Raw genomic sequence first — 72,089 nt, forward strand, 5'->3', positions numbered from 1 at the left:
ATTGATGAAGCCACTATCACAGAAAGTGTTTGAGAAACACGTGGAACGCATGGGACTCCAGCTTGTACCTGATTGGACCTAAGTGCAAGTGAGAGCTGTTAGACAGTTTTGTATGCCCTTAGCTTCAATCAGATTGATGTAATTTATGAGTTTATTGTAAATGAATAAAAGTGCATATTTGATTCATGTTCCCTTGGTATGTTTCTGTGTAATACCCTTAAACTGGACACTTAATGAGACTCGTGTTAGTTTATGAGACTCATGTTAGTTTAGAATGTTCACAGCCAGTGGGTCGGTCTGGGGAGACCATTCCTAATAAGGCTGACACTGTGGTGCCACCAAGTCGGTTGGGGTGGCCTGTCTCAGCTGCCAGGGTGAGACCCTAGGCACATACAGTGTAGGATAAATTGAATCTTTGAACTGGACCAGATTTCCAGTATTGCCCTGGACCTTGGAGATTGATGGGCAAAATTGGAAAGTTACACCCGACCCTTACACTCGATTATGATACTGCACTAGGTGTCGGATTGAGCTGTCTTTGATGTACCAATCAGTGAGATCCTTAGCGGGGGTCAAAACCTGGGTATGTTGGGACAATCTGAGAATTCATCTGAGTGGGTGATCATAGTGACAGGATCAGCCCCTTTGTCGGACAAAGGTAATGATCGGAGAAGCACTCTTACTGATGGAAACCAAGACTGCCGGTAGCCGATTTCAATCGTTGAGATTTGTTTTGCAAAGTATATTTTATATGAGATATAAAAGTATATATACATTATGGTTTCTAAAATGTTTGTGAAAGGTTTTAATTCCCGGGATCCCTATAAGTAGAGAGTGCAACACTGTTCCTTGCAACCGAGGGAGAGGCCCTCTCTTGTCGGGTAGTGTATGATCATTATGGGCTGAGAGGTTATGTGTAAGACCATTGCGGGTAATGCCTGATAGGCTAATCTTGCATCTGCCCACAGTCCCTGTGTGTTACAAGGTGGCTTGGCCCAGGGACCACTTAGGGTAAGTGTTGGGCCCATAGAGCCCATTTGATGGGTTTCAGGGGGTGCACTGTCCATAACAGTGTATTCGGCCAGGCCTTGTAACAAAGGCTAGGCCGAACCCATGTGGTTGATGTGTAGATCAATGCTTGGGTCCCACGCCATACAAGGAAGCCCAACTAGGCAGCAGTTAGGAAGGTTAAGTGAGCACATAAGCTTAATGGGCCTAAAGCCCATTTCGAACTAGGCTATTTGATTAGTTAATTATGGGGCGAATTCTGAGATGGATTAGCAGATAGGATAGGGTCTTGACCCTATCCACTCAGAGAGTCCACATCTGAATGTGATTCAGATCTAGAAACCTCCTAATGAGATTAGGATAAAGCTAATTTAATCTGTAGATGACATAAGGGTTTATCCTTATCACCTAAAGAGAGGGCTGATCCAAATATGATTTGTTTAAGCAGCTCCTAATTGGATTAGGAGCTGATCTTTTAGGTTAACAAAATAAGGAGGGGGCGGCAGCCTTTAGAAGACACATAATCAGATCCTCTTCAGAGCTGAAATCACAGGAGAAGGAATTAAGCAACCCTGTAGAATTCTTTCTTGTCGCCTCCTTGTTCTTGCCGCCCTGTTTTCCAATTCGATCTCCAGTTGTGGGAGAAGTCATGATTTGATCTTGACATCAGTTCTTTGAGAAAGAATTGATAGGAAGTTGTGCTCACGTGCCATCCTGCTGTTTCTTGCGAAGGACAAAGTTTTTGGAGAAGAACACTGCTGATTCTACTCCATCCTATACTGTGCCATTTTCACTGGGAGCAGTCTTTGGATCCTTCCTTGGGCGTGAACACCTTCGTTGGGGGATACTATTTCTCCGTATCAGGTATAATCCTCTCCTACTCCTTTTGGTTCAGATCTGGTTCAGTTTATGGTTCAAGATTGATCCTTGAAAATATGATTTTCTAAATAGGGAATGCGATTCCCAGTTGAAGGGAGAGAAAAAAATTTTGAAATTCGCCCCCCTTATTCCGCAAGATTTGGGCATCCATACGTTGGATCTCTCATCCCTTCAACCATCACATATCTTGTCCCCACGCTCATGCTCAGAATGGTGCACTGAAAAGAAAGCATAGACACATCATTGGAACCATGCTAGCCTTACTCTCTCAAGACTTTATGACCCTCACATATTTGGATGATGCAATGCAGACTATTGTTTTCCTTATCAATCGACTCCCACTCCCATTTTACAAGGTAATTCACCGTACCAACTCTTGTTTAAACAAGCCCCCGACTACTCCATTCTTCGTGCCTTTGGTTGTGCTTGTTTTTCGTATTTGCATCCTTATAATATGCGTAAGTTTGATTTCAAATCCTCTCTCTATGTTTTTTCTTGGCTATAGTGCTTCACATAAGGGATATCATTGTTTGGACCCCTCTACTGGTCGTATTATAATTAGTAGAGATGCTTTTGTAGAGTCTTCATTTTCTTTTGCATCACTATAAGTTACCTCCTCTACTTCTTCTTCCCCATCCTATTGGTACATACATATTCGCTCCTTTTTTTTCTTCTCCACAACCATCATGCCCCTCACCTCCCACTGCCTTACCTCTTGTACAACTTCTCTCCCCTGTAACTTCACATGACTCCCTTTTATCCTCCTCTCCAATCCCTAAGATGCGAACGTTTGAATCTATTATGAGAAATACTAAACCTATCCCATCTCCACTCGATCTCGAACTATGGTTACAAGATCCCAAACTTGTGCCTCTACTTCTCTTGCCACGAGGTACCCCCTCTCTAAGGCACTTCTTGCTCACCATGTAAGCATACCTAGTGAGCCCACTTGCTTCTTACAAGCTAATAAACATATAGAGTGGCAGCAAGCTATGTGTGATGAGTTCGTTGCTTTAATGAAAAATGGAACATGGACCCTAGTCCCTCCTCATTTTTCCATGAATATTATTGGTTTAAAGTGGGTGTATCATGTAAAAAATGCAGATGGTTCTATTCAGCAGTATAAGGCACGCCTTGTAGCACAAGGCTTCTCCCAACAACAAGTTGTTGATGTTGGGAAAACCTTTAGCCTAATGGTCCAACTAGCTACCATAAGGATTATTCTAAGCCTTGCTCTCATGCAACATTGGCTTCTTTGGCAACTTGATATTTCTAATGCCTTACTGCTTCTAATGTTGATTCTTCCCTTTTTCTCTTCAACAAAGATGGGATTCATATTTATTTGTTGATTTATGTTGATGATTTGTTGGTTACTAGCAATGATGCTTTTGCTCTCTCTCAGTTTATTTCTCAACTTTCTCAACTAGCTTCTTACTTTGCTATCAAAGATTTGGGTGATTTAAGCTACTTTCTAGGCATTGAGGTCACACACTCCTCTTTTGAACTTCAACTCTCTCAACACAAATAAACCACAACCGGGCTTTTTCTCTTCATTAATAGAAAATTTTCAAGCCTGAGCCCGAGCCTGACCCGACCAATGGGCCTACAACTTGGGCCCGAGCCCGGCCCTCATAAAAAGCCCAAAGCCCGGGCTTGAGCTTGAAGCCTGACTTGGGAGTCTAAGCGTCGGTGCCTGAGTTCACCTCTGAGAGTGAGAGAATGGTGCCTAAGTTCGCTAGTTCTTGGGATTTGATAGTGAGAATGAAAACTGAGAAAGTGAGAAGATAAAAGATGAAAATAGTTTCGGTCGGGGAGAGAGAGAGAGAGAGAGACGACCTAGTTCTGGTGGCACCGGACGTCGATACCTAAGTTCACAGAGTGAAAATGGTGCTTCTAGGTTTGCCGGTTCTGAGAGTCTGAGAGTGAGAAACTGAGAATGAGAAGAAAAGTGAGAAGATAGAAGATGAAAATGATGTTGGTCACAGAGAGGGAGAGGGAGAGGGAGAGAAGGGAGAGAGAGAGAGAGAGAGAGACAGAGACAGAGAGAGCTCACCGCTGGAGAAAGAGATGACCTAGTTTTGGTGGTGCTGGCCGCCACTGCTTGAGTTCGCAGAGTAAAAACGGTGCGCCTGGGTTCACTGATTCTGAGAGTTTGAGAGTGAGAAACTGAGAATGAGAAAAAAAGTGAGAAGAATTTAGGGTTAGGGTTAGGTGGTTTAGGAATTTAGGGTTTAAATTATATAAAAATTGAACAGGGCCAGGCTTTTTTGACAAATCCCAATCCCGGTCCAAAAAAAATTAAGCCAGGCTTTTAGGCCTGAGGTCAAATTTGCAAGCTAAAACTCATGTTCAAACCCATTCGGGGGCCGGTCCAGCCCGTCTGACTACCTGGCCCATGAACAGGTCTAAACACAAATATATCATACATCTCCGTGCTGACGTTGATGGTTGCAAACTTGTCACTACTATAATCAGCTCTCTAAGTTGGATGGTGCTCCACTCGATGACCCTTCTGAATATAGAAGAAGCATTGTTGGCTCCAACAAGACATTTCCTTTGCCGTGAACAAAGCGTGTTAGTTCCTGCAAAACTGTGGTTTCAGGTGTATAGAAGCTTTGCTCGAAGTTGATTGGATGACCGATGTTTTCTAAACTAACGAGAAAGGATTGGACCAATGTTCACGGTAGGCAATGGGATGATCTCGTGAGGTGGAGCATATGTTTTTGTTTTTTGCTAGTGCGATAATTTCAATATCAGATTAAAACGAAAGCATTCATGCTGTAAAGACCCCCTTGAATTTAAATACGTTGGTCTCAGATCTGAACCGTCCATAACTCACCTATTTGGAATTACCCGGATCAGTAGGGATCTGACATATCAATCTAAACACGTGTCAATCCAAAAATGGTTTTCCACAATCAGAATGCACAAATTAGTACAACAGTTTTACTTTATAAAAGCCCATTGTGCGATGATGCACCCCAAGTCTCCAAATGAAGCAACAAGTTGTACCTTCGTAACTGTGTTGAACATGGACTGTACTAAAGTGTGAGCTGGCCCAACCACTTCAGTTAAATACATCCCAATAAAAGCAAAACCATGGGCCCAACATTTAAGAGAGTGTCGGTGGAGGATCAGCAAAGTTGTAATCGTGTATGGATGATGGAATTTTACTTTTGGTTAATTGCTGAAATCTTTCCTAAAATTTGTTAATTACAGTCGTGTCCCCTCAATTTTTTTGAGGGCAGACCCTTTTTGTTGTTGAAGTCCTCTAATAAGAGGCACAGAAAAGCCCAAAATATCCATATCACTGAGACTGATTTCTACGGAAAGAAACAATGCAAAATTCATGAACAACTGAAATAAGAGAGTTTAATTAAAGTTGTAGCTTTACCTTTAAGAATTGATATGAAGAGCAAATTTAAAAAAACAAATAAATCAATTTAACAAAAGAGATTAGAGAGGTTTGTGGTAGTAATTGTTATGAATAAAAAATTTTGAAAAATAAATATTTGAATCAAAAGTAATTGCATGAGTGTTTTGGACATCTTTTGTGTCTTTGCTAGGAGATTCTAATATAAGGAGATGATTATAATTACCAAATTTTAGGGGAGGTTTCAGCAATTTATTCTTCTACTTTTAGAGGTTATTTTAGCTATGTGTATTCTATATTCTATAGATTCTATATATTATTCTCCATATTTTTTAAATTGTCATTTATCCCCTATACTTTACATATTGATTATAAAGGCATCCCTAATAAGATCCAATATATTTGTTTTCAAATTTGCAACTCGTGTATTTATTTTCTAAGAATTTCCCTTTAATTATTTTTAGAGCTATCGATGGATTGGATGTGGGATATGGTGGACCAGTCCCGATCCAATATATTTGACATTAGGGCCTGTTCGTTTTTTTAGATTTTGAGAGAGGAGAAAGTTTCTAAATGGTATTTTTTGCTCTCATATATCCATATTCTTTTTTCAGATATATGTGGAACCCATGGAAAATTTATTTTTCCTAGGTATCGCCTACCGGGATAAGTGGTACCTATCTCCTATGTGAATAAGTAGTTTTTCCATTTTTCCACTTGGGGAAAAAGTTGTCAAAACTTGGATGTGACAAAATTGTCATTTTAGTAAAAACTTTTTATGGCTAAAATGTCATTTTCCTATTTACGTGAGAAATACAAAAAAAACATAGTTAAATGCACTTACCCAATTACCTGAGCAAATGTAAGCCATTATATTAATAAAATAAAGTGTTTTTAACCAAAATTATTTTATATAATCTCCATAAAATTTACCCCATTAGATATACAATATAACAAAAATTACAAAAAAAGAAGAAAAACCTCTATAATTCTATTAATCAGTTTGGAACCGTAAGAACCAATCCCAACCCATTATTAATCGAGAAAATCACATAACCAAAACCGACATAATCTATTAGGGCAGTTCAGTAATATCGGATTGACCCACCTATTGGTAGGATGAAGATTTTGGGTTTTAAATTGGAATAATATAAATTAATAGGGTAACTTTGTGGCTTCAAGATTTAAACTGACGTTTTAACCATTAAGTTGCTTTTCATGGCATAGAGCATGCGTGCAGTCATTCCGTAAGCATAAGGACGTAAATGCAAATTCAGAAAATATAAACGAAGGCATATAAAATTTATTGAAACGCAGGGGCAGATATGCAAATAGCTTCATTTTGATTACTGTATTCTCTTAAATGTGCTCTGAAGGTTATAAGTTGCATTCTCCACATGTGACAGTGCAATTCAAGTGAAGTCACAGAGTTTGGGTTCGAATGGGAAAGTCATTTCACGTTTTCATTCTCCTCCTCTGCTTTGCAGCACTAACATCCTCAACCCAAGTGAGTTTCTTTACATAAATCAGCCCACATTTCATCTCTTTCTTTGGTTTTCAGATAATGGACAGTTCTAGCTTTTGCTCATTTTGTTTTATAGGTTTGGGTGGAGAAGCAACTGGAACAGAGCCTTGTTACTGTTGGAAATCAGGTAGGAAAAGATGCGTATCATACTTTTGTTGGATCTGTGAAGCTTATAGTTCAATTTGTGTTCATCTGTCTGTATTATTTAAATTGCAGCAGCATAAGCACAGGCATTCTGGGTTCTCTCAGGCAGGTATGGTGATCAACTGCTCCATCTCTCTTTTGTTTCTCCATTTTGAGTTTAGAAGCATTCGTTAGCTCAACAAAAGTGACATTCAGATCTACAAATTTTGCTTCTATGTTTGGTTATGATGAGAAAAAACTTTGTGAAGCCACCCGTTCAAATTCGTGGTTCATTTGTCCCAAAATCGACACATTCCACGCATAAAACAAGAATGCTCACAGGATCATGGTTTTACTAAAGCCATTATTTGGTGAAAAAGGTCATTTGGTCATTGGGTCACTGGTTCAACCATTCAGTCCGGTTTCAGTCATCTGCTGAACCATCACCCTTCATTTTAATTAATCTTCATCTTCAATAAATCACAGATCCGGAATAGTTGTGTGGTGGTGGCGTGGTGCTATTCCTAAGTATTTGTTTGGCTGAAAATTTATTTCCCTCCCCCGTTGGATGGTTAGCTCAGTTATCTGATTATTAGTCTCATCTTGTCCCTGCCCAAGTAGAATTTCTACTAGAAGAAAAGGTGAGGAAAGGAAGGAAAAGGTAAGAAAACCTATACAAGATTTGTAAAGGTTTTTCTACTTTTCCCTTCCTTTTCTTATTTTTTCCTTAAAATCAAACATAATCTAAATGCATGTCTCTGGCCCTAGAATCTTCTTGGCATTTCCTGTTGAAAGTACAACATTTAACTTCTGAACCATATACCGGGTTTATGGATCACAGTTCGCATATTATCTATAATATTAATTAATTTTCATATTTTAATTAAACTCAAAAATCAAAACAGATGAGATTTGAATTTAACTATTCAACCAAGTCAATCAATCTAACAGTCAAAGTGTTCAACTAGTTATTGATCATTATTTACCTTCGTAGTATAAATGCACTTTGAAAAGGTGATGTGATGTTAGTGAAGGGATGAGAGATCCATCTCATGGACGCCCAAAGATTGCGGAATAAAGGGCGAATTTCAAAAATTTTTTCTCTTCCTTCAACTGGGAATCGCATTCCCTATTTAGAAAATCATATTTTCAATGATCATTTTTGAATCTTAAACTGAATCAGATCTGAACCAAAAGGAGTAAGAGAGAATTATACCTGATACGGAGAAGTAGTATCTCCCAACGAAGGTGTTCACGCCCAATGAAGGATCCAAAAACTGCTCCCACTGAAAATGGCGCAGTGCAGGATGGAGCAGAATCAGCAGTGTTCTTCTCCAAGAACTCTGTCCTTCGCAAGAATCAGCAGGATGGTACGTGAGCACAACTTCCTTTCAATACTTTCTTAAAGAACTGATGTCAAGATCCAATCTTGACTTCTCCCACAACTGGAGATCGAACTGGCAAACAAGGCGGCAAGAACAAGGAGGCGGCAAGAGAGTATTCGCAGGGTGCAGAATTCTCTCTTCTTGATTTCAGCACTAAAGAAAATGTGATGATCTGTGTCCTTAAGGCTGCCGCTCCCTCCTTCTTTTGTTAACTTAAAAGATCAGCTCCTAATCCAATTAGGAGCAGCTTATCCAAATCACTTCTCTTTAGGTGATAGGGATAAACCCTTATCTTATCTGCAGATTAGATTAGCTTTCTGCTAATCTCATTAGGAGGTTTCTAGATCTGAATCATATTCAGATCTGAACTCTCTGAGTGGATAGGATTAAGACCCTATCCTATCTGCTACTCCATCTCAGAATTCGCCCCTTTAATTAACTAAATAAATAGCCCAGTTTGAAATGGGCTTTAGGCCCATTAAGCTTATGTGCTCACTTAACCTTCCTAACTGCTGCCCAATTGGGCTTCCATGTATGGCGTGGGACCCAAGCATTGCTCTACACATCAGCCACATGGGTTCGGCCCAGCCTTTGTTACAAGGCCTGGCCGAATACACTGTTAAAGACAATGCACCCCCCTAAAACCCATCGAATGGGCTCTATGGGCCCAACACTTACCCTAAGTGGTCCCTGGGCCAAGCCACCTTGTAACACCCAAGGACTGTGGGCAGATGCAAGATTAGCCCATCAGGTATTATCCTCAATGGTCTTACACTTAACCTCTCAACCCATAATAATCACACACTGCCCGACAAGAGAGGACCTCTCCTTCGGCTGCAAGGAACAGTGTTGCACTCTCTACTTATATGGATCCCGAGAATTAAAACCCTTGCAAACATTTTAGAAACCATAATGTATATACTTTTATATCTCATATAAAATATATTTTGCAAAACAAATCTCAACGGTTGAAATCGGCTGCTGGTAGTCTTGGTTTCCATTAGTGAGAGTGCATCCCCGATCATTACCTTTGTCCGACAAAGGGGCTGATCCTGTCACTATGATCACCCACTCAGATGAATTCTCGGACTGTCCCAACATACCCAGGTTTTGACCCCCGCTAAGGATCTCACTGATTGGTACATCAAAGACAGCCCGATCTGACACTTAGTGCAGTATTATAATCGAGTCTAGGGGTCGGGTGTAACTTTCCAGTTTTGCCCATCAATCTCCAAGGTCCAGGACAATACTGGAAATCTGGTCCAGTTCATAGATTCAATTAATCCTACATTGTATGTGCCTAGGGTCTCACCCTGGCAGCTGAGACAAGCCACCCCAACCGACTTGGTGGCACCATAGTGTCAGCCTTGTCAGGATAGGTCTCCCTAGACCGACCCACTGGCTGTGAACATTCTAAACTAACACGAGTCTCATTAAGTGTCCAGTTTAAGGGTATTACACAGAAACATACCAAGGGAACATGAATCAAATATGCACTTTTATTCATTTACAATAAATTCATAAAGTACATCATTCTGATTGAAGCTAAGGGCATACAAAACTGTCTAACAGTTAGGGCGTAAAGAGGGCTAAACCATAATCTGTTTGATTGCGTTTGAATCTAAGGTTGTGTTTGGTTGTAATGCAAATTTATTTGCACTGATGTAAAACTGTGGTAGTGTAAATTTTAATTTATTTTTGTTTCAAAACTTATCATACTTTGTTTGGTTGCAGTACAAATGAAATAAAATAAGACCCAAAGTAGAATAAAGTAAAATCTAAAACAAAATTAAACTAAAATTTGCATTTTTTTCATTTGTACTCTCATACATTTGTACTAGTACAGATAAAATTGCACTGCAACCAAACACAGCCTAAACCACATACAAATTTTACACCTGATTCAGTTTTGCATCTATTAAATTCTAACTATGATTTGCAGTACTGATGACTGGAATAAAATTTGTATCTATTGTCTCATTTGCACTAATAGTACAAATTTTGTACCTCTAAAACTGATATATATAAAATATGCACCACCTTTCTCATACCTCAACTTTCTTTCATATAAAATGGGGACTACATCACCTTTCTTCCTACCTCATTCCCAAACAAATAATCTTTCTCCTACTACATTCTCTTGTACATAAGGTAACACCACATCATTTTGCTTCTTATTTTACTTTTTACAAACAAACAAAACAAGATCAAATCTAAACAGAAGCTAAATCAGAATTTATACTCAGCCTATTGGCATCTCTTGCATTTACGCCATGCATACACAGCCTTTACTGCTTTACAAATAATATTGTTCGAACCTATTATTCTACAGTTTGGTCACTTTACCTTGTTTGATCAAAGTAAGTCAAACATGAGTAGAATTTACTTCTTGAATAATTGCATTATTTCAAAATCTTTTTTGATTTATCACTACCATAATTATCTGGTCCCACATCCTCAACACTATTGAAAAAGTAATGGCAGTCCAAATTCGCTGGTGTTGCATAGCATAAAGTGTAGGTGTCCCATGGAGGCCCCATCTATACTAAACATTGGCGTGATTACTCGTAGGTAATAGAACCGCATGTTCATGATTATTTTTTTCAGTTCATCTAGTTCTAACAACGTGGGTATAAAAGATTTGACACAATTAAACCAAAACTTAGTTTACTGTTTGTCATTGTGACAAGGTGGGGGTATTTGACACAATTTAAGGGGGATAAGGGAGTGATAAGTGGGATTTTGTAAAATAAAATAAAAAAAAAATAAAAATTTGTGAAGTGGGGTAGACTATAATTTTCACTTTTTTTAGAAAAAGTGAAATGCCATTAAAAGAAAAAGGAAACAAAAGACACTAGTTTTGGCTTTTTTTATTGTCTATTCACATAAACTAAGGAAATGCCATTGAAAGAAAAAGAAACAAGATGCCATATGTGATCAAAAAGCAGCTGGGACTTAGCTCAGATTAGAATGAACTTAGATTCCCTTTCGGGAGACGGTTCCCCTATTTATAGGGCTATCAATGGGTCGGGTTCAATCCAATAGACCCGATAGACACAAATCTATTAGGTCAGTTTTCGGTTTCAGGAACTGGAACCGATGGATTGATTCTGGTTCTTGATATATATTGTTCCAATTATTATTGATTCGGAACTGGTTCTATCTAGTTCCAAACCAATTCAAACCTGACCGGCTGACCCTATATATATAATATTTTCAATAGGTTAATTATAACTGGATCCATCGGATCAAACTCAATTATCCCAAAAATTGATCAGTTCGGTTTTGAGTCTGAAATTAGACCCTATCGGGCTTGATTCAATACCGGGTCCTTAATATTTCTTGTCGAGCTGGTTCCGATTCTACTTGGACCACTTAGTTACAAGAAGTCGTGGTTTCCCTGGGACACTGGTCATGCATTTGACATTCTTAAAGTAGCTCTTATCACGTTTTTGGTCTACCATCGATCGTGATATTTGATCGGCAGGAATCGATCCTCCTTAAGAGGTGAGACTATTTTGGTTTTGGGTGCCTCGCTAGGCTAAATTGGCATGGCCTCGCAAGTCCAAAGTAATTCAGATTCATGAGATGGAATTAGTATAGCCTTGCAAGGAAAAATCAGTTCAGCCTCACATGGTTGGAATAGTATGGCTTCTCAAATCGAGGTTGATGTAGGGTGGCCCAGCCCAGCCCAGAATGGGCTGGAAGGCCCAGCCCATGAACGCCAGAATCAGGAATGCGACTAGCCACAGCAGGAGCTACCCTGTACCCCTCGTGCGGAGCCAATCGTGGGGCACCCATGCGTCCCTGCAGAGCTCTTTGACTGCCCTCGTACGGCTCCCATCTCAGGTGTTCATCTTCACCAACCTCCAAGCGGCTCAAGTATATATAGGGGGTAGCCCCCCCTCCAGGTAAAAGGGGACCTGATTCTGATTCTGAAATCTAACCCTACCACAGAACTTGAGTGTCCTCACTTTGGGAGTCCAGTACCTATGCATAGCATCTTTGGAGACTTCGTTTGTACTCGATTCCCCTCTTCGCACCCCTGTACTGACTTGACTGTCAGAGCCTCTGCCTCGAGTCCTAACCCGAGGCCTCTGACATCCTCTGTCTTGCAGCACTCCAGTTATTAGTCCTCGGCTTTTGTGGGATTCGATGCACTTCGGCCTCAGCCCCCAGCCTTCATTCTCGGTACCTCATCCTCGAGTACTTCAAAGCCTTCACCCTACCCTCTGAGCTCTGGGGAAAAAATTACTTTGTTGTCCTCGGCCAACCCGAGCATCAACAATTGGCACTGTCTGTGGGAATGTTGCTAAGATGACTCCCTAAAAAAAAAAGAAAGAAGATGCAACAAATTAATAACTCCCTAAGCTCCAGCCACCATGGTGCGAAGAGCCAGGAACACCCAAAACCTTGTCACTAGCAAGCAATTCTAGGCCGTGCTCAACCGCTTGGGGTATTTAACCCAACAATTCCAGGCTGGCCCTTCCGAGGAGTCAACACAACTAGGACGACATGGGTCCACCAACTAACCAGCTTTCGGCCCCGGCCACGTGCCATAGGCCGACCCCTCTGAGTCTAGCAATAGCCGCCCAGCCAGCCTGCTCAGGGACTCCCTACCCCTCAGCCGAAGGGGGGAGGAACCAGTGCAATCTGAGGATAGCCGCCAACCCTTCGAGCAACATCACAAACACTGAAGGGAGAACTCGAGGGATGAAGGTAGGCGTCGTAGTCACCCCAATGCCCATTCTAGGGCCGAGGGCCGACGTCGAGCCTCTTCCCCTCATGTCTCGGACCTCCGAGACATCTTGAATGACCGCTGCGCCAAGCGCGACGCGCGCGGTCTCACTTCGGAACACTCCAAGTTCTGCACCGGCCCTCACCGTATCCGTGAAGACCGAGATGGTGAGCGCGGCTTGCCCGACCCTCAATTCACTGAACTCCGAGCAGAGCTCGGTGCTGTTAAAGCCGATATCCGACAAGTCAAGGAAGGCTGAACTGACACCTTAGCCGGGCAGAGCAACTCTCTAGGGAGAATGGATGCCTTCTCCCCCGACATCATCGTTGAGCCATTACCCCCAAATTTCAAAGCTCCCACCTTGGAGATGTACGATGGAAACACAGACCCGAATGATCACCTGGAGAGTTTCAGGGCACTCATGATCCTATATGGATACTCTGACGCCTTGACATGCTAGACCTTCCAAGCAACGTTCAAGGGAGCCGCCCGATGGTGGTTCTCTAGCCTCCCACCTCGGTCCATTAATTTGTGGGAACAGTTCTCCAACCTATTCCTCGCCCACTAAATCAGCAGTCGACAACCCCAGAAGAGTGTCGTCTCGCTAACGACAATTAAGCAAAAGAGAGGAAACAACCTACGGTCATACATTGACCGCTTCAAGAAGGAAGAGCTCGAGGTCTGCGACTTCGACCCCTTGGTCTCCATGCACGCCGCCATCAGTAGACTCCTCCCTATCTCAACCCTCAAGTGCTCAATCGCCAAAAGCTAGCCGAAGACGAAACTGGAGTTCCTTGAGAGGGCCCAGAAGTACATCACAGTCGAAGAGGCCTCGGTTGGTGATGTCCAAGAAAGGGGCGTCGAGCACTAGGATGGGGCTCCAGAGAAGAGGAGAAAGAATGGGGACCACGACCGCAACAACAACAACAACAACAACAATAACAATAACAGGAAGCCACCGACCTCAGCCTTAGGTTACAACTAGTACACGCCACTCAATTCCACCCGCATGCAGATTCTAATGCAGATTGGGGAGGAAAAATTCATGAAGTGGCTTGAAAAGTTGAAGAAGAATCCCTGAAAGGAAATCCAAAAAAGTACTGCAAATTCCATCGAGGCACTGGTCACGACACTGAGGATTTCTATGACCTCAAGAACGAAATAGAGTCCCTCATACGCCGAGGCCACCTCAAGCTGTACATTGGAGGCGAGGCTAGTGCCTCGTCCTCACAACAACAGCAATAGCATCAGCATCAACAAGTAGCCGGCGTCATCGATGTCATAACCAGAGGCACGACGTCGGCTCATAAGGCCTACGCTAGGTAGTTGAATGTTCAGGGGCCGGCCCCCAAGAAGCCGAAGCAACAAGAGCCCCTCTCCTTTATGGATGAGGATTTGAAGGAGGTAGCAGTCCCCCACGATGATGCTTTGGTGATTTCAGCCGTTATAGCGAATTTCGTAGTCAAGAGGATCCTCGTTGACAGTGGCTCCTCGACTGACATCCTCTTCTACGAAGCATTCGAGAAAATGAAGATAGTGTCAGAACGCCTTTAGCCAACAGATGTTCCACTAGTTGGCTTCTCCGGCAACACTGTCAAACTAGAGGGCAGGATCACCCTACCAATCACCATAGGGACAGAGCCCCAGCAGGTGACGAGGATGATGGAGTTCCTGGTCGTAAGGATAAGCTCACCCTACAATGCAATTATGGGGAGGCCGACCCTTCACGCACTCTAGGCAGTGATCTCCTTCTATCACCTTGCCCTGAAATTCCCCACTGAGTGCGGCGTTGGAGTTGTTCGGGGGGACTAGCATGGCGCCCGCTAGTTCTATGTGGCAGCATTGAAGGGCAAGAACAATGAAAGCTTGCCACTGGAGGGCCTCGACCCCAAGGAGGAACTGGCGAGTCGAAGCCAACCGGCCGAGCACCTTGTCTCGGTCCCCCTAGACGAGGATGAGCCCGAGAAAGTAGTCTGTGTCGGGTCCAACCTTCCCTCAGAAAGCCTATTCGAACTGGTAAGTTTCCTCAAACTTAATGCCGACGTCTTTGCTTGGTCCGCCGCTGACATGCCCAGAATTGACCCTTCAGTCCTTACTCACAGGCTGAGCGTGGACCCGAGCTCTAGGCCAGTCCAGCAGAAGAAGATGAACTTTGCACCTGAACGATGCAAGGCCATAGAGAAAGAAGTTGAGAAGCTACTTGATGCCAGTTTCATCCGAGAGGTACACTACCCTAACTGGTTGTCAAATGTGGTTATGGTAAGAAAGCTAACGGGAAATGGCGGATTTGTATTGATTTAACAGACATCAACCGAACCTTCCCCAATGACAGTTTCCCTCTACCAAGAATAGACCACCTCATTAACGCCACTGCAGGGTATGAGCTATTCAGCTTCATGGATGCCTTCTCCGGATATAATCAAATAAAGATGCATCCGGATGATGAAGAGAAGACTTCGTTCATCACTGAACGCGGTACATATTGCTACCGAGTGATGCCATTCGACCTAAAAAATGCCAGAAAAACCTACCAACGCCTTATCAACAAGGTGTTCAAAGAACAGATGGGGAGGAATGTCGAATCCTATGTGGATGATATAGTAATAAAAAGCCTGGAAGCCAGGACCTATATCTTGAACCTAGCTGAGACCTTCAACACTTTGCAGAAGTACAACATGAAGCTCAGCCTATGCAACATTGTATGATATATGCATTTGTGTACATAATATATTTATAACAAAATGTATGTATGTTACATATTCATATCATCATATACACCCTAAACTATATTTACTTATTTGCAAAGGGATGTAATGTAAGATAAGATAGCAAGGGATGTAATGTAGATGTTGCTTTGTTGTGAGTTGTTGCAGAGTGCCCAGGAGCATGTACTTACAGGTGCTCACAGACAGCTTACAAGAAGCCGTGTATGTTCTTCTGCCAAAAGTGTTGCTTCAAGTGTAGATGTGTTCCCCCTGGCACTTATGGTCATAAAGAAGTTTGTCCCTGCTATAACAACTGGAAGACCAAGAGAGGAGGTCCTAAATGCCCCTGAATTTTATAAGAGCTTTTGTTCCAACAAGAATTGATATTCTCGTGGAGCCAAAAACAAATTGTCTACATAGCTTTCATGTTCTTCATTAGCATTTTAAAAATGAATGTATGGAAGTGACAATTTGAAACAAACAGAGTTCTTCATTAACTGCACTATCTAGAAAATTAAGGTTGTATTCGGTTTGATAGAAAATAAGAACTTTACCTCAACTTTCTACTTCTCTATTATTTTCTATCAAAACCAAACATAGCCCAAGGGGAAGCATGTGGCATATAATGAAACAAACAACTAATCACCTCCCACTAAATTTCTGGTATTTAACCCTATTAGGGACTATTTTGGGTTTGGGTCCCGCAAACTAGTTTTGGGTTGTCTTCCAAAGTGGTGTTTATCATTTTGCTGATGTGATAGTTATTTTTAAAAACAAAACATACTCATTGCTGAACATCCCCATAGTCGATGAAGAAACAAATTTTCATGATTCCATCTTATCACTGTCCAAGATTGGACTAAGGACTAAACCTGTCAATAGTACCAGAAAATTTCTGCGGCCAAAACTGATTATTTCAGATTTGGGTGGACTATATAAATCACATTGGATGGGATAAAAAGCATCTAATTATAAATTGTATCAAATTCGTATGTATTAAGGGTGAGCAAATGGGTAGGTTCTACCTAGAATTAAATGGAACTGACCTCAATGCTCTTGAACTGACCCTACCCAATCTATTTTAAGGTAGGGTTTGGCTCCAAATACTTGGAACTGACCCCCACCCAAGTCGGTTCTAGGGCCTAGGGTTTAGGCTACACAAACTGACCCAGTGAACTGGCCTTGGTTGGCCTTGGGGGAACCTGCCTTAGAACCAAACTTGTCTTGAAATAAACCCTACAATACTTTTGGGGATGTGAAGATTTGAACCCAAGCACTCAAGGTTACAAAGGCCATGGTCACACTTGACCATTGAGTTACTTAAGTGATTTGATCTTTTCCTTTCATTTTAATATTTGAATGTGTACAAAATATAATGTAAAAGATAATATTAAATTACTAAATTAAATAAATAAAGCTAATATAAGTTTTAAACTATATATTATATTTATAGAAAATCAAGTTTTTAAAGAGCATGCTTCTTTTTTTAAAGGAGATAGTAAAGAAAGAACAAGCTCCACAAGTAAACCCTAGAACCGACCCCAGAACCAAGATTAGAACCAACCATCATAGGGTAGGTTCCAAGTTTTGCTATGGAGCCGAACCGAACCAACCATAATCACCCCTAATATGTACCCGATTCAATAAAAGATCTAACTTTTACATATTATAATTTATATATAATATTGAAAATCTCCTATGTGATTTTCAAAAGATCTCACAATAATTGTAAGGATAAATGAGTCCTACAAAAAAAACAATGATAAATGAGGAAATCCCCTTTCCCTTCCATTAGGCAGCATTATCTTATAGATTCAAAATGTTCCAAACCCTAATTCTATTTCTTGAGTCTTTTTTGAAGTCCTAACACATGCCGTTGTAAAACAATTGTTTCCAAGTGACCACAATGAATGGTGAACAGACTCTAATAGATTAATATACTATTCAATTTGCCTTGAATAATGCGATTCAACTTTTCTTTTGTTATGGACTGAATAGAGTTGTGAACCATGATGCCTTGCCATGCCACTTTTGAAGGGATGAGAGATCTATCATATGGATGACCGAACCCCGTAGGAAGGTTAGGCAAATTTTCAAAAATTTCTCTTTCCCATCTGAGAATCGCATTCCCTATTTTAGAAAACTTTATTTTCAATGATCATTCTTGAAACAAAACCGAACCAGATCTGAAACCAAAGGAAGGGAGAAGGAAATACCTGATATGGAATTAAAAGGAATTCCCAACGTAGGTGTTCACGCCCAAAGAGGATACCAAATCCGCCTCCACTAAAGATGACACAGCGAATGTTGAGGCAGGATCAGCAGGAACGGTTCTTCAGCAAGAACCTGGGATTCTTCAGCAAGAACCCGAAAAAAGAAGACCTCTCCCTCGGCTGCAAGGTACATTGATGCACTCTCTACTCACATGGATCCCGGGAATTAAAACCTTTTGCAAACATTTTGAAACCATAATATACAAGTATATCTTTATATAAATATATTTTGCAAAACCAAATTTCAAACACATTTGAAATCCACTGCCAACAGTTTAGGTTTCCATCAGAGAGAGTGCATTTGCCCGATCATTCACTTTGTCCAACAAAGGGACTAATCTTGTCACTATGATCACCCAATCAGATGAATTCTTTGACTGCCCCAACATACATAGGTTTTGACCCGGTAAAGGATCTCACTGATTGGCATATCAAAGACAGCCCAATCCGACACCTAGTGCAGTACCATAATCGAGTCTAGGGGTCAAGTATAATATTCCATTTTTTTCCATCTATCTCTAAGCTCCAGGGCAATACTGAAATTTGGTCTGGTTCAGGGTTTCAAGAAAACCCACATTGCATGTACCTCAGGTCTCACCCTGGCAGCTGAGACAAGCCACCCCAACCAACTTGGCGGCACATCAGGGTCAGCCTTGGTAGGATAAATCTCCCAAATCTATCCAATGGCTGTGAAGATTCTAAACTAACACGAGTCTCATAAGTGTCCAGTTTAAGGGTATTACATAGAAACATACCATAATGACATGAATCAATTATGCACTTTATTCATTTATAATAAATGACAATAAGTACATCAATCTAATTGGAGCTAAGGGCATACACTGTTTAACAACTCCCACTTGTACTTAGATCCAATCGGGTACAAGTTGGAGTCCCATAATTTTCACGTGTTTCTCAATCACTTTCTGTGTCAATGGCTTAGTCAATGGGTCAGCTACATTTTTTGTTGATGCTACCTTCTAAATCAGGACGTCCCCTTTACCAACTATCTCTCGTAGTACATGGTACTTCCTCTCGATGTGCTTTGACTTCGAGTGGGCTCGTGGCTCCATTGCCTGAGCAATGGCTCCAGTGTTGTCACACAACAGTGGAATGGGTGATGTGCTGGATGGAACTACTCATAATTCCTGAATGAACTTCTTCATCCAAATGGCTTCCTTGGCAGCTTCACTTGCGGCAATGTACTCGGCTTCGGTTGTGGAATCTATAGTGGACCCCTGTTTGTTGCTCTTTCAGCTAACTGCACAGGATCCCATCATAAAGATGTAACCAGATGTAGACTTTCTATCATCTGGGTCTGACTGGAAATCAGCATCGATATACCCCTGGATTTGTAGTGAACTATCATCGAATAATAGACAAAACTCTTTTGTCCTTCAAAGGTATTTTAGTATGTGTTACACAGTTGTCCAATGCTCTTGACTTGGGTTAGATTGAAACCTAATTACCACACTCACTGCTTGAGCAATGTTGGGTCGAGTGCACAGCATGGCATACATGATGCTCCCTACAGCTGAAGCATAGGGAGTCTCTCTCATGCCCTTGGAGAGAGTGACTCTGTACCTAATATTTCCTTTCTTGGAGTTCTCCATACTGTATCTTTTGACTATCTTGTCAATGCAAGTAGATTGGGATAATTCTATTATTCTCTTCGATCTATCTCTATAGAGTCGAAGACCCAAACTGTAGGAGGCTTTTCCATGATCTTTCATGGAGAATTGCTGTGAAAGCCACACTTTCACCATAGTTAACATCCTTACATCATTCCCAATGAGTAGAATGTCATCTACATATAGAACCAAGAACGTAACCTTATCTCCCACTGTCTTCTTGTAAACACAGGGCTCATCTGAATTTTTCTAAAAGTCAAACTATTTGATGGTAGAGTCAAACCAGATGTTCCAGCTCCTAGAAGCTTGCTTAAGTCCATATATTGATCAATTAAGTTTACATACCATGTATTCCTGTCCTATAGCAATGAATCCTTGCGATTGCTGCATATAGATATCTTCAGTAAGATCTCCATTCAGGAATGTGGTTTTGACATCCATTTGCCAAATCTCATAGTCATGGTATGCTGCTACAGCTAGTAGGATCCTGATGGATTTAAGCATGGCCACTAGCGAAAAGGTTTCCTCATAGTCGATTCCCTCTTTCTGAATATACCCTTTTGCCACAAGACGAGCCTTATAGGTCTCAACCTTACCATCGGGGACATTCTTTCTCTTATAGATCCATTTGCATCCAATTGCTTTTACCCCAGGGGGCGGATCTACTAGAGTCCATACTCCATTGGTCTCCATTGAGTCCATCTCAACTCTCATGACATCTACCCACTTCAAGGAATCTATGTCCAACATAGCTTCCCCATAAGTCACAGGATCCTCCTCACTAGTCGTGGCTTCCACCAAGTAACTTTCTTGGTCGTAGCCGTAATGAACTAGAGGTCTGGAAACCCGAGTAGATCTTCTAGGTTGGCTATTTTCTGGAACAGGTGGGACATCTCCCACTACCCCTGGGCTCTCCTCATCAAGAACAACTTCCTGATGAAGATTATCCAGGATGTAGTCTTCCTCTAGGAAGTAGGCATTTTGACTGCAAAACACTTTTTGCTCTTTTGGATCATAGAACAAGTAACCTACAAAGCCTTACGGGTAACCTACAAATAGGCAACAACTGGTCTTGGATTCCAATTTGTCAGCACTAGTTCTTTTAACATGTTCTGGATAACCCCAAATCTTCAAGTGTCTCACACTTGGTTTCTTACCGGTCCATAGCTCATATGGAGTCTTAGGAATGGATTTGGTTGGAACCCGGTTCAGCACATAAATCGTAGTCTCTAATGCGAAACCCCAAAAGAATGTAGGTAACTCGGAGTGGATGAGAAGTGAACGGACCATATCTAATAGAGTCCGATTTCTCCTCTCTAACACACCGTTCAATTACGGTGTAGTAGGAGGAGCCAATTGTGATACAATCCCATTTTCCTTTAAATAGTCCCTGAATTCGTCAGAGAGATACTCGTCGCCTCGATCTGATCGAAGGGTCTTAATTTCTGTTCGTAAATGTTTCTCGACTTCTTGTCTAAACTCTTTGAACTTTTCAAAGGATTCAAACTTATGTCTCATTAGGTACACGTAACCATACCGAGAATAATCATTGGTAAAGGTTATGAAATAAACGTATTGGTTACATGTCCTAACATTCAGGGGGCCATATACATCAGTATGTATTAGGTCAAGTGTGCCTGTAGATCTTTCAAGCTTACCGTTAAATGGTCGTTTCATCATCTTGCCTTGAAGGCTAGGTTTACAGGTTGGAAGATCTTCTATAGTTAAAAATTCCAAAGGACCATCCTTTACCAACTTTGTGATACGATCTGTGTTAATGTGGCCAAGTCGGTAATGCTACAAGCACGTGGGATTAGCTATATCACGAGTCCTCTTCTTGGGGATTTTTTCTGACGTAGTTTCGGTAATGTTGGTTTTTAGAGAAGGATGGAGAACATAGAGACCATTCTCAAGCTCTCCGTATGCGAGGAATTTGTTATTCCATTTAATAGTAATCATATTACTAAATAAGATAGAATAACCATCCAAACACAATTTTGAGACAGAAATCATATTTCTTCTTAAATTAGGTATGAAAAGACAATCTTTAAGTACAATTGTTCATTCTCTAAAAACTAGTTCTACAGTTCCTATGGCTATAGCTGCAACTATTGCAGAAGTCCCCAAGTAGAGTGTTACTTCTCTATCACTCAGTCTTCTTCTTATCTTGAACGCCTACAGTGAGTTACATGCATGAGTCGAAGCCCCAAAGTCAATACACCAGGAAGCAGAAGTGACCAACAAATTGGTCTCTATGATAAAAGATTCAAAATCACCTTGCTTCTTAGTCTCTAGGTATTGAGGACAGTTCCTTTTCCAATGGTCGGTCTATTTGCAAAAGTGACATGCATCTGATGCCTTGTCCTTCTTTTGCTTTTTCGGTTTGCTAGTCTTCTTCTGAGGATTTTTCTTTGCCCTCCTCTTCTTCTTACCTGAATTGCCACCTTCAACAAGCATGGCTATTGATTTATCATTCTTAATCAGTTCTTCAACCCTCTACAACATACTACTAACTTCCTGAAGGCTAACATTTAGCTTATTCATGTTGTAGTTCATGATAAACTGATTGAAGGAGGGAGGCAAGGAATTTAGGATGGCATCAACCTTGGTGACATGATCTAACCCTAACCCGAGTGCCTCTAGTTCATTGATGTAACCCATCATCTTAAGACAATGGTTATGAACCATTTGGCTCTCGGTCATTTTAGCGGTCATGAACAGCTTCAAGATCTTCTGATGAGTAGAATGATTCTGCTCTTCATACATTGTCCTCAGACTATCCAGGATATCCTTGGACAATTTGATCTGATTGAATTGTCTCTGTATCGGATTGTCAAGGGAGGCTATGATGTAGCACCGGACAAGAGAATTCTTATCATTTCATTCTTGATACTCTTTCCTACGTGCCTTAGAAGCCCCATCACCTAGACGATCTAGAGCTGGGTTCTTAGCAACCTTGTCCAATTTCTCGGATGTTAACACCAGCATAAGGTTACGGAACCAGTCAGCATAATTTGGGCCTTAAGTTTGTTATTATCCAACAACTTGGAAAATTGTCCATTTGCCATTTCTGATAAAAGGCAAGGCAGATTATTAGTCCACAACCTAAATTGGTTCATGTTTACTACATAGATATGGCTTTTAATCTATGTTTCATTTCCATTTGTTCATCTTCGAGATTTCCCTCCTATCTCAGTGACGGAGACTGTGAAATATGACTCTGAAAATGTGAGAAACCACATACAGTGCATGGAGCCAACTATTTCAGCTGCATAACCCCACCACCTTCTATGAAGGATCATATGCACTCATTTAATGAGCTTTCCCTTTAGCCTCTGTCAGACAAGGTTCATTGCCATTTCAGGTTAAACCTTTCTATCCAGTAAGTGCTTACTCATCATATTCGTGAACGCCAAGGTACCGTGAGAGAGTCTTCGATTTTAGGATAGGCCTCTCCCACATCAGTCTATGATGCCCCTATCATCTTATGAAACAATCCAACAAATCCAACAGCAAATGGGTAGCCCAATTTTATGGTGCATCTCCTCATTACTGAAGGATCCACCTTCATGCTAATGATGGGAAGGCCTTTAGAGAGTTCATCAAATGAATCTCCCTATCACATGCACTTATATTTTCAGGAGGGAACGAATAATTACACCCTAGTTTTATTTAGGTCAAACCAAAGTGGCTCCCATTTACTTTCTCAAAGTCAGATTTAGATGGGCTCTAAACGGCTAGGGTTCCATACGGTTCCTCTTAGGGAGATCATCCAATGATCTTATGGACACCATGACAATAATGTGCATTCAGACATGCCGTGCATAAGAGCCACTATCGAATTAACATGGGCCAAGTGCTTATAGCCCATGTACGTAGCACATCACACAACCATACATCACATGCATGAAACAAATTGATCCAATCAATTAAAATATCTGTAAAACCCATAATTAAAGCCCATTTAAAACCCATAATATTACCAATTAATATTATCTAGGTATATGTGCTGAACTACAAAGAGCAGTTCGACCCATATAGCTTTTACGCTGTATTGGGCTTATGTAGTTTTAACAAATTAAAACTGGGTTTTACAGATGTGGGTCGAATTGCATCTTGCAATCAGCCATCAAACCCTTGGTCCGTATATTGAATTTTAGGACTGTTAACAGCCCTAATCGAACCACAGATTTGGTCCCACTTGTTTGGTCCAATCTATGTCGAATAGGTCTAGGGTTTGATGTTTAATTCAAGATCTAATTCTTAAAACATGATCTGAAATTAAAAAACTGATACATGACAATCAAGAATCAGTAAACAATAGCGAGAGGGCTATTTGTAAGGCTGCAACCCTGCAAAACAAAAGTTAGTTTGCAGTTTGCAGTTTCCAAAACTACAAATCACAGATTGTCAAACCCAAATCTGCAAAATTTTTCCTTCGCGCTTCCAACAATTTCTTCCGATGAAAAATAAAAGAGAAAACCTAATTTCTCTATTAATTACATCATAATCAAATTCCTATACATTCCGTTTAGGAAATAAAAAATAATAATTATTTACAGACCCAGAATGAATAGAATAAAGCAGCAGATGCGCAGATTCAGCGCCTAAAGAAATCCGATCTCCAACAGCCCAGATTTCAAGAAATATAAATAGAATAGTTATAAATATATTGCATAAAATAAATAATTTAATTTCAGATCAATCGCCCATAGTTGAGAATCAAATTCTTAGAAAAAAACTAATCTGCACAAATCGGGTAGAACCAATTCTGCCTATTTGCGCAGGTTCAGATCAAATATGATTTTAGTTCAAGAATGTGAACCTGGCTTTGTTACCACTAAAGGGATGAGAGGTCCATCATATGGATGGCCGAACCCTACAGAAAGGTTGGGCGAAATTTCAAAAATTTCTCTCTCTCCCATCTGGGAAGTGCATTCCCTATTTTAGAAAACTGCACTTTCAAGGATCATTCTTGAAACAAAACCGGACCAGATCTGAAACCAAAGGAAGGGAGAAGGAAATACCTGATATGGACTTAAAAGGAATTCTCAACATAGGTGTTCATGCCTAAAGAGAACATGAAATCCGCTTCCACTAAAGATGACGCAACGAATGTTGAGGCAGGATCCACAGGAACGGTTCTTCAGCAAGAACCTGGGATTCTTCACCAAGAATCGAGTAGGGTGATGTGAGCACAACTTCTAATTGTTTCTTCACCAAGAAACAATATCAAGAAGACTTCTTCATCGCTCCAGCAAGTGGAGATCGAAATGGGATGGCGCCAAGAATTGAGGGAGAGAAGAGACTACAGAGAGGAGAGTGTTCTCTTTGTGGATTTTGCCCCCTATTTATAATCCATTGAAGATTAGCTTACTAATCTGATTAGGAATTATCCAAATCTTGTATTTAGATTTGGACTTTCAAGTTGATAAGACCTATCTTATCCAACTGCTAATCCTAGTCAGATTGTAAATCCAAAATTGGCCCAATTTAATTAAACCATTTAAGCCCAGTTCGAAATGGGCTTTAGGCCCATTAAGTCATGTTGCTTACTTAACCCATTAAGTGCTGACTAGTTTGGTTTCTCTTTGTATGGCGTGGGACCCTAGCATTGATCTACACATCAACCACATGGGTTCAGCCTAGCCTTTGTTACAAGGCCTGGCCGAATTAACTGTAAGTCACAGCGAACCCCTAAGTCCTTCAACATGGGCTCTTAATGGTTCCAACATTTACACTAAATGGTCATTGGGTCGAACCATCTTGTGAAAACCCAAGGACTGTTGGTAGATGCAAGATTAGCCCATCAGGTATTACCCTCAATGGCCTTACACTTAACCTCTCAACCCTTAATGATCAAACACTGCCCGACAAGAGAGTACCTCTCCCTTGACTACAAGGTACAGTGCTGCACTCTCTACACACATGGATCCCGGGAATTAAAACCTTTTGCATACATTTTGAAACCATAATATATAAGTATATCTTGATATAAATATATTTTACAAAACCAAATTTTAAACACATTTGAAATCCACTGCCGGCAGTTTAGGTTTCCATCAGAGAGAGTGCATTTCCCTGATCATTCACTTTGTTCGATAAAGGGGCTGATCCTGTCACTATGAACACTCACTCAGGTGAATTCTCGGACTGCCCCAACATACCCAGGTTTTGACCCGGAAAAGGATCTCACTGATTGGCATATCAAAGACAGCCCAATCCGACACCTAGTGCAATACCATAATCGAGTCTAGGGGTCAGGTGTAACATTCCAGTTTTGCCCATCTATCTCAAAGGTCCAGGGCAATACTGGAATTTGGTCCGGTTCAGGGTTTCAAGAAAACCCACACTACATGTACCTCAGGTCTCACCTTGGCAACTGAGACAAGCCACCCTAACCCACTTGGCGGCACATCAGTGTCAGCCTTGACAGGATAAATATCCCCAGATCTATCCAATGGCTGTGAAGACTCTAAACTAACATGAGTCTCATAAGTGTCTAGTTTAAGGGTATTACACAGAAACATACCATAATGACATGAATCAATTATGCACTTTATTCATTTATAATAAATGACAATAAGTACATCAATTTGATTGGAGCTAAGGGCATACACAGTCTAACAACTTTGTCTTTATGCCGAATACAATCTGAATAGCATGCATTTCATATTACCATTTTGCAATTCACCTTTCTTGTTCATTTGCACATTATCTCTAATCTCTATCATCTAACAACTATATTCCATATTTCTGCTTTGAATTTATGCATTTGATATGGTATATATTAAACAAAAGGAAAATTAAAAAATAAATAAATAATCTTTCTATTTTCATAAGAATAATCGAATGCAGAGTATTCTCATGAACCTGATTTTCTTTCTCTTTTTGATTTTTGAGGCATTTCTAGCAAGAATCATCTTGTAAGTGTGGAGGTGAGGCTAGATAGGATGGTTTCCTTGAAGGACAGAGAGGGGTCGAAACTAGGTTTACCAGGTTGGGTAATGGTACCTACACACGAGGGGATTTCATCAAGGGCAGGTAATAGTAAGAGTCATAGTGCTGATCGTCTTTTGCCCCAGCCCCCGCCCCCCCCTTTATAAGGAGGATCCAAAGGCTTTAAGGGGAAAGATCCAAAAAGGGTTTGATTCCCATTAGGAAAGGGAATCCTTGTTTCCATGTCGGTTGTTAGGGTACATTACTAGGGGTTCACCATGTGTCTAATGAGATCTTTTGAGGACAAAGTTTTCTTTTGTTCGAGGATTCTCTTAGTACATGTATGCTACTACCCACTATAAGTCTCCTAAGATGATGTGTCATGGGTGGTGTCAAAATTGATCTAGTGCACTCATTTATTTGTTTTGTCACTTTCTGGGCATCTCATTGCAGTTGTCATGGGGTTTGGACGTCACTTTGTTCTCATCACATATTTGAGATGGTTGTTTAGATTCATTGCAGATGTGGGAAGGATCCTAGGGCTCATCATAGGTCCAAAGCACCCGCTTTGAGCTCATCACGAATTTTAGGTGACTCCATGTGCCATTATATATACGCATGTAGTCCTATTTTGACACTTGTAGTGTGATTAGGGTGATGAGGGACTATATGTACTTAGTACTTACACATCTATTAATCTAACTTCTTTTTCTCTCATGTTCAATTCCAATTTTCTTGTTCTATATTGCAATACTTTAAATTTGCAAGAACCCCATAAAAGTTGAATTAAAATCTAAAATCTGGAAACTTGATTGAATTCAGATTTGAATTCACTATTGGATCTACTATAGATGCTACTAACATTTTTTCAAATTGAACATGAATTTAACTACATCCGATCTGATTACAATAGTCTAGCTCAACTACTATAGTTAGACATAAGGTACAATTAGTGGGGATTTACTAAAACACTAAACATGGACCATTTCCAGTCATATTTTTGACCGTGGAGTCAAATGGGCAAAATATTAAAGTTGCTATTAACCCCAAACTTGATAATAATACTATACTAAGGTGATGTTTGATAACACTTTTCAAACCTCTAATGTCTGAAAATGTTGCTTTTCAAATTGTTTGACAGTTGTATGCCCTTAGCTCCAATCAGAATGATGTACATTATGAATTTATTGTAAATGAATAAAGTACATATTTGATTCGTGTCCCGGTGGTGTGTTTCTGTGTAATACCCTTAAACTAGACACTTATGAGACTCGTGTTAGTTTAGAATGTTCACAGCCGTTGGATAAGTCTGGGGACATTTATCATGCCAAGGTTGACACTGGTGTGCTGCCAAATGTTGGGGTGGCCTGTCTCAGCCGCCAAGGTGAGACTCAAGGCACAAGCAGTGTAGGATTAATTGAATCTTTGAACTGGACCAGATTTCTAGTATTGCCCTGGACCTTGGAGATTGATGGGCAAAACTAGAAAGTTACACCTGACCCCTAGACTCGATTATGATACTGCACTAGGTGTCCGATTGGGCTGTCTTTGATATAACAATCAGTGAGATCCTTAGCGGGGGTCAAAACCTGGGTATGTTGGGATAATCTGAGAATTCATCTGAGTGGGTGATCATAGTGACAGGATTAGCCCCTTTGTCGGACAAAGGTAATGATCGGGGATGCACTCTCTCTGATGGAAACCAAGACTGTCCGCAGCCGATTTCAATCATTGAAATTTTGTTTTGCAAAATATATTAATATACTGATATACACACATATATATATATATATATATATATTATGGTTTCCAAACATTTGCAAAAGGGTTTTAATTCCCGGGATCCATGTGAGTAGAGAGTGCAGCACTGTTCCTTGTTCCTTGCAGCCGAGGGAGAGGTCCTCTCTTGTCGGGCAGTGTTTGATCATTATGGGCTAATCTTGCATCTGCCCATAGTCCCTAGGTGTTACAAGGTGGCTTAGCCCAGGGACCACTTAAGGTAAGTGTTGGAACCATAGAGCCCATGTGATGGGTTTCAGGGGGTGCACTGTCCATAACAGTGTATTCGGCTAGACCTTGTAACAAAGGCTGGGCTAAACCCATGTGGCTGATGTGTAGATCAATGTTTGGGTCCCACGCCATACAAGGAAGCCCAATTGGGCAGTAGTTTGGGAGGCTAAGTGAGCACATATCCTTATTGGGCCTAAAGCCCATTTCGAACTAGGCTGATTTGATCAGTTAAGTGAGGAGTGAATTCTGAGATTTGATTAGTAGATAGGATTGGGTCTTAATCCTATCCATTCAGAGAGTGATTCAGATCTGGAAACCTCCTAATAGGATTAGGAGGGGGATGATCTAATCTAATGATAAGATAAGGGTTTACCCTTTGTTAGATAGTTGTATGCCCTTAGCTCCAATTAGAATGATGTACATTATGAGTTTATTGTAAATGAATAAAGTACATATTTGATTCATGTTCTTGTGGTTTGTTTCTGTATAATACCCTTAAACTGGACACTCATGAGACTCGTGTTAGTTTAGAATGTTCACAGCCGTTGGATAAGTCTGGGGAGATTTAAGGCTGACACTAGTGTGCTGCCAAATGTTGGGGTGGCCTGTCTCAGCCACCAGGGTGAGACCCAAGGCACATGCAGTGTTAGATTAATTGAATCTTTGAATCGGACCAAATTTCCAGTATTGCCCTGGACCTTGGAGATTGATGGGCTAAACTGAAAATTTGCACCTGGCCCCTAGACTCGATTATGATACTGCACTAGGTGTCGGATTGGGCTGTCTTTGATATGCCAATCAGTGAGATCCTTAGCGGGGGTCAAGACCTGGGTATATGTTGAGACAGTCTGAGAATTCATCTCAGTGGGACAGTGTTAGTTTAGAATGATCATAGTGACAGGATCAGCCCCTTTGTCGGACAAAGGTTTAATGATCGGGGATGCACTATCTCTGATGGAAACCAAGACTACCGGCAGCCGATTTCAATCGTTGAGATTTGTTTTGCAAAATATATTTTATATGAGATATATAAGTATATATATTATGGTTTCCAAACGTTTTCAAAAGGTTTTAATTCCCGGGATCCATGTGAGTAGAGAGTGCAGCATTGTTCCTTGCAGTCGAGGGAGAGGTCCTCTCTTGTCGAGTAGTGTTTGATCATTATGGGCTGAGAGGTTAAGTGTAAGACCATTGAGGGTAATACCTGATGGGCTAATCTTGCATCTGCCCACAGTCCCTGGGTGTTACAAGGTGGCTTGGCCCAGGGACCACATAGGGTAAGTGTTGGGCCCATAGAGCCCATGTGATGGGTTTTAGGGGGTGCACTGTCCATAACAGTGTATTCGGCCAAGCCTTGTAACAAAGGCTAGGCTGAACCCATGTGGCTGATGTGTAGATCAATGTTTGGGTCCCACGCCTTACAAGGAAACCCAACTGGGCAACAGTTTGGAAGGCTAAGTGAGCACATAACCTTAATGAGCCTAAATTCCATTTCAAACTGGGCTGATTTGATCAGTTAAATAAGGGGCGAATTCTGAAATTAGATTAGCAGATAGGATTGGGTCTTAACTCTATTCACTCAGAGAGTCCAGATCCAAATTAATTCAGATCTGGAAACCTCCTAATGAGATTAGGAGAAGGCTGATCTAATCCGCAGATAAGATAAGGGTTTACCCTTATCAATTAAAGGGAATTCTGATCCAAATATGATTTGTATCAGCAACTCCTAATGAGATTAGGAGTTGATCCCTTTGAAGTTATAAAAGGAGGAAGGGGTAGCAGCCTTTAGGAGATATACATTCACATCCTCTTCAGAGCTGAAATCACAGAAGGAAGAATTCAGCAACCCTACGAAATTCTTTCTTGCCGCCTCCTTCCTACTGCCGCCTCACCTACCAATTCGAACTCCAGTTCAGTAGGAGAAATCAAGATTGGATCTTGATATCAGTTCCTTGTGAAGGGATTGATAGGAAGCTGTGCTCACATGCCATCCTGCTAATTCTTGCGAAGGATTAGGTTCTTAGGAAGAACACTGTTGATTCTGCTCCATCCTGCACTGCGCCATCTTCAGTGGGAGCAGTCTTTGGATCCTTCCTTGGGCGTGAACACCTTCGTTGGGAGATATTATTTCTCCATATCAGGTATATCCCTCTTCTCCTGCTTTTGTTCAGATCTGGTTCGGTTCTTGGTTCAAGATTGATCCTTGAAAAATATGATTTTTCTAAAATAGGGAATGCGATTCCCAGTAGGATGAAGAAAAATTTTTTGAAATTCGCCCATTCTCTTCCGCAAGATTTGGGTGTCCATGTGATGGATATATCATCCCTTCAGTGGTATCAGAGCTAGGTTCATGTCTTGAACCAAATTGGATCAAATCTGAACCTGCGCAAATGGGCAGAAGGCGTTCTACCCGATTTGCGCAGATATAGGGTTTTTCTAGAAAATTTGTTTCCAGTTAATGGGCGATTGATTTGAAATTAAATTTTATAAATCTGATTATTATTTAGAATTGTTCTTTATAATCTTCTTGATTTATGGGCTGTTCATACACATGGAGATCGAAATCTTGATTGGTGCAGGGAACCTGCAATTTTGCAGTTTCTTGATTATTTTATTACATTTGGTCTATAAAATATTTTTTTTTTTTATTTTTTAGACTGAATGTATAGGCATTCGATCTGATGTAATTATAATAGAAATTAGGTTTTCTATTTATTTTATTTTGGATCGAAGATGGCGGCACAAAGAAGGAGATTTCGCAGATAGGAGAATCGCTATCTGCGATTTGCAGTTTATGAAACTGCAAACTGTGATCTAACCTCTGTTTTGCATGATGGATTGTGCAAACAGCCCTATCTGACTGATTCATGAATTTCTTTTTTCAGTATTTAATTTTAGATTAATTTCTTGAATGAAATCTTTAATTAAAGATCGAACCCTAGACTTATTCGAACCAGATTGGTCCAAACTGGTTGGACTGAATCTAGGGTTTGATCAAGGCTGAATGTCAGCCCTAATTCTCCCACTAATGGGCCTAAGGATTGATAATTAATTGAATATTTAATTCAGCCCAACCTATAAAGGCCCAATTTTAATTTGTTAAAACTACTAAAAGCCCACTTCGCAAATAAAGCTATATGGACCAAATTGATCAACCCTAATTCCGACCCATATACCTAGATAATATTAAAGGTTAATATTATGGGCTTTAAAATGGGCTTTACAGATATTAATTGATTGGATCAATTCTTCCCTGCATGTGATGTATGGATGTGTGATGTGCTACGTTCATGGGCCATAAGTGCTTGGCCCATGCTGATTCGGTAGTGGCTCTTGCACACACCATGGCTGAATGCACATCATTGCCATGGTGTCCCTATTGGTCATTGGATGACCTCCCTCAGTGGTGGGCCCCACACCTCCTTAAGAGGATACGTGCGGAACCCTAGCCGATTTTGGCCCACCAAAATCTGACTTTATGAAAGTCAGTGGGAGCCACTTTGGTTTGACCTAAATCAGACTACGGCGTAATCATTCGTTCCCTCCAGCAAATATGAGTGCATGTGATAGGATTCATGTGATGAACTCTCTAAAGGCCTTCCATCGTTAACATGAGGATGGGTCTTTCAATAATGAGGAAACACACAAGAAAATGGGCTTTCCATTTGCTGTTGGGCTTGTCCGAGTGTTTCATAAGATGATAGGGGCATCATAAACCAATGTGGGAGGGGCTTCACTAGAAAATGGGAACTTGTTAGACAGTCTTTGTATGCCCTTAGCTTCAATCAGAATGATGCACTTTTGACATTTATTGTAAATGAATAAAGTGCATATTTGACTCATTTTCTTGTGGTTTGTTTCAGTGTTATACCCTTAAACTGGACACTTAATGAGACTCATGTTAGTTTAGAATGTTCACAGCCAGTGGGTCGGTCTGGGGAAACCTATCCTAATAAGGCTGACACTGATGTGCCACCAAGTTGGTTGGGGTGGCCTGTCTCAGCCGCTAGGGTGAGACCCAAGGCACATGCAGTGTAGGATTAATTGAATCTTTGAACCAGACCAGATTTCCAGTATTGCCCTGGACCTTGGAGATTAATGGGAAAAACTGGAAAGTTACACCTGACCCCTAGATTCGATTATGATACTGCACTAGGTGTCGGATTGAGCTGTCTTTGATGTACCAATCAGTGAGATCCTTAGCGGGGGTCAAAACCTGGGTATGTTGGGATAGTCTAAGAATTCATCTGAGTGGGTGATCACAGTGACAGGATCAGCCCCTTTGTCGGACAAAGGTAATGATCGGGGATGCACTCTCTCTGATGGAAACCAAGACTGCCGGCAGCCGATTTCAATCGTTGAGATTTTTTTTGCAAAATATATTTAATATGAGATATAAAAGTATATATGTTACGGTTTCTAAAATGTTTGCAAAAGGTTTTAATTCCCGGGATCCATATAAGCAGATTGTGCAACACTGTTCCTTGCAGCCGAGGGAGAGGTCCTCTCTTGTTGGGTAGTGTTTGATCATTATGTGATGAGAGGTTAAGTGTAAGGCCACTGAGGGTAATGCCTGTTGGGCTAATCTTGCATCTTCCCATAGTCCTTGGGTTTTTATAAGGTGGTTGGCCCAGGGACCACTTAATGTAAGTGTTGGGCCCAATAGAAGCCCATGTGATGGGTTTCAGGGGATGCACTGTCCACAACAGTGTATTCGGCTAGGCCATGTAACAAAGGCTGGGCCGAACCCATGTGGCTGATGTGTAGATCAATGCTTGGGTCCCACGCCATACAAAGAAGCCCAACTGGGCAGCAGTTTGGAAGCAGTTTGAGCACATAGACTTATTGTGCTTAAAGCCCATTTCGAACTAGCCTGTTTTACTTAGTTAAACAGAGGGGGCAGATCTGGGATTAAATCAGCTAATAGGATAGAGTCCTACTCTATCTACTCAGAGAGACCAGATCTGAATTCAGATCTAGAAACCTCCTGATAAGATCAGGAGAAGGCTGATCTAATCTGCATATTAGATAAGGGTTTTATCCTTATCACTTAAAGAGAGTCCAAATTCAGATTATGATCTGAATTAGGAAACTCCTGATAGGATCAGGAGCTGATCTCTTTGAGCCTATAAAAGCAGGAGGGGGCGAACCATCAAATCCGACCCAGATGTTCTAGAGATACTAGATATCGAATTACAGAGAGAAGAATACACAGTGTGACTGTGCCTTCACCCTGTGATCCCTTCCTGCCGCTGCCATACTGCCAGTTCGTTCTCCAACATTGTAGGAGTAGTCAAGATTGGATCTTGATATCAGTCTTTGTTGAAAGGCTGATAGGAAGTTGTGCTCACTACCTCCATTAGATTCTTGCTGAAGAATTTGGTTCGTGGGACGGACCCTACTGATTCTGCTCCTCCATCCACTGTGTCATCTTCAGTGGGAGCAGTTTTTGGTGATCTTCTTTGGGCGTGAATACCTCCATTGAGAGATACTATTTCTCTGTATCAGCTATATCCCTCTGAAAGAATGGTAGGATCCATCTAATGGACGCCATAAAGGTTGCGGAATGGGTGGGCGAATTTCAAAATTTTTCTTACCTTCTTCCAGCTAGGAATTATATTCCCTAAATTTAGAATACAATATTCAAGGATCATACTTGAACCATAATCGAACCAGATCTGAACCAAAAAGAAAAAGGCAAGAATATATGATAGCTATAAATATATAACCCTAGCAAGTGCACTAGTTATCAAGTAGTATAATAATATCGTTCCCATGAATATTTAACAAAATAAGTATTAGAATCACATTTTTCCCTAATTATTTGGACAATCGAAATTTAAAATTGAGCAAAAACTACTGAAAATAAAACTGGAACAAAGAAAATAAAAACAAGGGTGATCACTAATCGAATATGCAAATGATGAAATCGCTAGGACCTTTGGTCCACCTAACCAATGTAATGAATATTGATGGGTTCGATTAACCAAGACTAATTGTCATTCCCATAAGCTAAGATTTTCCCAAATTTATTTAATATTCTCTCTCGAGATATACTAAACCTACGCTCATCAGGTAACCCTTCGATCTCTCAAGTAGAGCTCTCAAGATGGAAGTGCATTAAGTCCAAGAAAACCATTAAATTCAGATGAATCATGTATATATATCTCTATATACCATTCAATTCACACTATGAATTATTCTGCCAATTATGTGAATTTCTCTCTCATTTCATTCACATAACCCAAATCAATTAAGAGGTGGCCAAGCTCTTAATTGCATTAAGCACAATAATTCATAGACTATATGGAAATCACAATCTTGGATAAATCAAGAAGATAAAAATATATTCATTAACATGGCTAGGCTTTCCATAGCCCTAGCAAGAAACAAATCAGTTCATGATGGAAGAATTAAAGCAAACAAAGAGGAAGAAAGAACTCTTGAATTCGCTCATGGTGCTGAGATCTCCTCTTCTTGCCGCCACCTTCTTCTTGAAGTTTCTTGAATTCTTGAACCTTTCTTGAACCCTTCTTGACTGATTGCTCCTTGCTTCTTGATTCAAATCAGAAATTGAGTGATTCAGTGATCAAGTGATACCTAAAGCTGGTCCGCCCCCTCCTTTATATAGATTAAAGGGGAGGGGGTGGTTTCCTACTTTCTCTTGAAGTTGATCTTTACAAGAAATAAAAAGTCTTATCCTAATTCTAATCCTATCTCTTTATCTCTTGAACTCAATCCTTTTATCACTCTAAGATTGCATCAAGAATTTAAATCTAGAAGGATTTTTCTTAGTTTCTTGTTCTTGGATTCATAATAGACCTCCTCTGCGAATTGGGCTTCAGCCAGACTTTTTTGCGAGTTGGGCTTCAGCTGCGGATTGGGCCTTCCTATGAATTTGCCACGACTTCGGTCCCAGAATTGACTTCGATGCAGGCCGAATCTGCGAAATCCCAAAATATGAAAGTTGTGGCTTTTTCTCTTATCTTTCTAGTGGATCTTGAATCAGCCCATTCGGAGTTTGGAGACGCGAGTTAGGCTCAAATCACTAAACGATGTCGAAACTGTGAAAAATCATCCGATTTGTCTTTATTTGCTCTTGATGCCTTCTTTCATACCCTGGACCAAAATACAAGAAATATGAGTCCAATTAGATGCTAATTTAGTATAAAAGACAGAATAATCGGGGATAAAAATATGATAAATTCTACTCTCATCAAATCCCCCACACTTTAACTCTTGCCCGTCCTCGGGCAAGACAAAACTCAAAACAAAATTAAAACAAGAACAAATTAACTAAAGATTTGTTTTGGATTTTTCTCAACAGGGTATTGGTTCTCCCGCATGCCTTGATCAGTATTCATGATCCTTCCGTTCGTCCATTTCTTTTCCTCTGTAATTTGTCAAGGAATAATCTTAAATCGCCAATCCTCATGTCCCCAAGTGAGATTGACAATCAAGGGAAACATGCATCTCTTCGCATGAGCAATTTAGGGCTAGAGTAAGCCCTCTTTGTTTTCATAATCACATTTAGCAAGATTCAAGAAAAATACCTTCTCATGATTCTTCAGAACAAAACAAGGGATGTTATTACCATAAGCTTGCTTATGTATCACATCTCCACCACTTATCATGAGTGCAATGCATCAAAAGGTGAATTAGGGTTTGGGATCTAAGGATGAGTGCATTTTATGCTCCACCTCACCATTTTCTTATTCTTTTAGTGTGAGTGCATTTTATGCTCCATCTCACACGATTTTTTTTTTTTTTTGGATCACACGTTCCAATACATGAACTCATAATCAACCCATGTTTGTCCGTTAGAAACCAAATGCTCACAAAGGTCAAATCTGTATTGCATCTTGCCCGTTGATCATTCAAACTACTGAGATGCCTTCCATAGCTAGAAATTTCAGCTAGATTTGCCTACATCCTTTCTTATCTATCCTGCCTAAACACATGATTCAAGGTGGTTTGCAATAATTCAAAAACAAGTCTCTAAGGAGCAGAAATTTCAAAAGGAAAGGTTAAAAAGTGATAATCAAAGCATACCAAAGTTCAAAAATTTTATCAACTCCTTTAATCCTCCCCCACACTTAAGATCTACATTGTCCTCAATGTATGGAATATTCATAGCAAAAACAAGGAGAGAGAGTTAATAGGACTTCCCTAAATGCCTCGTTGAGAGCCTACAGATGTGAGATACGAGGAGAGAGAGAGAAAAGAAGAAAAAAAACACACTCATAAAAAAAATGAATAAAACAAACAAATAACTTAATGGGTTGCCTCCCACAAGCGCTTGCTTTAAGTCATGAGCTTGACTTTCACCTTTCCTTCATGGCGGTTTCAAGGAGAGAACGGACCCATGGTGGATGGGTTGTTCTCCTTCGATGTAATGCTTCCACCGCTATCCATTTACCTTGAATGTACTCCCATCATCATTATGTATTTCAATCGCTCCATGAGGGAATACTTTAGCCTCTTTAAAGGGTCCACCCCACTTGGTTTTTAACTTCCGATGTTTCCCCCTTTCATCCTTCATAGGTGGGTTTAAACCTGGAATAGGGACCTGCACAATAGATGGGAGGGGTTTTGTGTGAGATGGAGGTAAAGATGCATTATGAATTGTAATTTCAAAAGAATCTGGCTCAGAAATCAAATTTCGCAATTCTGATTTCAATACAAACATCTGCTCTGCTTGTTGCAATTGATTAGGACTATTGTTAAGTGCAACTTTCAGCGTGTCTTTTGATTTAGATGTGTCTACTTTGGCTGCACCAACATCAATGCTATCGATTGCATAAATTTCATGTTCAATTGTGTTGGGATGTTCCATGGTTTTAAATACATTGAACACCACTTCTTCACCATTGATTCTAAGGGTAAGTAGACCTTTTCGCACATCAATTAAAGCATCACCTGTAGCAAGAAAAGTTCTCCCTAGAATCAACGACATTGTCCTATCTTCCTCCATATCCAACACAACGAAATCAGCAGGAATAATAAAATTGCCCACTTTGACCAAAACATCTTCTACTATTCCCCTAGGATATTTAATGCTTCTATCAGCTAATTGTAGGATAATAGTTGTAGATGTTAGTTCATGCAGTCCAAGTTTTTCAAAAATAGAATAAGGCATTAAATTTATACTAGCACCTAAATCACATAAAGCTTTTTTCAAATTCAGTATTTCCTATGGTGCAAGGTATAGAAAAACTCCCTGGATCCTTAAGCTTTGGGGGCAATTTCTTTTGAAGAATTGTTGAACATTCTTTGTTTAGTTTTTCCATCTCACCATCCTCCCACTTTCTTTTGTTTGACATCACCTCCTTCAGGAATTTTGCATACTTGGGCATCTGCGATAACACATCAAGAAGAGGAAGGTTAATGTGAATCTTTTTAAACACTTCCAAAACTTTTTCAAATTGTTTATCTAATTTGGCCTTCAAAACTCTTCTTGGGTAGGGAATAGGGAGTTGAATTTCATGTACATTTAGTTTAGGGGTACTTCCTTCATTCTCCTTTTGCAGATTGGTCGATTCAGCTTCCTTGTCGTCTTCTTGGGTTTCACCGATTGTCTTCCCGCTTCTTAAGGCTATGGCGTTCACATGCTCTCGGGGGATTTTTTTCTGTGTTGCTGGGCAGCCTTCCTTCTTTCCTCTCTAATAACATGCTCACAACCTGCCCCATTTGAACTTCTAAGTTCTTAATTGCTATTTCATGGCTTTGGAATTTTGCTTCAGCAGTGTTGATGAACTTAGAAATCATCTCGTTCAGATTGCTCTTTTTCTCTTGTAGGGGCGGTTGTGGTTGGAATCCCATGGGTGCCTTTTGATGATTGTTGCTCCCAGAGAAGTTGGGATGACTCCTCCACCCTGGGTTGTATGTATTTGAATATGGGTTGTAATTTGTCCTGCTAGCATGAGAGATAAATCTAGCATTCTCATGGGAAATAAAAGGACTATTTAATTGACAATTAGAATTGGCATGTCCTATTTGTCCACATAAATCGCATGAGATGCTAGATGTTGTATTAACGGCTGCAATACTAAAATTATCCAGTCTTTTATTTAAATTGGCTATTTGCGCAGATAAGGATGCAAAAGAATCAATGTGGTGTACTCCCCTCTGATTGGTTCAATCATTGCTCCACTGGTAGCTGTTTGATGCCATCTCCTCCACTAAGTCATATGCTTCCTCTGGAGTTTTTCTCATGATTGTACCACCTGCGGCTGCATCAATAATGGACCGATTAGAGGGGGTAATGCCATTATAAAAGGTTTGTATTTGTCGCCAAATTGGTATCCCATGGTGAGGACACCTCCTAAGCATCTCTTTAAATCTTTCCCATGCTTCATACAGGGACTCCCTCTCAAATTGAGCAAAAGTAGTAATATCATTAATTAATTTTGCTGTTTTGGAGGGTGGGAAATATTTAGCCAAAAATTTCTAGGTTAAATCATTCCAAGTGGTGATGCTTTCTGCAGGGAGTGAGTTGAGCCAATCTTTAGCTCTATCACGCAATGAAAAAGGAAATAATCTTAGCCTAATCGCATCATCACTAACTCCATTGTGTTTAAATGTATCACATATTTCAAGGAAGTTAACAATGTGTGCATTAGGGTCATCACTTGGTAGCCCACTAAACTGAATGCTTGTTTGGATCATTTGAATTATTGCAGGCTTTATTTCAAAATTGTTTGCATGGATGGTGGGCTTGCAAATGCTAGATGTTGCCCCATCAATGTTTGGACAAGCATAATCCAAGAGGGTGCGATTTCCTTCTGCCATCTCTCCTTCTATCTCTATGGCTGGTTCGCAAATAACAACCTCTTCTCTTGATTTTCCTTTGTTGGCCCTTTGCAACAAGCGAAGGGTCCTTTCAATTTCTAGATCGAATTCAGCTAACCCTTCCTGTCTTGTGCGTGTCATGCACTAGTAAATCTGAACCAACAAAAATTCGAACAAACAAATAAAAATAAAAATAATATCAGAAATAAAAAGAAGTAAAAGGAAAATAGAATAATAAAAAAAAACAGAAATAAAAGGTCCAAATTAATCAAGGTTAACAAATTCTAATATTATTTTAGGATTAAATCCCCGGCAACGGCGCCAAAAACTTGATAGCTATAAATATATAACCCTTGCAAGTGCACTAGTTATCAAGTAGTATAATAATATCGTTCCCACGGGGATTTAACAAAATAAGTATTAGAATCACAGTTTTCCCTAATTATTTGGACAATTGAAATTTAGGATTGAGCAAGAACTACTGAAAATAAAACTGGAACAAAGAAAATAAAAACAAGCGTGATCACTAATCGAATATGCAAATGATGAAATCGCTAGGACCTTTGGTCCATCTAACCAATGTAATGAATATTGATGGGTTCGATTAACCAAGACTAATTGTCATTCCCATAAGCTAAGATTTTCCCAAATTTATTTAATATTTTCTCTCAAGATATACTAAACCTACACCCATCAGGTAACCCTTCGATCTCTCGAGTAGAGCTCTCAAGATGGAAGTGCATTAAGTCCAAGAAAACCATTAAATTTAGATGAATCATGTATATATATCTCTATATACCATTCAATTCACACTATGAATTATTCTGTCAATTATGTGAATTCCTCTCTCAATTCATTCACATAACCCAAATCAATTAAGAGGTGGCCAAGCTCTTAATTGCATTAAGCACAACAATTCATAGATTATATGGAAATCACAATCTTGGATAAATCAAGAAGATAAAAATATATTCATTAACATGGCTAGGCTTTCCATAGCCCAAGAAAGAAACAAATCAGTTCATGATGGAATAATTAAAGCAAACAAAGGGGAAGAAAGAACTCTTGAATTCGCCCATGGTGCTGAGATCTCTTCTTCTTGCCGCCACCTTCTTCTTGAAGTTTCTTGAATTCTTGAATCTTTCTCGAACCCTTCTTGACTGATTGCTCCTTGCTTCTTGATTCAAATCAGAAATTGAGTGATTCAGTGATCAAGTGATACCTAAAGCTGGTCCGCCCCCTCCTTTATATAGATTAAAGGGGAGGGGGTGGTTTCCTACTTTCTCTTGAAGTTGATCTTTACAAGAAATAGAAAGTCCTATCCTAATTCTAATCCTATCTCTTTATCTCTTGAACTCAATCCTTTTATCACTCTAAGATTACATCAAGAATTTAAGTCTAGAAGGATTCTTCTTAGTTTCTTGTTCTTGGATTCGTAATAGACCTCCTCTGCGAATTGGGCTTCAGCCAGACTTTTCTGCGAGTTGGGCTTCAGTTGCTGATTGGGCCTTCCTATGAATTTTCCGCGACTTCGGGCCCGGAATTGACTTCGATATAGGCCGAATCTGCCAAAGCCCAAAACATGAAAGTTGTGGATGATTCTCTTGTATTTCCAATGGATCTTGAATCAGCCCATTCGGAGTTCGGAGACGTGAGTTAGGCCCAAATCACTAAATGATGTCGAAATTGTGAAAAATCATCCGATTTGTCTTTCTTTTCTCTTGATGCTTTCTTTCATACCCTGGACCAAAATACAAGAAATATGAGTCCAATTAGATGCTAATTTAGTATAAAAGACAGAATAATCGGGGATAAAAATATGATAAATTCTACTCTCATCAATATACCTGATCCGGAGAAGCAATATCTCCTAAAGTTGGTGTTCACGCCCAAAGAAGACACCAAGATCCGCTCCTGCTGAAGATGACACAGCTGTGGGTGGAACGGAACCAGCAGGGTGCGTCCTACACATTGGATCCTTCACAAAAATCCTCTAGAAACTCTGAACAATGAATCTTTTTCAGTCTTTTCTACAAGACTGATGTCAAGAACTGATTTCATGACTTCTTTTTTCTTTAAGGATCGAATCTTGTCTGAAAAAGAGTGGCGGCGGCTGGAGGAGAACTCCTGGGACGAAGATGGCTGAATAGCTTCTCTTCTCTCAGGAGTCTGTATGAGATCTAATCTCTAATCGTAGGAAGCTTTCTTGCTTTCTCAAAAACCCCTTGTTCGAAATCTAATGTGTTTCTCTCTTAGGGTTTCTCCTCTTTTCTTCTTGATTAAGAAAACTTCCTAATTAGGAGTTATTCCAATCCCAATCAGTATTTGGATAGGGGATTATCTTAATCCTATCTGCAGATTAAGTTAGCTTACTCCTGATCTTATCAGGAGGTTACCAGATTCAAATCTAATTTGAATTTGGTCTCCTAGAGTGGATAAGGTTAAAGGCCCAATCATTTTACTAACATTAATCTCAGATTCGCCCCATAAATGGGTGACATATCAGCCCAGCTCGAAATGGGTTTTTGGCCCATTAAGTGTTCAGTGCTTAACTAGTTTCCAATCTGCTACCCAGTTGGGCTTCTTTGTATGGCGTGGGACCCAAGCATTGATCTACACACCAGCCACATGGGTTCAGCCCAGCCTTTATTACAAAGCCCAGCCGAATTCACTGAAAAGCTCAGAAAACCCCTGAGCCCATCACATGGACCCCTTGGGCCCAACACTTACATTAAGTGGTCCCTGGGCCAAGCCATCTTATAAAAACACAGGGACTGTGGGCAGGTGCAAGATTAGCCCATCAGGTATTATCCTAAATGGTCTTACACTTAACCTCTCAGCCCTTAATGATCAAGCACTGCCCGACAAGAGAGGACCTCTCCCTCGGCTGCAAGGAATAGTGCCACACTCTCCACTCACATGGATCCCGGGAATTAAAACTGATGTGTGGCTCATTGTGACACTAGCAAGTGCACTAGCCGTTCAAGTAATAAAGTAGTGAATAAAGTATCGTTCCAACGAGGATTTAGGAAACAATTACCAATACTAAATTATGGAATCTGCAGTGGACCCCTGTTTGTTGTTTTTCCAGCAAATAGCACACGATCCTATCGTGAAAACATACCCAGATGTAGACTTTCTATCATCTGGATCCGACTGGAAATCGGCATCAGTATACCCTAGAACTTGTAGTGAACTACCATCGAATACCAGACAAAACTCTTTTGTCCTTCGAAGGTATTTAAGTTTATTCTTCACAGCAGTCCAATGCTCCTGCCCTGGGTTGGCCTGGAATCTGCTTACCACACTCACCGCCTGAGCTATGTCCGAGCGAGTGCACAACATGGCATACATGATGCTCCCTACAGCTGAGGCATAGGGAACGTCTCTCATTGTCTCAATCTCCTCAGAAATCTTGGGAGACATCTTCTTGGAGAGAGTGACTCCGTGCCTGAAAGGAACGTTTCTTTTCTTGGAGTTCTCCATGTTGTATCTTTTGACAATTTTGTCAATGTAAGCAGCCTGGGATAATCCAATTATCTGCTTCGATCTATCTCTATTAGAGTCGAAGACCCAGTATGTATGAAGCTTCTCCAAGATCTTTCATGGAGAACTGCTGTGGTAGCCATACCTTGACCGAAGTCAACATTCCTACATCATTCCCAATGAGTAGGATATCGTCGACGTACAACACCAAAAAGGTGATCTTATCCCCACTGGACTTCCTGTAAACGCAGGGCTCATCCGGATTCTGCTCAAAGTCAAACGTTTTGACAGCAGAATCAAAACGGATGTTCCAACTCCTAGAAGCCTGCTTAAGTCCATATATGGATCTATTAAGTTTACATACCATGTGTTCCTGATCAGCAACAATGAAGCCTTGCGGCTGCAGCATGTAGATATCTTCACTAAGATCTCCATTCAGGAACGCAGTTTAGACATCCATCTGCCAAATCTCGTAGTCATGGTATGCTGCTACAACTAGCAGGATCCTAATGGATTTAAGCATGGTCACGGGCGAAAAGGTTTCCTCATAATTGATACCTTCTTTCTGAGTGTACCCTTTTGCCACCAAACGAGCTTTGTAGGTCTCAATCCTACCATCGGGGCCCTTCTTCCTCTTGTAGATCCATTTGCAACCAATTGCTTTTACCCCAGAGGGCGGATCTACTAGAGTCCAGACTCCATTGGTCTCCATTGAGTCCATCTCAGCTCACATGGCCCCCACCCACTTCTGGGAATCTATGTCTAACATAGCTTCCGCGTAAGTTACGGGATCCTCTTCACTAGTTAAGGCTTCCACCAGGTAACTATCCTGGTCATAACCATATCGGACTGGTGGCCTGGATACCCGAGTGGATCTTCTAGGTTGGTCACTACCTGGAACCTGTGGGACATCTCCCACTATTCCTGAGCTCTCCTCATCAAGAACTATTTCTTGACGATGGGTGTCCAGGATGTATTCGGTCTCTAAGAATTGGGCGTTTCGACTGCATAACACTTTCTGCTCGCTTGGGTCATAGAATAGATAACCCACTGAATCTTTTGGGTAGCCTATAAATAGGCAACGACTGGTTTTAGACTCCAACTTGTCCGCACTTGTTCTTTTAACGTGTGCAGGACAACCCCAAATCTTCAAATGTCTTACACATGGCTTCCTTCCGGTCCATAGTTCATATGGAGTTTTCAGAACTGATTTGGTTGGAACCCGATTCAACACGTAGATAGCAGTCTCTAATGCGTATCCCCAAAAGGATGTGGGTAATTCTGAGCGTACAAGAAGTGACTGGACCATGTCCAACAAGGTCCTATTCCTCCTCTCTGAAACACCATTGAGTTGAGGTGTAGCAGGAGGAGCTAATTGTGACACTATCCCGTTGACCTTTAAGTAGTCCCTGAATTAATCAGAGAGATACTCGCCACCTCGATCTGATCAAAGGGCCTTAATTTCTCTCCCTAACTGTTTCTCGACTTCTTGTCTGAACTCTTTGAACTTTTCAAAGGATTCAAACTTGTGTCTCATTAGGTACACGTAACCATATCGTGAAAAATCATCTGTAAAGGTGATGAAATACATGTGTTGATTTCGTGTCCTAACACTCAGGGGACCACATACATCAGTATGTATTAGGTCAAGTGTGCCTGTTGATCTTTCAGGCTTACCGTCAAACGGCCGCTTAGTCATCTTACCTTGAAGGCAAGGCTCACAAGTGGGAAGATTTTCTACGGTTAGAAAATCCAAAGGACCATCCTTTACCAACCTTGTGATTCAGTCAACACCGATATGGCCAAGTCGATAATGCTAGAGGCACGTGGGATTTACTGTATCACGATTCCTTTTCTTGGGATTTTCGACCGACGTAGTTTCGGTTAAGTTAGTTTCCAGAGAAGGATGTAGAACATAGAGACCGTTCTCCAGTTCCCCGCATGCGATGAATTTGTTATTCTGTTTAACAGTAATCATATTATTAAAATAAATAGTATATCCATCAGCACACAGTTTAGAAACAAAAATTAAATTTCTTCTCAAGTTCTGTACATAAAGACAATCTTTAAGTACAAGCACTCCTTCTCTAAAAACTAATTCTACAGTTCCTATTTCCGCAGCTGCAACACTTGCAGTCATTCCCAAGAACAGTGTCACTTCGCCTTCACTCAATCTTCTGCTAACTTTGAACCCCTGCAGTGAGTTACACGCATGAGTTGAACCCCCGGAGTCAACACACCAGGACACAGAAGTAACTAACATATTAGTTTCTATGACACAAGTTTTGATGTTACCTTTCTTAGATTCTAGGTAGGCAGGACAGTTCCTCTTCCAGTGGTCGGTCTGCTTGCAGAAGTGACAGACATCGGATTCCTTGTTCTTCTTCTGCTTCTTGGGTTTGGCAGCTTTCTTCTAGGGCTTCTTTGCCTTTCTCTTTTTCTTGCTCGATTTGTTAGCTTCAGCAAGCATAACCACAGGCTCATCCTTCTTGAGTAGATCCTCGATCCTCTGCAACATATTGCTGAGTTCCTGGATGCTGACATTCAGCTTATTCATGTTGTAGTTCATTGTGAACGCATTGAAAGAAGAGGGCAAAGAATTCAGGATGGCATCCTCTTGCATGCCAAGGTCTAGCCCGGATCCAAGGGCTTTGAGTTCATTAATGTAGCCCATCATCTGAAGACAATGGTCATGAACTTTCTGCCCCTTGGACATCTGCGTAGTCATGAACAGTTTTAGGACCTTCTGTCGAGTAGAACGGTTCTGCTCTTCATACATTGTCTTTAGACTGTCCAATATGTCCTTGGCTAGTTCGATCTGATCGAACTGCCTCTGTATTGAGTTGTCTAGTGAGGCAATGACAAAGCAGCGGGCTAGGGAGTTCTTATCCTCCCAATCTTGGTAGTCCCTCCTACGGGCCTCAAAAACCCTATCACCCGGACGCTCTGGGGCAGGATTTTTCACCACCTTATCTAACTTTTCGGAAGTTAGGACCAGCATAAGATTTTTGTACCAGTCGGCATAGTTTCGGCCCTTAAGCTTGTTATCGTCTAGAAGCTTTGCGAATTGACCGTTTGCCATTTTCTGATAAAACAACAAAATCGTTAGTCCACAACCTTAGTTTAATTCATGTTACCTACATAGATATGGGTTTTAATCTATGTTCCATTCCCATTTGTTCATCTCTGAGATTTCCCTCCTTTCTCAGTGACGGAGATGACGAAAATGTCTCTGGAAATGTGGGAAATCACATGGGGTGCATGAAGCCAACTATTTCAGCTGCATAACCCCACCACCTTTCTGTGACAAATCATATCCACTCATCGAATGAGTTTCCCTTTGGCCTCTGTCAGACAAGGTTCAGAGCCATTTTCAGGTAAACCTTTCTGTCCAGTGAGTGCTCACCCATCATATTCAGGTTACGCCAAGGTACCGTGAGAGAGTTCCCATTTTCTGGTGAAGCCCCTTCCACATCGGTCTATGACGCCCCTATCATCTTATGAAACACTCTAACAGATCCAACAACAAATGGATAGCCCAATTTTATGGTGTGTTTCCTCATTACTGAAGGACCCATCATTGTGCTAATGATGGAAGGCCTTTAGAGAGTCCATCATATGGATCTCCCTATCACATGCACTCATATTTGCTGGAGGGAACTAAATTACGCCTTAATTCTAATTTTTGGTCAAACCAAAGTGGCTCCCACTGACTTTCATAAAGTCAGATTTCTGGTGGGCCTTTAGTCGGCTAGGGGTTCCGTACGCATCTCTTTTCAGGGTTGTGGGGCCCACTAAGTGAGGAGGGGTCATCCAATGACCTTAAGGGACACCATGGCAATGCTGTGCATTCAGCCATGGTGCGCACAAGAGCCACTAACGAGTCTTCATGGGCCAAGTGCTTATGGCCCATGGTCGCAGCACATCAAACATCCAAACATCACATGTAAAGGAAGAATTGATCCAATCAATTAACTGCTGCAAAGCCCATTGAATAGCCCATTTAAAATCCATAACATTAACAATTAATGTCGACTAGGTATATGGGCTGAATCGCAGTTAGCAGTTCGGCCCATACAACTTTTCTCACAATAGTGGGCTTTTGCAGTTTTAACCTTTTTAAAACTGGGGTTTACAGGTGGGCCAAATTAATCCCTACAATTGAACATCAGATTTGGTACAACAAGTGTGAGAAAAATGGACTGAAAAACAGCCCCCTTCGAACCCTAGATTCGGTCTAAACAGTTTTGGTCCAATCTAGTCCGAAATGGTCCAAAACTGATTTTCAATTCAAGAATTAATTCATGAAAGATCTGAAATTAATAATTTTGATTTTAAGCAATCACAAATCCACTATGGACTGTTCGCACCACCTGCAAAACAGAGGTTAATCACTAGGGTTGCAGTTTCACAAACTGCAAATTGCAGAAAGCGATTTCTCCATCTGCAAATCTCCAGCGCTGCCTTCTTCTTCCTTCTTCTTCAATCAAGGAAAAAATAAAAAACAGAAATCCTATTTCTATTAATTTATTACATTCTTGATCAAATCCTATACATTCAGTCTAGAAAAATAAAAAAAATATTTACAGACCGAATTGCATAAAATAAATGAATAAAAAGGAAAAAGGGTGCGTAGACCATCTGCGCCAAATCTGCGTTGCGATCTCCAGGTTCGAACAGTCCATTAAATCAAAATAAATAAAGAATAGTTCTAAATAAATTTTGGATTTAACAAAAATTAATTTCAGATCAATCGCCCTTAACAAGAAATAGTTTCTTGAAATAAAGAAAACAATCTGCGCAAATCTTGGTAGAACAGCTTTTGTCCATCTGCGCAGGTTCAGATTTGATTTTCTTTTGGTTCAAGATTCGAACCTGGGGCTCTGATACCATTGAAAGAATGGTAGGATCCATCTAATGGATGCCATAAAGGTTGCGGAATGGGTGGGCGAATTTCAAAATTTTTCCTACCTTCTTCCAGTTGGGAATCGTATTCCCTAAATTTAGAATGCAATATTCAAGGATCATACTTGAACCATAATCGAACCAGATCTGAACCAAAAACAAAAAGACAGGAATATACCTGATTCGGAGAAGCAATATCTCCCAAAGTTGGTGTTCTCGCCCAAAGAAGACACCAAGATCCGCTCCTGCTGAAGATGACACAGCTGTGGGTTGAACGGAACCAGCAAGGCGTGTCTTACACACTGGATCCTTCGCAAGAATCCTTTGGAAACTCTGAACACTGAATCTTTTTTAGTCTTTTCTGCAAGATTGATATCAAGAGCTGATTTCTTGACTTCTTTTTTCTTCAAAGATCGAATCTTGTCTGAAAAAGAGTGGCGGCGGCTGGAGGAGAACTCCTGGGACGAAGATGGCTGAATAGCTTCTCTTCTCTCAAGAGTCTGTATGAGATCTAATCTCTAATCGCAGGAAGCTTTCTTGCTTTCTCAAAAACCCCTTGTTCGAAATCTAATGTGTTTCTCTCTTAGGGTTTCTCCTATTTTCTTCTTGATTAAGAAAACCTCCTAATTAGGAGTTATTCCAATCCAAATCAGTATTTGGATAGGGGATTATCTTAATCTTATCTACAGATTAAGTTAGCTTACTCCTGATCTTATTAGGAGGTTATCAGATTCAAATCAAATTTGAATTTGGTCTCCTAGAGTAGATAAGGTTAAAGGCCCAATCGTTTTATTAACATTAATCTCAGATTCGCCCCATAAATGGGTGATCATATCAGCCCAGATCAAAATGGCCTTTTGGCCCATTAATTGTTCTGTGCTTAACTAGTTTCCAATCTGCTGCCCAGTTGGGCTTCTTTGTATGGCGTGGGACCCAAGCATTGATCTACACACCAGCCACATGGGTTCAGCCCAGCCTTTATTATAAGGCCCAGCCGAATTCACTAAAAAGCTCAGTAAACCCCTGAGCCCATCACATGGACCCTATGGGCCCAAACCTTACATTAAGTGGTCCCTCGGCCAAGCCATCTTATAAAAACCCAGGAACTGTGGGCAGGTGCAAGGTTAGCCCATCAGGTATTATCCTAAATGGTCTTACACTTAACCTCTCAACCCTTAATGATCAAGAACTGCACGACAAGAGAAGACCTCTCCCTCGGCTGCAAGGAACAGTGCCGCACTCTCCACTCACATGGATCCCGGGAATTAAAACTGATGTGTGGGTCATTGTGACACTAGCAAGTGCACTAGCCGTTCAAGTAATAAAGTAGTGAATAAAGTATAGTTCCCATGAGGATTTAGGAAACAATTACTAATACTAAATTGGGTACTTCTTATCTGATTAACAAATAAATCAAAATTTTAATGAAAGCTAAAAATCCTAAACTAAAATCTACCTAAATCATTGGCCCAATTGCCTTCAAATCAGGTTAGAAGAGTAAGCAATAAAATGGCAATCTCAGAATTCTACAATCTATCAATTTGGATCATTCGAATAAATCATGATTGAGCCTTAGTTTGGTGAAACCCCAAGGTCATGAACAGCCTCCCTCAAGCGCATGTTCATCCTATGCATGAGTGACGGTTCTTCTATCTCTATCAAGAATCTAATCCCCATGCATGCATTTTTTCAAACACTTCTAAGGCATCAATTCAAATATGAATTGATCACCAACTGAATTGTTCAAGTTATCTCTAACTTTGCACTCAATTCAGTTCTTGAATAGTAGATCTGAATTCCTAGAGTCTCTCTCAAGCACTCTACGAATTCCAAGCTTTAGATCCATTCGGCCAATCTGGAATTTGCAGATCTGAATTCTCTTTCAAGCAATTCAGATCTTGCAATCTCAGATCTGAGTTTTGAAGGTTAATTGGCCGAATTAATCTACAATTTAACGCCTATTCAAGAAACTTCAAGTACAATTCATAACCATTCGAATGAATAAAAAAGAATTAGATTGCTGAACTGAAATTTTACAAGCTAAAATACATCAAGGAAGAATGAAAGAAGGAGAAAGAAGAAAGAAAATAAAACAAAGAAACTGAATTCAAATTAAAGGAGAATGAAACTACAATTGAGTTATTACAAAAGATCTTTAAATCACAAACCCCCAATTTCAATCTCACCTTCTTCTTCTTGCTTGCTTGACTTGAACTTCCTTCAGCCCTTCTTCTTCTTCTTCCTTGCGCCTAGCCTTCTTCTCTTCTCTTCTCTCAAGGTGGCTGAACTTTTAAGAGTGAGAGAGCCTTCCTCTCAAGCAATTGAACCCCTCTCCCCCTCCTAGAGGCCTCCTTATATAGTTTTTCAAGGGGGCTTTTGCCCCTTCTTGAAGCCTCTAGAATGGGGTGTATTACACCTCTTTCTTGAACTTTCTAGAGCTCTCTTGAAAGCCTCCTAAGGGCTGCTATTTGGGCTGCACTTAGGCTCTCTCTTAGCACATGATAGCTATACTTTGAGCTACCCTTTTGGGCTGAGAATGGGCCTTCTTTGCTGGCCAAATTCTACTCTTAGCTAGGCTTTCTTTTCTTGGGTTTTCTCAAGGAATCCACTTGCTCTTCTTGGGCCGAAGTGCTCTCTCTTGCTTCCACAACCGGGCTGGGCTGAATTTGGTCTTTTTGAATCTTCTTTCCTTGCCTTTTTCCTTCTTTTTCTTGGATTAATTACCCCTAAAACTTATTCTTAGCATTAAGCTAAATTAAGGCAAAAATTAATAAAACTGGCTTAAAAATCCATGCTAAAGTCCTCAAAAATTATAGATAAATTGTAGGATCATCAAATACCCCCGCACTTAAGTTGTTGCTTGTCCTCAAGCAAAGACATCAGCCATAAACTGAACATTTCCCCCTTCTATTCTCACCATTTACCGGGTGAATGTTTAGGATAGAAATGCATTGAGTAGTCGGGGAACTTTTGTAAGTGTTCAACTCTTATTCTTGTAAATTACCATTTAACATATGTATAGGATCCAAGGAAAGGAGAATATGAATTTCTTCAAAGTCCATCCTTCACTCCTAATCAATATATAAATCAACTCCTTAATTGTCAAAGTTAATAATCTAATTGCTCTAAGTTTCACATCTGTAACTATATCTTAATGAGAGTTCAACTTTATTATGCCCTTTTGAACCTCAGCTGTCACCAAAATTACTTATTTGTAGGGGTGAGTGCATTTTATGCTCCGTCTCACCCTTTTCTTCTTCTTTTAGTGTGAATGCATTTTATGCTCCATCTCACACTCTTCTTTTTCTCTCTTTTTTTTTTTTTTTTTGGTGTGATTGCATTTTATGCTCCATCTCACACTAGTCGCATGCTTGAGGTAGGTAAATAGGACTCATGTTCTGAGCTGCTAGTTTTACTATTCAGCTCAAAATAGCGGAGTCAATTTGGGCTTTTGTCCTTTGCAATTATTGAACCTCAAGAATCAACACTTCAAATGTGCACTAGCTCTCTTGACCATTAACCATGAAATCAAGGGCTTCCATACACATGAAGATAGTTAGGGCTAGTCATGCTGAAAGGCATATTCAAATCCCCTTTTCTCATGCATATATCAAATTGGGTCATTCACAAGAATAAAAACTTAACAAGTACATCAGTCTCCCTCAACTCATTGAATTCCTCCTTAAAAATCATCAAATAAATAGTAATGAACTTGAGGGGTTCCAGTCTTTTTTGGTTATGTCATTGCCTACATATGTGTGTTGGGGTGAATGAGGTGCATGGTTTCAACCCCCATACCCTAGCCTCGGGCTCACTCCCCTACACTTAAGATGACCATTGTCCTCAATGTTCCTAGTGTTAGGGAATCACAATGAAACCAACAAGAGTAATACCAAGGAAAGAGAAGGGTGTATAGAGGACTCCCTGAAGATTGTTTTCAAATTTTGCAATGGTTCTTTTGGTGGGAGGCCTCTTCTCCTAGAAATCACTTCAAACTAGAAGGAGAGATCATAAGCTTTATTCGAACTAATAATCTAAGCCAAACAATAAAAAGACTACTATACACAATTCAAAACAATGTAAATAATTTAACCAATCTATAATACACAACAAAAACTTACAGGGCCAAGAAGTTTGAATTCTATCTAACAAAAAAAAAATTCAAAAACAAGATCAAAAGCCAATATAAATATCTCTTGGAATCTGATATGCAAGTGATAAACAAGTGATTTACAAGATTGAAACTAGCCTAGAAGTCTAAGAGTTCTTGAAATCAGCACACTATCAAAGTTATTTGATTTTTTTTTTTTTTTGTGTGCTCAGATCTGCATTAGAATTTCAGCAATGTTAGTGAATGTATGCAGATCTGATCCACACTAATAAATTTGCAAACTAGAAAAACATAGCTCCATTACTGGAACTAAACCAACATTCAAGTGTGAAGTAGATGATCAATGGAAAAGAGAGCTAGCTAAATTAGCAATGGAGTTTATTACACACTATTCTAAACTTAAATGAACATAAGTAGACAAATATAAAATCTATTGTAAACAGATCTAAAATCATTGCTGAATTTATGATCTTTAGGCTGCTCTTCAGGTTCTAACCATAAAAAAAAATCAGATCTGAAAACTTAACTTTTGAGAACAGTCACTTGCAAAATATGTCTTGTATGCCTCAATTGATTGCAGAGACCTAAAATCAGATCTGCAGACTTACCTACTGAGAACAGCCACTTTTGGATCTGAGTTCAGATCTGAAATTACAGTAGCTACTGATACTGAAATCAGTAACCAGTGGTCAATGTGAATTTTTATAGCAGCTAAAATCAAATACACAACTATTTATTCAATCATATACAACAACTACTTGATGTTAGGACAGTGGATCTGAAAAAAAAATGCTGCACTCAAGGATACATCAATTAGGGCTAGGATCATATCTGATTTGAATTAGGGCTGATATCAGATCTGATCTAAAGAATATATTAAGAGGACCTGAAATAAACTGAAACCAGTCCTGAGTTAGGCTTGGTTTAAGGATTTTAAGCTATACATTTGAAGCCCAAACCTATATAACTCATGCATATCAAACAATTGCTAAGACCCGAAATCAGGTTTGCAATGTTTGGCATTGTTAACTACTGCAATTCAGACAGAACAAAACTTAGTCCATAGATATTTCAGATCAGAACTCATATCAGACTACCTGCACTTCAGGTCTGCATCTTTATTAGAAATATGGCCATCAAAGACTTTAAATTTAAAAATGGACATCCAAGCCTGTGTGAGTCATATTAAGTAATTGCAGAAACCTGAAATCAGATCTGCAACTTTATACTGTAAGCATCCTTGATTCAGATCTGAATGCTAGTACATTACAACAAAAAAAAATATGAACATCTTTTTGGACCTTTCAGGCCTCACAAAAATCAGTCCTAAACCAATCCAAACATCAATCCACAGCCAATTCAGATCGGGTGCTAGTATTTAAAAGATAACAAAACATCAAGTTCCCAGAAATTTCAGATCATGTACTTATACTGCCTCAGATTCTTAGGCACTTCAGATCTGATTTTACCATTCATGGCTTATATTTTCATCAATGAGGCAAGTCTGATGCATCAAATTGTGAATTGGGTGCTGTTACTACCTGAATTCACATCAGAAATGAGTGGGTTCAGGTCTAAGTTCAAATGAACTCAGATCTGAGCCTAGCAGAATGCAGACCTGCAATCGGCTGAACTCAGATCTGAACTTCAGATTTGAGTTTCAGATCTGAAAGTCAGATTTGAGTTTCAGATCTGAAAGTCAGATTTGAAGTTCAGATCTGAAAGCTCTCATGCTATTCTTTCATTGTTTTTTTTTTTCTTTTCTTTTTCTATAATTTTTTTTCTTTTTAGAAAGGAAGAAAGCTAAAACAAAATACAGCAATGCAACCAAAATCTTTTTGGATGAGTGCAGGTCTGATTGATGAATGCAATTCAGATCTGAACTCATTTTGAGATTTATAAATTTTTTTTTTTTTTTTTAGAACCAAAAGAAGAAGAGAAATTTGATTTACATAAGCTACATTAAAACTGAAACTAAGGATGGAACAATCAAGTATCAAGAGAAGAAACATGGCTCCATCAATGTAGCCCTTGATGGAGTATACACTTATTGGAATGTAGTACACACGGCTGCACACACCCATTCAGATCTGTTAGACTTTCTATTCATGCACAGCTGAAATCAGAGCTATCTAACTTGAAAAACTTCAAAGATCAGCCCAGGACCATTCACAATGCCAATTTAGTAATGTTAATTGTAATACAAACCTATTCTCAAACCTGCCCTGATTCAGCCTTGCTGTAGCAGCCCTGCTATAGGTCTGAATTTATTAGAAACACTTAGAAAAAGAGCTGCTTTTCATTAGATATCTGAGGTATCACAAATTTTCAATTCAACATACATCTCCTCAGATACATTAGCTTGGTTATAAGTGCATAGAGCAGAGAAAGTAGTTCAACAAAAATTCAAAGTTCTGGTTCAGTCCTCAACTGCAATTCGGATTTGAATCAGTTCAGATCTAAATTTCTTCAGATACTGCTACCAAAGTGCTTTTGGGGAATAGCATAAGTACCCTAGGGTGAATTAGGGTGGTGATGACACTCAATTCCCCTCAAGATTGCATCAGCTCAAGTCTGAGTTCAAAGGAACTCAGATCTGAACTGTAATAGCAGAAGTGAGATCTGAACTTAGATCTGAGTTCTGATCTCAATTGCCCTTCTTTGCTATCCAACTATTTTGGGGGCTTGTAGATGGATAATAGGGTGAATTGGGGTGATGATGGCACCCCATTCACCTCATGATTGCATCAGTTCAGGTGTGAGTTCAGATGAACTCAGATCTGAAATAGCAGAAGTGAGGACTGAAATAGAAAAATTGTGTGGAAGTGCCGCTTTGCATTAAATCTATTGAGGCATAAAAAATTTTCAAATTAAACAAACTTTTCCTCAACCAAATCAGCTCAGATAGAGCAGATCACAAGTTATCTAACATTGCAAAGTCTGTCCTGTATCTTGCTCTATTCATAGCCCCAGTTCAGATCTGGGTGATTTCAGATCTGAATTTCTTTACCCAAGGCTATCCAATTGTTTTTGGGAGATAGCAGATTTGTTGTAGGGTGTATTGGGGTGATGACAACCCCCAATTACCCTTTAAAATTACATCAGTTCAGGTCTGAGTTCAAGGGAACTCAAATCTGAACTGTTGCAGATCTGCTATAGCAGAACTCAGATCTGAACTCAGATCTGAGTTCTGATCCGAATCCTTGGTTTCCATTCTTTTGGGTAAATGGTTCTCTCTCTTTTTTTTTTCATTGTCTAAATAAATGTATTTTTTTCTTTTTGTAATGAAAGAAAAGAATAATAAAGGGCTGACATATGAACAGAATTTATTTTTCCAGCTGAGTGCTGCAGTTCTGCTATAGCAGATCTGAGTGTCGAATGCAACTCAGATCTGCAACACTCATTTTTCAACTTCAAGATAGAAAAAAATAGGGAAGAGAAAGGAAAACAGGCCTCCTTTTATTAAAATTAAACTGAAATAGGGAAGAGAAAGTAATCTACCAAAACACAACTACAGTAGTACAACAATTGCAATCCAAACTAAAATGAAAAATTAAGCAAATTAAACCAACTATGAATGCAATGCTGAATGAGATCAGATTAAGAATGCCCAATGTTTCCTAATATTGTTTCCCTAAATCCCCGGCAACGGCGCCAAAAACTTGATGTGTGGCTCATTGTGACACTAGCAAGTGCACTAGCCGTTCAAGTAATAAAGTAGTGAATAAAGTATCGTTCCCACGAGGATTTAGGAAACAATTACCAATACTAAATTGGGTACTTCTTATCTGATTAACAAATAAATCAAAACTTTAATGAAACCTAAAAATCCTAAACTAAAATCTATCTAAATCATTGGCCCAATTGCCTTCAAATCAGGTTAGAAGAGTAAGCAGTAAATGGCAATCTCAGAATTCAGCAATCTATCAATTTGGATCATTTGAATAAATCATGATTGAGCCTTAGTTTGGTGAAACCCCAAGGTCATGAACAGCCTCTCTCAAGTGCATGTTCATCCTATGCATGAGTGACGGTTCTTCTATCTCTAGCAAGAATCTAATCCCCATGCATGCATTTCTTCAAACACTTCTAAGGCATCAATTCAAATCTGAATTGATCACCAACTGAATTGTGCAAGTTATCTCTAACCTTGCACTCAATTCAGTTCTTGAATAGTAGATCTGAATTCCTAGAGTCTCTCTCAAGCACTCTACGAATTCCAAGCTTTAGATCCATTCGGCCAATCTGGAATTTGCAGATCTGAATTCTCTTTCAAGCAATTCAGATCTTGCAATCTCAGATATGAGAACTCAGATCTGAGTTTTGAAGGTTAATTGGCCAAATTAATCTACAATTTAACCCCTATTCAAGAAACTTCAAGTACAATTCATAACCATTAAAATGAATAAAGAAGAATTAGATTGCTGAACTGAAATTTTACAAACTGAAATATATCAAGGAAGAATGGAAGAAGGAGAAAGAAGAAAGAAAATAAAACAAAGAAACTGAATTCAAATTAAAGGAGAATGAAACTACAATTGAGTTATTACAAAAGATCTTTGAATCACAAACCCCCAATTTCGAACTCACCTTCTTCTTCTTGCTTGCTTGACTTGAACTTCCTTCAGCCCTTCTTCTTCTTCTTCCTTGCGCCTAGCCTTCTTTTCTTCTCTTCTCTCAAGGTGGCTGAACCTCTAAGAGTGGGAGAGCCTTCCTCTCAAGCAATTGAACCCCTCTCCCCCCTCCTAGAGGCCTCCTTATATAGTTTTTCAAGGGGGCTCTTGCCCCTTCTTGAAGCCTCTAGAATGGGGTGTATTATACCTCTTTCTTGAACTTTCTAGAGCTCTCTTGAAAGCCTCCTAAGGGCTGCTATTTGGACTGCACTTAGGTTCCCTCTTAGCACATGATAGCTATACTTTGAGCTGTCCTTTTGGGCTGAGAATGGGCCTTGTATGCTGGGCCGAATTCTACTCTTAGCTAGGCTTTCTTTTCTTGGGTTTTCTCAAGGAATCCACTTGCTCTTCTTGGGCCGAAGTGTTCTCTCTTGCTTCCATAACCGGGTTGGGCTGAATTTGGTCTTTTTGAACCTTCTTTCCTTGCCTTTTTCCTTCTTTTTCTTGGATTAATTACCCTTGAAACTTATTCTTAGCATTAAGCTAAATTAAGGCAAAAATTAATAAAACCAGCATAAAAATCCATGCTATAGTCCTCTAAAATTATAGATAAATTGTAGGTTCATCAAAAACCATTTGCAAACACTTTGAAACCGTACATATACATATATATATATTAATTTTGCAAAACAAAATTCCAACGATTGAAATCAACTGCCGACAGTTTGGTTTCCATCAGAGAGAGTGCATTCCCGATCATTACCCTTGTCCGACAAAGGGGCTGATCCTGTCACTATGATCACCCACTCAGATGAATTCTCAGACTGTCCCAACATACCCACGTTTTGATCCCCGCTAAGGATCTCACTGATTGGCATATCAAAGACAGCCTGATCTGGCACCCAGTGAAGTATCATAATCGATTCTAGGGGTCAGGTGTAACTTTCCTGTTTTGCCCATCTGTCTCCAAGGTCCAGGGCAATACTGGAAATCTGGTCCGGTTCAAGGATTCGAGTATTCCCATACTGCATGTGCCTTGGGTCTTACCCTGGTGAACGAGACAGGCCATCCCAACACTTGGTGGCACACCAGTATCAGCCTTGGTAGGATAAATCTCCCCACACTTATCCAATGGCTGTGAACATTTAAAACTTACACGAGTCTCTATAAGTGTCCAGTTTTAGGGTCTTACACAGAATTATACCAAACAACATGAATCAAACATGCACTTTATTTATTTACACTAAATGTCAAAAGTACATCAAATCAGATTGAAGTTAAGGGCATACAAAACTGTCTAACACCCTCTCCCACTGTTTCGTTTCAAATCTAGTTCGGTTTATGGTTCAAGATTGATCCTTGAAAAATATGATTTTTCTAAAATAGGGAATATGATTCCAAATTGTAGGAAGAGAAATTTTTGAAATTCGCCCACCCTATTCCGCATGATTTGGGCATCCATGTGATGGATCTCTCATCCCTTCAGTGGCATCAGAGCTATGGTTCAAGTCTTGAACCAAACAAACAAGATCTGAAATTTGCGCAAATACACAAAAGGTGTTCTACCCGATTTGCGCAGTTTAAAGTTTTTTCTGGGAAATTTGTTCCCAGTTAATGGGCGAATAATCTAAAATTAATTTTTATAAATTTGGAATTTATTTAGAATTGTTCTTTATTATTTTCTTGATTTAAGGGCTATTCGTACAACTGGAGATCGAAATCTTGATTGGCGCAGTGAACCTGCGATTTGTAGTTTCTATTCATTCGTTCTGGTCTATAAATATTTTTTTTACTTTTTTCTAGACTGAATGTTTAAGATTCGATCTGATGTAATATTAATAGAAATTTAGGATTTCTATTTATTTTGGATCGAAGCTGGCAGCGCAGGAAGGAGATTTCGCAGATGGAAAAATCGCTATCTGCGATTTGCAGTTTGAGAAACTGCAAACTGGGATCTAACCTCTGTTTTGCAGGATGAAATGTGCGAATAGCCCTATCTGACTGATTCTTGCTTTATCTTTTATCAGTAATTAATTTCAGATTAATTCTTGAATTAAATCTTTAATTAAAGATCAAACCCTAGACCCATTCGAACCAGATTGGTCCAAACTGGTTGGACTGAATCTTGGGTTCAATCAAGGCTGAATGTCTGCCCTATTTTTCCCACTAATGATCCTGAGGATTGATAATTAATTAAATGTTTAATTCGGCCCAACCTATAAAGGCCCAGTTTTAAGTTGTTAAAACTACTAAAAGCCCACTTCGCAGATAAAGCTATATGGGCCGAACTGATCAAACCTAATTCAGCCCATATACCTAGATAATATTAATGGTTAATATTATGGATTAAAATGGGCTTTAAATGGGCTTTACAGATATTTAATTGATTGGATCAATTTATCCTTGCATGAGACGTATGGATATGTGATGTGCTTTGAGCATGGACCATAAGAATTTGGTCCATGTAGTTTCGACAATGGCTCTTGCGCACACCATGGTTGAATGCACATCATTGCCATGGTGTCCCTTTTGGTCATTGGATGACCTCCTTCAGTGATGGGCCCCACACCTCCTGGAGAGGATATGTGCGGAACCCTAGCCGATTTGGGCCCACCGAAATCTGGCTTTATGAAAGTCAGTGGGAGCCACTTTGGTTTGACCTAGATTAAACTAGGGCCTAATTACTATTCCCTCCAGCTAATATGAGTGCATGTGATAGGGAGATTCATATGATGAACTCTCTAAAGGCCTTCCATCATTAGCATGAGGATGGGTCCTTCAGTAATGAGGAAACACACCAGAAAATGGGCTATCCATTTGCTGTTGGGCTTGTCTGAGTGTTTCATAAGATGATAGGGGTGTCATAGACCGATGTGGGAGGGGCTTCACCAAAAACTGGGAACTCTCTAACGGTACCTTGGCGTTCACGAATATTATGGCTAAGCACTCACTGGACAGAAAGGTTTACCTGAAAACGGCTCTGAACCTTGTCTGACAGAGGCCAAAGGGAAAGCTCATATGATGAGTGGATATGATCCTTCACAGAAAGGTGGTGGGGTTATGTAGCTGAAATAGTTGGCTCCATGCACCCTATGTGATTTCCCACATTTCCAGAGACAACTCGTAGTCTCTGTCGCTGAGATGGGAGGGAAATCTCAGAGATGAATAAATGGGAATGGAACATAGATTAAAAGCCATATCTATGTAATGAACATGAATCAAATTAGGTTGTGGACTGATATTTGCTCTTTTATCAGAAAATGGCAAACGGACAATTTGCAAAGCTTCTTGATGACAACAAGCTGAATGGCCCGAACTATGCCGACTGGTATAGGAACCTTATGCTGGTCCTAACTTCCGAAAAGTTAGATAAAGTGGCTAAAAATCCTGCACTGGAGCATCCGGGTGATAGGGCTTCTGAGGCCCGGAGGAGAGACTATCAAGACTGGGAGGCGAAAAACTCCCTTGCCCGGTGTTACATCATTGCCTCATTAGACAATCTGATACAGAGGCAGTTCGATTAGATCGAGCTCGCCAAGGACATATTGGATAGTTTGAGAATGATGTATGAAGAGCAGAATTGTTCTACTCGCCAAAAGGTCTTGAAACAGTTCATGACCGCTCAAATGTCCAAAGGGCAACAAGTTCATGACCATTGTCTTCGGATGATGGGCTACATCAATGAGCTTGAAGCTCTTGGATCCGGGTTGGATCTTACAACCTAGATAGATGCCATCCTTAATTCTTTGCCTCCTTCCTTTAATCCGTTCATCATGAATTATAACATGAACAAGCTGAATGTCAACTTACAAGAGCTCAGCAACATGTTGCAACGAGCGAAAGAACTGATTAAAAAGGATGAGCTTGTAGCTATGCTTGTTGAAGCTAGCAAGGCAGGCAAGAGAAAGAGGAAGGCAAAGAAGCCTCAGAAGAAAGCCACTAAGGGTAAGAAGCAGAAGAAAGACAAAGCATCGAATGTCTGTCACTTCTGCAAGAAGACCGGCCACTAAAAAAGGAACTGTCCTGCCTACCTGGAATCCAAGAAAGGTAATTTCGAATCTTGTGTTATATAAACCAATTTATTGGTAGCTTCTACGTCCTGGTGTATTGACTCCGGGGCTTCAACTCATGCGTGTAACTCACTACAGGGGTTCAAGGAAAGCAAAAGGCTGAGTGAGGGAGAAGTTACACTCTACTTGGGGACTTCTGCAAGTGTTGCAGTCGCGGCCATAGGAACCGTGGAGTTAATTTTTAGAGAAGGAACAATTGTACTCAAAGATTATCTTTATGTACAAAATTTAAGAAGAAATTTGATTTCTGTCTCAAAATTGTGTGCGGATGGTTATTCTGTCTTCTTTAGTAATACGATTACTATTAAAAGAAACAACAGATTCATCGCATACGGAGAACTAGAGAACGGTCTCTATGTTCTACATCCTTCTCTAGAAACTAACATAGCCGAAACTACGTCGGCTGAAATCCCCAAGAAAAGAGTCTGTGATACAGTTAATCCCACGTGCCTGTGGCATTACCGACTTGGCCATATCGGTGTTGACCGAATCACAAGGCTGGTAAAGGATGGTCCTTTGCCAATCAGTGAGATCCTTAGAGGGGGTCAAAACTTGGGTATGTTGGGACAGTCCGAGAATTCATCTGAGTGGGTGATCATAGTGACAGGATCAGCCCCTTTGTCAGACAAAGTGAATGATCGGGGATGCACTGTGTCTAATGGAACCCTAAACTGCCGATAGTTGATTTCAACCATTGAAATTTGTTTTGCAAAATATATTTATATAGAGATATACATATTATGGTTCCAAAATGTTTGCAAAAGGTTTTAATTCCCGGGATCCATGTGAGTAGAGAGTGCAGCACTGTACCTTGCAACCGAGGGAGAGGTCCTCTCTTGTCGGGCAGTGTTTGATCATTATGGGCTGAGAGGTTAAGTGTAAGACCATTGAGGGTAATACCTGATGGGCTAATCTTGCATCTGCCCATAGTCCTTGGGTTTTTATAAGGTGGCTTGACCCAAGGACCATTTAGTGTAAATGTTGGGCCCATTAAGAGCCCATGGTGATGGACTCAGGGGTTCATTGTCTCTTACAGTGAATTCGGCCAGGCCTTGTAATAGAGGATAGGCTGAAACCATGTGGCTGATGTGTAGATCAATGTTTGGGTCCCACACCATACAAGGGATTAGGAGGTTAAGTGAGCACATAGGCTTAATGGGCCTAAAGCCCAATTCGAACTGGCTTAATAAGATTAATTAATTAGGGGCGGTTCTGGGATTTAGATCAGCAGATAGGATAAGGGATTATCCCTATCCACTCAGAGAGTCCAGATCCAAATAAAGATTTGGATTAAGAAACTCCTAATTTGGTTAGGAAGGTTAATCTTTATCTGCAGATAAGATAAGGGATTATCCTTATCTCTTAAAGAGAGTCCAGATCCAAATATAAGATTTGGATTAGGAAACTCCTAATGGGATTAGGAGATGTTCTCTTTAAAGGCTATAAATAGAGGAGCAGGGAGAACCTCCAATACAAAATACTCAGTTCGTAGATCACAAAGAGAGAAGAATTTGCAGTTTGACTGCTCCTGTCTTCTGCTCTTGCCTCCCCTGTCAGTTCGATCTCCACCTGTGGGAGTGATCAAGAAAGGTTCTTGATATTACCTTTTGGTAGAAAAGGTAATCTAAAGTCGTGCTCACCAGCCTTCCATCACATTCTTGTTGAAGAATTTGGTTCTTGCTGAAGAGCCATCCTACTGATTCTGCTCCACCTCACACTATGCCATCTTCAGTGGGAGCAGTCTTTGGTTTTTTCCTTGGGCGTGAACACCTTTGTTGGGAGTTACTGTTACTCCGTATCAGGTATATCCCTCTCCTACATTTTGGTTTCAGATCTGATCTGTTTTGGTTTCAACATTGATCATTGAAAATGCAGTTTTCTAAAATAGGAAATGCGATTCCTAGATGAGAGAGAGAGAAATTTTTTAAATTTCGCCCAACATTCCTGCAGGGTTCAGCCCTCCATATGATGGATCTCTCATCCCTTCAAGAGGCACGAACTCATTTTGAGACCCCTCAAACCTTTGCCACAGTTAGTATCATTCTTAAGAAAACAACATCAACAGGAACTTGAATGTCAGTAATCGGAGTCCACTCCCTCCTTGTGACAGTGTTCGAGTCTGGGAGAACACCAGGGTAGAGACCCATGGACAGACAGAGGTCAACAGCATGTTAGACAGTTTTGTATGCCCTTAGCTTCAATCCGATTTGATGTACTTTTGATATTTAGTGTAAATAAATAAAGTGCATGTTTGATTCACGTTGTTTGGTTTAATTCTGTGTAAGACCCTAAAACTAGACACTTATAGAGACTCGTGTTAATTTTAAATGTTCACAGCCATTGGATAAGTCTGGGGAGACTTATCCTGCCAAGGCTGATACTGGTGTGCCACCAAGTGTTGGGATGGCCTATCTCGGCCACCAGGGTAAGACCCAAGGCACATGCAGTATGGGGTTACTCGAATCCTTGAACCGGACCAAATTTCCAGAATTGCCCTGGACCTTGGAGACAGATGGGCAAAACTGGAAAGTTACACCTGACCCCTAGACTCGATTATGACACTTCACTAGGTGTCAGATCAGACTATCTTTGATATGCTAATCAGTGAGATCCTTAGCGGGGGTCAAAACCTGGGTATGTTGTGACAGTTTGAGAATTCATCTGAGTGGGTGATCATAATGACAGGATCAACCCCTTTGTCGGACAAAGGTAATGATCGGGAATGCACTCTCTCTGATGGAAACCAAACTGCCGGCAGTTGATTTCAATCATTGGAATTTTGTTTTGCAAAATTATGATATATATATGTACGGTTTCAAAGTGTTTGCAAATGGTTTTAATTCCCAAGATCCATGTGAGTGGAGAGTGCGACACTGTTCCTTGTAGCCGAGGGAGAGGTCCTCTCTTGTCGGGTAGTGCTTGATCATTAAGGGCTGAGAGGTTAAGTGTAAGACCATTTAGGATAGTACCTGATGGGCTAATCTTGCACCTGTCCACAGTCCCTGGGTTTTTATAAGATGGCTTGGCCCAGGGACCACTTAATGTAAGTGTTGGGCCCATAGGGTCCATGTGATGGGCTCAGGGGTTCACTGAGCTTTTTCAGTGAATTCGGCTGGGCCTTGTAATAAAGGCTGGGCCGAACCCATGTGGCTGGTGTGTAGATCAATGTTTGGATCCCACGCCATACAAAGAAGCCCAACTGGGCAACAGATTAGAAACTAGTTAAGCACTGAACATTTAATGGGCCAAAAGCCCATTTCGAGCTGGGCTGATATGATCACCCATCTATGGGGCGAATCTGAGATTAATGTTAGCGAAAAGGATTGGGCCTTTAACCTTATCCACTCTAGGAGACCAAATTCAAATCAAATTTGAATCTGGTAAACTCCTGATAAGATTAAGAGTAAGCTAACTTAATCTGCAGATAGGATTAAGATCATCCCCTATCTAAATACTGATTTGGATTGGGATAACTCCTAATCAGGAGGTTTCTTAATCAAGAAGAAAAGAGGATAAACCCTAAGATAAAAATATCAGATTCAAACCAAGGGTTGTAAGCAAGAAAGCATCCTGCGAATTGAGATTAGATCTCATTCACACTCCAGAGAGAAGAAAAGCAATTCAGCCATCTTCGTCCCAGGAGTTCTCCTCCAGTCGCCGCCATTCCTTCTGGCAAGATTTGATCTTTGCAGAAGAAAGAAATCAAGAAATCAATTCTTGACATCAGTCTTGCAGAAAAGACTGTAAAAGATTTGGTGCTCAGAGTTTCTAGAGGGTTCTTGAGAAGGATCCAGTGTGTAGGACGCACTTTGCTGGTTCCGTTCCACCTACAGCTGTGTCATCTTCAGCAGGAGCGGATCTCGGTGTCCTCTTTGGGCGTGAACACCAACTTTGGGAGATACTGCTTCTCCGGATCAGGTATAATCCTCCCTTTTCCTTTTGGTTCAGATCTGGTTCGATTATGGTTCAAGTAGGATCCTTGAATATTGTATTCTAAATTTAGGGAATACGATTCCCAGTTGGGAGAAGGTAGGAAAATTTTTGAAATTCACCCACCCATTCCGCAATCTTTTTGGCATCCATAAGATGGATCCTACCATTCTTTCACAACAGAAATCAGGAGGCCACCAAGAAGCGATGTTGTTGCAAGGCACCCCACGCCTCAGCAAAAAGCAGTGCCCTTACAGCAGTAGAGAAAGAGAGGGAAGAAGTGCTTAGTGGCTACACAACCAGCTTCTATTTTGTTGACCCAACCTTTTCCTCTTGCTTCAGAGATAATTTCGGCCCCAAAGCCGAAAGGCTTCAAGACACTCACTCTGAAGACGTACGACGGGAATTCCGACCCCAACGACCACGTCGACAGCTTCCAATCCATAATGCTTCTCGTCGGAGCAGATGAAGTGACCCTATTTGTAGCATTTTCAACAAGATTCAAGGGCACAATGAGATCGTGGTACCAGAACCTGTCACAGGGATCAGTCAGGAGTTGGGCTCAGTCCGTGGAGTTATTCACCACCCACTTCATCATAAGTAAGAAGTGCCTGAAGTTCGTAGCTAGCCTTCTAAACATGGTCCAGCGGGAGACTGAGTCAATTAGAAGCTACATCAAAAGGTTCAACGCGGAGTGCTTACAGATGCCAAACCTCACTCAAGCCATGCAGCTCACTGCCGCCCAGAAGGGAGTTCGGCATGTTGAGTTTCGTTGGCACCTCAGGTTGAACCCTCCGAAGACAATGGAAAAGTTCCTCGACGAAGCCAACAAGTTCATCAAGGCAGAGGAAGCCCTTGGGTCCCGATTAGAGGTACAACAGGGTGAGAAGAGGAAGTGAGAAGATGAAGGCACCAGTAGCAGCAAACACCGGCAACGGAAGAGCAAGTCGCTAAAGCGAATCAAATCTTCGAGAAGATGAAGCAAGTCCCCAAGATGAAAGAGTAAGTCTCCACCTAGGGGTTCTAGGTCAGGTTGGTGATCTAGGACCTCACCTATTCAAAGGTCCACCTACACCCCACTTTATGCGAAACGAGGTGAAATCCTTATGGCGATCAAGGATACTGGCTACGTCAAATGGCTGCTTAGGATGCGAGGAGACCCGACAACTAGGAATCCTAATGTATACTGCCATTTCCACCATGACTTCGGGCATAGCATGGAGGGTTGCTGTGATACTTGAAACACTTCATCAAGCATGAAGACAGGAAGCAACAGACCAATTAGCCGACCAGTGCAGGGATGCACCGGAGTTGAGTAGAAGGAATGACCAGTAGCCACCTCAGCAACCGCCGCCACCACTAGAAAGGCCAGTCCATGGGGTGATCAACATGATCACTAGTGGGTCCATCGTAGCAGGATGCAACACGACAGTAGGTAAGGCAGTAGTTTGGGAGCTGATACATGAAGATGAGAACCCATTGAAGCGACCACGCATTGAGGAAGCAATCTACTTCACCGAGGATGATGCACGCGGGATCCAGTATGGTGCCCATGGTCAATCTTGTAGTTAATGACTTTGAGGTAAAATGGATACTGGTCGACTCAGGTAGTTCGGCAGATATTCTGTTCCTAAAGGCATTTGATAAGCTCCAATTGAAGCAAAAAGATTTGCAGTTGACGGATACCCCCCTGGTTGGGTTCAACGAAGTAGTGAAGCCCCTTGGCCGAGTCACGATCCCGGTGGCAGTAGGAGCATGGCCCAATTGTTAGACAATTTATGCCCTTAGCTCCAATCAGCATGATGTACATTATGACATTTATTGTAAATGAATAAAGTACATATTTGATTCATGTTATTATGGTGTGTTTCTGTGTAATACCCATAAACTGGACACATATGAGACTCGTATTAGTTTAGAATCTTCACAGCCGTTGGATAGACTTGGGGAGATTTATCCTGCCAAGGCTAACAATGATGTACCACCAAGTTGGTTGGCGTGGCTTGTCTCAGTAGCCAGGGTGAGACGTAAGGTACCTGCAGTGTGGGTTTTCTCGAAACCTTGAACCGGACTAAAATTCCAGTATTGCCCTGGACCATGGAGATAGATGGTCAAAACAGGAATGTTACACCTGACCCCTAGACTTGATTATGATACTGCACTAGGTGTCAGATTAGGTTATCCTTGATATGCCAATCAGTGAGATCCATAGAGGGGGTCAAAACCTAAGTATGTTGGGACATTCCGAGAGTTCATCTGAGTGGGTGATCATAATGACAGGTTCAGCCCCTTTGTCGGATAAAGTGAATGATCAGGGATGCACTGTGTCTGATGGAAACCTAAACTGCTGGCAGCTGATTTCAACCGTTGAAATTTGTTTTTGCAAAATATATATATATATATATATATTATGGTTTTAAAATGTTTGCAAAAGGTTTTAATTCCAGGGATCCATGTGAGTAGAGAGTGCAGCACTACACCTTGCATCCGAGGGAGAGGTGCTCTCTTGTCGGGCAGTGTTTGATCATTATGGGCTGAGAGGTTAAGTGTAAGATCATTGAGGGTTATACCTGATGGGCTAATCTTGCATCTGCCCACAGTCCTTGCACCTTCATAAGATGGCTGGACCCAAGGATCATTTAGTGTAAATGTTGGGCCCATTAAGAGCCCATAGTGATGGACGCAGGGGTTCACTTTATTCAGTAGTGAATTCGGCTAGGCTGAACCCATGTGGCTGATGTGTAGATCAATGATAGGGTCCCACACCATACAAAGAGAGCCAAGCTACTCAGCATTAAAGAGGAAGTGAGCATAAAAGCTTAATAGGCCTAGAAGCCCATTTCGAACTGGGTTAATTAGATTAATTAAATAGGGGTGGATCTAGGATTTGAATCAACAGATAAGATAAGGGATTATCCTTATCCACTTAAAGAGTCTAGATCCAAATAAAGATTTGGATCAAAGGGACTCCTAATTTGATTAGGAAGGCTGATCTTTATATATAGATAAGATAAGGGATTATCCTTATCACTTAAAGAGTCTAGATCCAAATAAAAGATTTGGATTAGGAAACTCCTAATGAGGTCAGGAAATTGTCTCTTTAAGGATATAAATAAGAGGACAGGGCGAACCTTCAAAATACATTCATTGAATACAGAGAGAAGACAACACAGTTAGACTACTCTTGCCTTCTGTTCTTTTTCTTCCTACTCTTGCCGCCCTACCCTTTCGATCTCTAGTTTTTGGATTGGATCAAGATTCGATCTTGATATTGTTTCTTGCTAGAAGAAATAATTTAGAAGTTGTGCTCATTGTCTCATTCGATTCTTGCTGAAGAATCACTAGTTCTTGGTGAAGAACTACCTACTGATCCTGCCTCACCCTAAGCTGTATCATCTTTAGTTGAGGGAGGATTTGGTACTCTCTTTGGGCATGAACACCTACGTGGTAGGAGCATTCTTGCATGGATTCTGTATCAAGTATATCCCTCCCTTAATTTGGTTTCAGATTTGGTCCGGTTTGGTTACAAGAACGAATCATGAAAATGCAATTTTCTAAATTGATAATAGGATTCCCGGATGGGAGTAAAGAAATTTTTGAAAATTTGCCCAACCTTCTTGCAGGGTTCGGCCATCTATATGATGGATCACCCATCCCTTCAGTCGTATCAGAGCCAGGTTCAAGTCTTGAACCAAATTAGGACAGATCTGAATCTGCGCAAATGGGCAAAAAGCGTTCTACCCGATTTGCACAATTAGCGTTTTTCTGGGAATTGGTTCCCAGATTATGAGCAGATGATCTAGAAAATAAACCTTTATTATTCTCTGAAATTTATAGAATTGTTTTGTGAAAATTTCTTGAATTTTTGGGCTGCACATGTGATGGAGATCGAATCTTTATGGTGCCAAGATTGGCACACCCTATGATTTCTCTTCTATTCAATTTTGGTCTGTAAATAATTTTTTTTAGACAAATTGTATAGGAATTAGATGTGATGTAATAATAGAAAAATTATGTTTTTCCTATTTTATTTCCTTCTGGAGATTGCTGGAGCACGCAACAGAGAAGAAGATTTCTTAAAAGGAAGTTTTGCAATTTGCGATTTTTAGATATCAATTCTGCAATCTGTGATTAACTGTTCTTTGCAGGTTTGAAGGATGTCCAAGAAAATCACAGTGCAGCCCTCTGATTTTAGTTTCTTGATAATTTGATTCTCTTGAATTAATTTATTTTCAAATCATTGTTCTTGAATTAAATCTTGAATTGGACACCAAAACTTGGGCTAATTTATACCAGATTTGGTCCAAACTGGTTGGACCGCATTGTTGGTTTGATGGGGTTGGTTTTTCTGACCCTAATTCGATTTAGGCTAGAGGGTTGATGGCCCACTTCAAGCTTTAATTTGGCCCACCTCTGTAAAAACCTAATTCTAATATGATAAAACTGAATCAGCCCTAATTTAGCTATATGGGCCGAACTGCTTTTTGTAGTACAGACCCATGTACCTAGATAATGTTATATGATAACATTATGGGCTCCATTGGGCTGATACTGATTTAATCTAATTAATTAAGGATTTTACAGATGTTTTAATTGATTGGATCAATTTATTTCATGCATGTGATGTATGGATGTGTGATGTGCTACGTACAGGGACTATAAGTACTTGGCCCATGATTATTTTGATAGTGGCTCTTATACACAACATGGCTGAACGCACATCATTGCCATGGTGTCCATAAGATCATTGGATGATCTCCCCATTTGGTGGGTCCCACATCAGTTTCCTCCCCAAGAGGAACCGTGCGGAACCCTAGCCGTTTAGGGCCCATCTAAATCTGGTTTTGAGAAAGTTAGTGGGAGCCCCTTTGGTTTGACCTAAATAAAAGTAGGGCATAATATTTCATTCCCTCCACTGAAATATGAGTACATGTGATAAGGAGATTCATATGATGAACTCTCTAAAGGCCTTCCATCATTAACATGAAGATGGGTCCTTCAGTAATGAGGAAATGCACCATAAAATTGGGATATCCATTTGCTGCTAGATTTGTTGGATTGTTTCATAAGATGATAGGGGTGTCATAGACTGATGTCGGAGGGGCCTATCCTAAAATGGAAGACTCTCTTATGGTACCTTGGCATTCATGAACATGATGGGAAATCACTCACTGGATAGAAAGGTTTAACCTAAAATGGCAATGAACCTTGTCTGACAGAGGCCAAAGGGAAAGCTCATGAGATGAGTGGATGTGATCATTCACAGAAGGTGGTGGGGTTATGCAGCTGAAACAGTTGACTCCATGCACCCTATGTGGTTTCCCACAGTTCCAAAGACATAGTTCGTAGTCTCCGTCATTGAGATAGGAGGGAAATCTCAGAGATGAACAAATGAAAATGGAACATAGATTAAAAGTCATATCAATGTAGATAACATGAATCAAATCAGGTTATGGACTAATATTTGCTTTTCCTTTTATCAGAAATGGCAAACGGATAATTCGCCAAACTGTTGGATGACAATAAGCTTAAGGGCCCAAATTACGCTGATTGGTATCGTAACCTTATGCTGGTTCTGATGTCCGAGAAATTGGACAAGGTTGCTAAGAACCCTACTCCGGATCGTCCGGGTGATAGGGCTTTTGAGGCCCATAGGAGGGAATATCAAGAATGGGAAGAGAAAAACTCTCTTGCCTGGTGCTATACCATAGCCTCCTTAGACAATCAGATACAACGACAATTCGATCAGATCGAATTGTCCAAGGATATCTTGGATAGTCTAAGGACAATGTATGAAGAGTAGAATCGTTCTACTAATCAGAAGGTCCTAAAGTAGTTTATGACCGCACAAATGTCCAAGAACCAACTAGTTCATGACCATTGTCTTAAGATGATGGGATATATCAATGAACCGGAAGCTCTTAGATCTGGGCTACATCATGTCACCAAAGTTGATGTCATCCTGAACTCTTTGCCTCCTTCCTTCAATCAGTTCATAATGAATTACAATATGAATAGGCTAAATGTTAACCTTCAGGAACTCGGCAATATGTTGCAGAGGGCCGAAGAACTGATAAAGAAGGATGAGCCCATTGCCATGCTTGTTGAAGGTGGCAAATCGGGCAAGAAGAAGAGGAAGGAAAAGAAGAAACCTCAGAAGAAAACTAGCAAGCCTAAAAAGCAGAGGAAGGACAAGGCATCAGATGCTTGTCACTTCTACAAACAGACTGACCACTAGAAGAGGAGCTGTCCCCAATACCTGCAGACCAAGAAACAAGGTAATTTCGAATCCTTTGTCATAGAAACCAATATGCTGGTGACTTCTGCTTCTTGGTGTATTGACTCTAGGGCTTCTACTCATGCATGTAACACATTGCAGGGGTTCAGGACAAGCAGAAGACTGAGTGATGGTGAAGTGATTCTTTACTTGGGGACTTCTACAAGCATTGCAGCTACAACCATAGGAACTGTAGAATTGTATTTTAGAGAAGGAATAATTACATTAAAAGATTGTCTTTATGTACCCAATTTGAGAAGAAATTTAATTTCTGTTTCAAAACTATGTGTGGATGGTTATTTTGTTCTCTTTAGTAATATGATTACTATCAAAAGGAATAACAAATTCCTCGCATATGGAGAACTTGAGAATGGTCTTTATGTTCTCCATCATTCTCTAGAAACAAATATAACCGAAACTACGTCGGATAATAACCTCAAGAAAAGAACCCGTGTGACGGGTTGTCGAAGCCTTCAAAATTAATGCTAGTCCCACAATAAAATTTTTGTAGTGATAATGGTACTAGGTCGAATCCCACAAGGAGCTAAACAATAATCTCTTAGCCGAATGAATAATATAACTGAGTGGGAAAATTAAATAAGTAAAACTTAAAAGAACAAAAAAGCAATAGCAAATTCAACTAACTAGATGTAATCAGTCTTACCGAATTCTGATTCAAGGGTTTGGGTTAGTCAATTGGCCATCGATCATAGGTAGACTTCGGTGGTCTTGCAATTCAAGCATTTAACCTTAGATTTATTAGGATAGCCATAATAAACCTTGCGTTTTCCTAAATCAGCTGACCAAACCCAGCATTTGATCAACACTTATCACTAATCGACTAGGTACGATAGCGTTCCATATCAATTAGTGATAGCATTAAGCTTTGTGAAAATAGTTAAACCAAAATAACAATAATTGAGATAGCTGCAATTATCGAATCTTGTTCCATTGATTCCCTTAGGTTAAAACATGTTAATACATTGGTCAAAGGCTGTCACGAACAATTGACCCAGAAAGATATTAACCTAATTGCTACTTGTACCACTATTCGTGACAATTACGGATCACCGAACCATGGATAGCAGTAGGAAAATCAACATTAATTAATTTGTTAGACTAATTAACATTAACATCCATTGAGAATATGCACAAGAACCAACGAATACTTGAATTAAAAAGCAAGAACTTGAGTTAAATACAGAGCCTCATGATGACACAATCGAACCTCCCCCCTTGAACCAGAAAAGAAAAGCTTAGCTGCTCATGAATTTCGATCCCTCCATGCTCTGCTTCTTAGTAGGCTGAACTGCTCTT

General features: G+C 40.4%; 1 protein-coding gene, 1 long non-coding RNA gene and 1 other non-coding gene across 8 annotated transcripts; 2 read left to right on the forward strand and 1 right to left on the reverse strand.

The window, feature by feature from the left end:
* Window positions 1-6,629: 6,629 nt before the first annotated feature.
* LOC104590969 (gibberellin-regulated protein 6-like) lies at window positions 6,630-39,134 on the forward strand. 6 transcript variants are annotated; one of them, XM_088889285.1, is made up of 5 exons: window positions 6,630-6,767; window positions 6,862-6,912; window positions 7,005-7,038; window positions 37,925-37,972; window positions 38,120-38,380. In XM_088889285.1, exons 1-5 carry the CDS (start codon window positions 6,702-6,704, stop codon window positions 38,281-38,283), a joined length of 363 nt encoding a protein of 120 aa, XP_088745411.1. In that variant the 5' UTR covers window positions 6,630-6,701; the 3' UTR covers window positions 38,284-38,380. The 6 variants fall into 6 exon arrangements, with proteins under 6 accessions (XP_088745411.1, XP_088745410.1, XP_088745414.1 ...); XM_088889284.1 differs by having other exon boundaries at window positions 7,002-7,038; window positions 38,120-38,365; XM_088889288.1 differs by lacking the exons at window positions 37,925-37,972; window positions 38,120-38,380 and adding an exon at window positions 38,388-39,134.
* Window positions 38,893-38,999, forward strand: LOC148791039 (small nucleolar RNA R71). Its single transcript, XR_016078061.1, has one exon. It is a non-coding gene; the product is annotated as a small nucleolar RNA R71 (small nucleolar RNA).
* A 5,599-nt stretch (window positions 39,135-44,733) lies between the features above and the next one.
* On the reverse strand, window positions 44,734-56,693 carry LOC148791040 (uncharacterized). The gene is made up of 3 exons (XR_016077138.1): window positions 47,950-56,693; window positions 45,162-45,951; window positions 44,734-45,060 (listed from the first exon to the last, which is right to left on the reverse strand). It is a non-coding gene; the product is annotated as an uncharacterized LOC148791040 (long non-coding RNA).
* Window positions 56,694-72,089: the final 15,396 nt, after the last annotated feature.

This window comes from Nelumbo nucifera, chromosome 6 (genome assembly GCF_055504915.1).
Source record: "Nelumbo nucifera cultivar China Antique chromosome 6, China Antique-T2T, whole genome shotgun sequence".
Classification (NCBI taxonomy): domain Eukaryota; kingdom Viridiplantae; phylum Streptophyta; class Magnoliopsida; order Proteales; family Nelumbonaceae; genus Nelumbo; species Nelumbo nucifera.

Bases quoted from the DNA above. Each gene is read 5' to 3' on its own strand.
- LOC104590969 (XM_088889284.1), top strand. From the start codon at position 6,702: ATGGGAAAGTCATTTCACGTTTTCATTCTCCTCCTCTGCTTTGCAGCA. The intron at 6,913-7,001 runs GTAGGAAAAGAT...TTTAAATTGCAG, and splicing joins TTGTTACTGTTGGAAATCAG to CAGCATAAGCACAGGCATTC. The intron at 7,039-37,924 runs GTATGGTGATCA...CACCTCCTTCAG, and splicing joins TTCTGGGTTCTCTCAGGCAG to GAATTTTGCATACTTGGGCA.